Below are 72,089 nucleotides of genomic sequence, written 5' to 3'. Positions count from 1 at the left end.
AATGAGAGGAGCTGTTTGTTCGTGCTAGTGCAAGAATAAGTGGGAGGAGCTGTTTGTTCGCACCGAGAATGAAGAGCCAGGAATTATCTGCGGTAAACTTGCTGCTATATTCTTATACTGTGGTGGTAACGAACTGTATAGTAAGAGCTACTCGTCTCAATGGTAACCGAAACTCTAAATAAAAGAATTTTAATATCAATAGACAAATCAAAAGAATTAGATTTTATGCTTATGTTAAATATATAAGTTTCGTCAAGTTTACTCATATCCATCAAAAGTTACGAGCCTGAGAAAATTTGCCTTATTTGCAAAAAAGGGGAAACACCCCCTGAAAGCCATAAAATCTTAATGAAAATCACACCATCAGATTCAGTGTATCAGAGAACCATACTGTAGAGGTTTCAAGCTCTTGTCCACAAAAATGTGGATTTTTGTATTTTTTGCCAGAAGAAAGATCACGCTGTTTATTTGCCCTTTTTTTCAGCGGTGAGCGTATCGACCCAGAGGTCCTAGAATTTTGCGAGAGGGCTCATTTGAACATAAATTAAAAGTTCTAGTGCCTTTTCAATAAAAAAGAATCACTTTTTCCAAAGTACTGCATTTTTAATGTCTTTTCATCCTGCAGACTTTTCAAAGATATTTGATTTTTATTACATAAGGAATCATGTTAAAGTTTGATCAATGATGTCATAATCGTAGGTTGTAGCCAGGTCGTCTCTTACAATTCCAATTAAGAAAAAGCCCTAGGATTTCGTGGTAACGAACTGTATAGTAAGAGCAACTCGTCTCAATTGTTACCGAAACTCTAAAAAACGGAATTTTAATGTTAGTAGATACATCAAAACAATTGGATTTCTATGCTAGTTTGAAATATATAAGTTTCATCAGATTTACTCATATCTATCAAAAGTTACAAACCTGAGAAAATTTGCCTTATTTTCATCAAAAAAAGTTATATGACTGAGCGAATTATATCCCATAGTAACAGACTATATAAAGTATCAGTATAGGTAGTCCATGTTGTAGCGGTAGCTAGCAATCTGGGTAAGATTGGTATCCGGGTTGCAGTGGTAGCTAGCAATCCAGGTTGCAGCGGTAGCTAGCAACCTAGTAAGAGACGATCACCTCCAATGTTAAGAAATATAAACCCCCCCAACTCCTAAAAAAGAGTCAGATCAAAACAAAAAGTACACCATTAAACCGCCTTGTCTGAAACCCCTATAAAGGAAACTTACCGCCCTTTGGCTTGAATAACAAAGAAAATATATTGGCTTGAAAATCAAGAAAATTGACTTTAACCACGTTATTCTCCACAAACGGGATATTTTTTTTCTTTCCGCTATTTTTTTTCTCCTCAGCTAGCTGGGCACTGGAAAATCATAGAAAGCTGTATGATAGCTCATTTTCAAGGAAATTGCTACATCTAGTGCCTTTTGTAATTAAAAATAAAATACTTTTTAAAGTAGAATCAATTTTGTCAAAAAAATTGCATTTTTGATGTATTTTCATACTGCAGTCTTTTCAAAGATATTTGAATTTTGAAGCAATAAAACAGTTCATGGTAATGAAATCTATAGTAATAATAGCTACTTGTCTCAATAGTAACCGAAACTCCTGGAACCAAAATTTTCTTTTTTGTCTTAATCGCTAAAATTATTATGTAAACTTAAAAAATATTTATGATGCCTAATCAGTAATAGTAATTTTTTAATTTAAACAACAAAAATACATGAAAATTCTAAAATTAGTTTTGCTTTTTGTCTCCTGGAAGAAATTTTTTTTCATCTGAGTTCAAAGTTATTATTGTATCCTGGAACAAAATTTTTTTGGTTTGTAAAACGTAAAGTACGTATCTCCATATTATTGTCTTATAATTCCAATTATTTTAGTTTTCAGTTCAGAATCGCTAAATTTATTATGTAAACTGCAAAAATATTTATGGTGTTATACCAATAACACAATTTTTTTTTAATTCAAATAAGAGAAATACTTGAAATTTTTTAAATTAGTTTTGTTTTATGCTAGGTTTTAGATACTCGACACGGGGTATAGTGTACTTAATAATTTTAAACCTTGATAAAATATGGTCTCGCTTGAAAGGAAAAAAAGAAAGAATAACCAAAAAAAATATCAAAATAGAGCAATCCAAATTTCTACTAATAGAAAACTTTACTACACAAAAAATAAAGCTAACATCCTGAAATATCAGAAAAGTTTATTTAAAAGAGATAAAAACGCCACCGAACGCAATAAAACTCGAGCACGCGTAAGGATTGCTACTAAGATGTCTTGTGATCCAGGATTTAAGAAAATGAAATATGACAGAGCAAAACAGAGGTATCTTACGGATCAGGGGTATCGAGAAGGGAAAATTGAGACAGCCAAACAAAAGATTATAATAAATAACGACCTCTTTCTTATACTAAATTTTATAGGCCACTTAACTATAGTATAGGCTAGTACAGTTATTATATTTAAGGTCAATATACTAAAATTTTCCACTAAAAGACGGTCATTGGAATAATAACCCAATACATACATTTGATTTAGTTAGCTACTTGATTGTTTGAGGCTAGTCTCTTACTATTTCAAAGAAGAAAAAGCCGTAGGCTTTTTCCTGTTTTTACAAAAAGGCTCGATCATCGAATTTAAGCTGAAACTAAGTAAAGGATAATTATGCCTCCATATATTCACAGTGATGTATAAGATTTCCCATCACATCTGTAGACTGTTCGACAGTTGCCGGTCCATACCATGGAAGCTTTTCACTAAACATGCAACATCCGGGTTGCAGCGGTAGCTAGCAATCCGGGTTGCAGCGGTAGCTAGCAACCTAGTAAGAGACGATCACGTCCAATGTTAAGAAATGTAAAAACCCATAGTTCCTAAACAAGGAGTCAGATCAAAACAAAACAAAAAAAAGCGGAAAGAAAAAAATATTCTGTTTGTGGAGAATAGCGTGGTTAAAGTCAATTTTCTTGATTTTCAAGCCAATATATTTTCTTTGTTATTCAAGCCAAAGGGCGGTAAGTTTCCTTTATAGGGTTTTCGGACAAGGCAGTTCTAATGGTGTACTTTTTGTTTTGATCTGATTATGTTTTTAGGAGTTGGGGGGTTTTATATTTCTTAACATTGGAGGTGATCGTCTCTTACTAGGTTGCTAGCTACCGCTGCAACCCGGATGGCCATCATTACATCAAACATCATTACGTAAAAATGCCACCGAACTCAATAAAGCTCTAGCACGCGTAAGGATTGCTACTAAGATGTCTTGTGATCCAGGATTTAAGAAAATGAAATATGACAGAGCAAAACAGAGGTATCTTACGGATCAGGGGTATCGAGAAGGGAAAATTGAGACAGCCAAACAAAAGATTATAATAAATAACGACCTCTTTCTTATACTAAATTTTATTGGCCACTTAACTATAGTATAGGCTAGTACAGTTATTATATTTAAGGTCAATACATTAAAATTGTCCACTAAAAGACGGTCATTGGAATAAAAACCCAATACATACATTTGATTTAGTTAGCTACTTGATTGTTTGAGGCTAGTCTCTTACTATTTCAAAGAAGAAAAAGCCGTAGGCTTTTTCCTGTTTTTACAAAAAGGCTCGATCATCGAATTTAAGCTGAAACTAAGTAAAGGATAATTATGCCTCCATATATTCACAGTGATGTATAAGATTTCCCATCACATCTGTAGACTGTTCGACAGTTGCCGGTCCATACCATGGAAGCTTTTCACTAAACATGCAACATCCGGGTTGCAGCGGTCGCTAGCTATCCGGGTTGCAGCGGTAGCTAGCAACCTAGTAAGAGACGATCACGTCCAATGTTAAGAAATGTAAAAACCCATAGTTCCTAAACAAGGAGTCAGATCAAAACAAAACAAAAAAAAGCGGAAAGAAAAAAATATCCCGTTTGTGGAGAATAACGTGGTTAAAGTCAATTTTCTTGATTTTCAAGCCAATATATTTTCTTTGTTATTCAAGCCAAAGGGCGGTAAGTTTCCTTTATAGGGTTTTCGGACAAGGCAGTTCTAATGGTGTACTTTTTGTTTTGATCTGATTATGTTTTTAGGAGTTGGAGGGTTTTATATTTCTTAACATTGGAGGTGATCGTCTCTTACTAGGTTCCTGAAATATCATAAAAGTTTATTTAAAAGAGATAAAAACGCCACCGAACGCAATAAAACTCGAGCACGCGTAAGGATTGCTACTAAGATGTCTTGTGATCCAGGATTTAAGAAAATGAAATATGACAGAGCAAAACAGAGGTATCTTACGGATCAGGGGTATCGAGAAGGGAAAATTGAGACAGCCAAACAAAAGATTATAATAAATAACGACCTCTTTCCTATACTAAATTTTATAGGCCACTTAACTATAATTAAGTTTTATTTTATTTTCGTTTTTAGTTCAGAATCGCTAAAGTTTTATGTAAACTACAAAAATGTTTATGATGTCTGAGCAATAGATTTAATTTTTCATTAAAACTAGAAAAATACCTGAAAGTTTAAAAATTAGTTTTATTTTTTGTTAGGTTCTTGGATACTTGATACGTGACTATAAGACATTCAACTAGATGAGAATATTATTTCTTGTTTTGTAATAAGATGCCTTCTAAGCAAGTTATCATAGCAATTTAAAAAAACAGTACTATACAAAAAACAGAGACAGCATCTTGAAAAGTTATTCACCAGTTAAAGCAAAGGTATTCAACCGACCAGGCGTATCGAGAAGTAATAATTGATAGTGCAAACAAACAGCAAGATGTGTTATCACAATGATGTAGTTTATAGACATGCGAAAATTGAGACAGCCAAACAAAAGAGTAAGGAACGGTATGACAATGATGAAGATTACCGAGAAGACCGAAAACATAATAAGAAAAAAGTTGCTACCAGAATAATGGGTAGATACTGGGGTGACAAAAGCTATAATGAAAAAATTAAATTCTCTGCGAGGTTGTACCGAAGAACGCATAAGGACAAAGGGAAAAATTACATTCAGAAATACAAGAAGATGGCAAAAATGCAGGCTGATCTTTGTAAATTGAGAAACATTTTACGCATGTTTTATCAGGATCACGAAAAGTATTCAAAATTACAGATTAAAATTCTCTTTGAAAGAGCGGATGCTGTTGAAAAGTCGGCTAGAAATGCTTTGGCAAAGCTTCATAGTAATATCCAAAAGAAATGTTGTCAGTTTAATGAAAAGCTTCCAAGGTATGGACTGGCAACTGCGGAACAGTTTATAGATGCAGAGGAAAATGTTCGACAACACAGTGAATATAGAGAGGCTTACATCTTAGAAAATTCGTATATTAAATTTGGAAGGAGTAATTGCAGTTTGTGTAGCTGCAATAAAAATATATATACAAGCATACCTATCAGCAGCGAAGGAAAAGCAATGTTTTTCAATTATGGCGAAAACGAGCCTGTTAGGGTTATTAGTATATGTGTTTGTAAGACTAATGATTTAGAACAAATTCCTGGAACACCGACTCAATGAAAAAGTATTTCTAACTGTGTATTAAACAGTTCTTTTAGTTCTACTGAATATTTGGCAAAAAATTCTCTGTGTAGTAGAACAAACTGTCCTGAAAAGTACGAGACAACTATTGAAAAATGCTCTGAAACTAGATCTGACAAGGAAATTATGATGGCTGAAGTCACCTATAACAATCTGAGTAAACATTCAAAACCAAAAATTGGGCAGCAGGTTACTTGGCAATGTCACCCTGATATCTGCAAGCTCTATCCGACGGATATTGAATTATGTCAAATTCTTTTTGATATCCTTGAAAATAATATAGCATTAAAATTTTCAACTGACAAAGTGGTTAATTTCTACCTTGGCGGCTTGGATTATTGTGAAATCAATTACAGGGACACAAGAAAGCATGGGCATTCGTTATACTGTAGCCCAAATGAGGGATGTCAGAGCTATTTGCGTTCTCTAAGGGCACTAGCTCCACATTTTCCTGTCTTAACCTGTTTCATTAATAGCGTATATAAGGCAGTATCAAAATCTAAGATTATACAATATATTAATCTACTAAAAGTCGAGGGCTCGTACAAGAAACTAAGTCATTATATAGAAGAAGTGTCAAGTAGACTCTGTCGTAATAATAGTCAAGACTTCATCTACGGTGATAGAAATATTAGAGTTTCTGCGGATGAAAATACAATAATAAAATTAGTTGGTGAGAGCCTTGATAAGGTAGCTAACTTCAAGGATGTATACTCCACAATGTATTGTGACAATTGCAAGCAGATAAAGACAAAATACAAATTGAAGATTCTAAGATCCCTTTCAAATAAGAAAGGTTTTGATGTAATGATGGCCACGATTTTAGAACACCTACAACAGGACATACCAAAAGATGACAGAGAACAGCTAATTCATTGTACAGGATGGAAAGAGGATTTCATAGATTTATTCTCTGTCTGTGATTACTGAGCTGGGAAAATGTTGAAAAGTGAGGAGAATGCCCGATCAGTATTAAATAACCTTCATATAGACTGTACACCGGAATGTATAAAGTGTTTAAATAATTTTGAAATGGCAATAATTCGATTTGTAATGCCTTGTCTTACGATCGTCAGATTAGGGCAAGTAACTGCATTGAAGAGACCTAGAACAGAACTTGTTGACGCTCTTAAGGGGAGAATAGTATATCTACCTGTTGATGTGCAAGCAAATGCAGATATTCAGCCTGAAAAACTTCTTAACATTGATAGTTTTGTAGTCATTGTCAATGGTCAGCCTACTTACAACAAGAATGTTTGGACTGCACTAATAGATCTGAGAAAAGTCCATGAAGCACTGTTGTGGTTAAGAGAGAAGAACAGTCTATAAAACAATGCGTGCATTCACCCTAGTAGATTTAAATAAAATACTTGAAGCACGTCTTCCTGAAATAGCGGTTGGTGTTGATAATTTACCTGAAATACCGGAAGCTGCAATCCTTCAGAAAATGACAGAAAGCGCAAAATCTACATTGGTTGAACATTTTTCTGTCCAGCCTCTGAATTCAACGGTTCCAAAAGACTTCATAGAAGATTTTAAGCAGATGAAAGATCTTAGTACTGACCAATTTCAAATCAAGAAACTAAAAGGTGAGAGCGAAGACTTATTTCAGGAAGAACTTGATCTAAAAGTGTTTCCAAATCTTTTCCCGAAAGGCAAATATGGCATGCGTGACAAGGCAAGACCATTTCGGATTAGGAATGCAGAATATTTTAAATCAAGGCTTCTTAGCAGACATACTAAGTTTCGTCTTGACAAACAGTTTCTTTTTCACAGCTTACAATTGCAAGGATTCTCTTACATGTGTAATAGCGTCGGTCATATGTTGCGGACTGTGAAACCAAATCAAAATGCTCGTCAATTTATAGAAAGGCTTCATTCCCGTGATGGAGAGATGGAAGCAACTTTGTTTTCTAAACAAGTTCCTAAACAAGGAGTCAGATCAAAACAAAAAGTACACCATTAGAACCGCCTTGTCCGATAACCCTTATATAGGATCGAACTCTTCTGTCATATTAGCTTGAACAGTAAGGAAATCACTATTAGCTTGAAAATCACAGTATTGTAGTAGTTACTACATCATTATAAATTATAACAGGATATCAAATGTTTCGAAGATTATCCAGAGTTAAAACTTTGCACCGGAGCACCGTGGAAAGTTGAACCACGAGCTCATGTTAAAGTGAAAGTTAATTAGGTTAGCAACTAGACCATATGGAACCATAAAGAAGTATGATTTAAGAGCAGTATACATATTATATTTCACTATACCAGACTGTATATTTGATGTCTTTCAGCGGTAGCTAGCTGTCTTATTCAAAGACATTACGATTTAATGTTTTTGAAGCAATCAAACAGTTCGTGGTAAGGTTGTATCCTAATCCGGGTTGCAGCGGTAGCTAGCAACCTAGTAAGAGACGATCACGTCCCTATAGTAAAAACTAAAGTAACCCTTAACTCCTGAAAAAAGATTAAAATCAAAACATAAAGTGCACTATTAGAACCGCCTTGTCTAGAAACTTCTATATAGCAAACTTACAGCCTTTTGACTTGAATCAACAAAGTATAGACGTTTTAAACGTTTAAAGATTAAGAATCAAATTTTGTCAAAATAACTGCATCTTTGATGAATATTATTCATACTGCAGTAACTATTGGATCATAAAGATATTATGAATTTTGAAGCCATATGCTAATACTATTTCATGGTAATGAACTGTAATAGGCTAATAATAGCGTTACTTGTAACTCATATTGATACCAATAGATAACATCATAGCTTAAACAATGTTCTGCTTGTTATCCGGGTTGCAGCGGTAGCTAGCAACCTAGTAAGAGACGATCACGTCCAATGTTAAGAAATATAAAAACCCATAGTTCCTAAAAAAGGAGTCAGATCAAAACAAAAAGTACACCATTATAACTGCCTTGTCCGAAACCCCTGCATAGGAAACTTTCTGTCGCTTGGCTTGAACAGCAAGGGAAATATATTGGCTTGAAAATCAAGAAAAGTTGCAGCTATTAACCACATTATTCTGCCATAAACGGGATATTTTTTTCTTTTTTTCTTTTTTTGTATCCAGAGATAGCTTGGCACTGGAACATCGTAGAGGGTTGTTCAATAGCTCATTTTAAAGGAAATTAATTGGGTTAAAAATCTATAGTAACTAAAATAAATTATTTCTAAAAGAGAATAAATTTTTCCACCAAAAACTGCATTTTTGATGTCTTTTCACACTGCAGTCTTTCAAACATAATCGTATACCAGCGGTAAGATTTGAACCCACGCCTCCGAAGAGACTGGTGGCTAACACCAGTGCCTTGGCCAACTCGGCCAGGCTGCCTCTTATAAATAATAAATATGTGAATCTGGGTTGCAGCAATAGCATGCAACCTAGCAAGAGACGATCAGTCCAATGCTAAGAAATATAAAAACCCAAAACTCCTAAAAATAGAGTAAGATCAAAACAAAAGAACATCAATAGAACTACCTTGTCTGAAACCTTACTAGATAAATAATGAATGTCGTCATAGTTTTATATTAGAGCTATGACGTGAATAGAAAAACACGATATTATCCGGGTTGCAGCGGTAGCTAGGAACCTAGTAAGAGACGATCACGTCCAATGTTAAGAAATACAAAAACCCATAGTTCCTAACAGAGGAGTCAGATCAAATTAAAAAGTACACCATTAGAACCGCCTTGTCCGAAACCCCTGTATAAGGAACTTTCTGTCCCTTGGCTTGAACAGCAAGGGAAATATATTGGCATGAAAATCAAGAAAATTGACTTTAACCACGTTATTCTCCCCAAACGGGATATTTTTTTTCTTTCTTTTTCTTTTTCTTTTCCACAGATAGCTTGGCACTGGAACATCGTAGAGGGTTGTTCAATAGCTCATTTTAAAGGAAATTAATTGGGTTAAAAACCTTTTGTAACTAAAATAAATTATTTCTAAAACAGAATAAATTTTTCCACCAAAAACTGCATTTTTGATGTCTTTTCACACTGCAGTCTTTCAAACATAATCGTATACCAGCGGTAAGATTTGAACCCACTCCTCCGAAGAGACTGGTGGCTAACACCAGTGTCTTGGACCACTCCGGCCAGGCTGCCTCTCATAACATAAATATATATGTGAATTTGAGGTTTGCAGCAGTAGCTAGCAACCTAGTAAGAGACGATCAGTCCCATGCTAAGAAATATAATCAAAACTCCTAAAAATATGAGTAAGATCAAAACAAAAGTACATCATTAGAACTACTTTGTCTGAAACCCTACTAGATAAATAATGAATGTCGTAGCTTTATATTAGAGCTATGAAGTGAATAGAAAAACACCGAAATTATATTGTTTTTTTCTGATGACGTCATGAATATAATATGCATTGCGCCTTGACGTCAACAATAAAATCATTACGCTGTGACGTCATAATTACTATATAGGAAGCGTCAGAACTGCTAAAGTTATTCACATTCATAATTACATAATGGTTTCAGTCAAGCAAGCTGCACGCAAATTGAAAAAACAGTACTACACAAACAACAGAGATAGTATCTTGAAAAGAGAAAAGCAAAGGTATTCAACCGACCAGGCGCATCGAGAAGTAAAAATTGGGAGAGCAAAACAAAGGTATTCAACCGACCAGGCGTATCGAGAAGTAATAATTGAGAGAGCAAAACAAAGGTATTCAACCGACCAGGTGCATCGAGAAGTAAAAATTGAGAGAGCAAAACAAAGGTATTCAACCGACCAGGCGTATCGAGAAGTAATAATTGAGAGAGCAAAACAAAACAGCAAGATGTGTTATCACAATGATGAAGATTATAGACATGCAAAAATTGAGACAGCCAAACAAAAGATCAAGGAGAGTTATCACAATGATGAAGATTACCGCATCAAATATAAGAAAAACCAAAAGCAAAGGTATTCAACCGTCCAGGTGTATCGAGAAGTAAAAATTGAGACAGCAAAACAAAAGATCAAGGAGCGTTACTGGGGTGACAAAATCTATAATGAAAAAATTAAATTCTCTGCGAGGTTGTACCGAAGAACGCATAAGGACAAAGGGAAAAATTACATTCAGAAATACAAGAAGATGGCGAAAATGCAGGCTGATCTTTGTAAATTGAGAAACATTTTACGCATGTTTTATCGGGATCACGAAAAGTATTCAAAATTACAGATTAAAGTTCTCTTTGAAAGAGCGGATGCTGTTGAAAAGTCAGCTAGAAATGCTTTGGCAAAGCTTCATAGTAATATCCAAAAGAAATGTTGTCAGTTTAATGTAAAGCTTCCAAGGTATGGATTGGCAACTGCGGAACAGTTTATAGATGCAATGGAAAATGTTCGACAACACAGTGAATACACGGAGGCGTACTTCTTTAAAAATTCGTATATCAATTTCGGAAGGAGCAATTGCAGTTTATGTAGCAGCAATAAAAAAATATATACAAGCATACCTATCAACAGCGAAGGAAAAGCAATGTTTTTCAATTATGGCGAAAACGAGCCTGTTAGGGTTATTAGTATATGTGTTTGTAAGACTAATGATTTAGAACAAATTCCTGGAACACCGACTCAAGAAAAAATATTTCTAACTGTGTTTTAAACAGTTCGTTTAGTTCTACTGAATATTTGGCAAAAAATTCTCTGTGTAGTAGAACAAACTGTCCTGAAAAGTACGAGACAACTATTGAAAAATGCTCTAAAACTAGATCTGACAAGGAAATTATGATGGCTGAAGTCACCTATAACAATCTGAGTAATCATTCAAAACCACAAATTGGGCAGCAGGTTACTTGGCAATGTCACCCTGATATCTGCAAGCTCTATCCGACAGATATTGAAATATGTCAAATTCTTTTTGATATCCTTGAAAATAATATAGCATTAAAATTTTCAACTGACAAAGTGGTTAATTTCTACCTTGGCGGCTTGGATTATTGTGAAATCAATTACAGGGACACAAGAAAGCATGGGCATTCGTTATACTGTAGCCCAAATGAGGGATGTCAGAGCTATTTGCGTTCTCTAAGGGCACTAGCTCCACATTTTCCTGTCTTGAACTGTTTCATTAATAGCGTATATAAGGCAGTATCAAAATGTAAGATTATACAACTTATTAATCTACTAAAAGTCGAGGGCTCGTACAAGGAACTAAGTCATTACATAGAAGAAGTGTCAAGTAGACTCTGTCGTAATAATAGTCAAGACTTCATTTACGGTGATAGCAATATTAGAGTTTCTGTGGATGAAAATACAATAATAAAATTATTTGGTGAGAGCCTTGATAAGGTAGCTAACATTAGGGATGTATACCCCACAATGCATTGTGACAGTTGTGAGCAGATAAAGACAAAATACCAATTGAAGAGTCTAAGATCCCTTTCAAATAAGAAAGGTTTTGATGTAATGATGGCCACGATTTTAGAACACCTACAACAGGACATACCCAAAGATGACAGAGAACAACTAATTCAATGTACAGGTTGGAAAGAGGATGTCATAGATTCATTCTCTGTCTGTGATTACTGTGCTGGAAAAATGTTGAAAAGTCAGGAGAATGTCCGATCAGTATTAAATAACCTTCATATAGACTGTACACCGGAATGTATAAAGTGTTTAAATAATTTTGAAATGGCAATGATTCAATTTGTAATGCCTTGTCTTACGATCGTCAGATTAGGGCAAGTAACTGCATTGAAGAGACCTAGAACAGAACTTGTTGACGCTCTTAAGGGGAGAATAGTATATCTACCTGTTGATGTGCAAGCACATGCAGATATTCAGCCTGAAAAACTTCTTAACATTGATAGTTTTGTAGTCATTGTCAATGGTCAGCCTACTTACAACAAGAATGTTTGGACTGCACTAATAGATCTGAGAAAAGTCCATGAAGCACTGTTGTGGTTAAGAGAGAACAACAGTCTCTATAAAACAATACATGCATACACCCTAGAAGATTTAAAAAAAAATACTTGAAGCCCGTCTTGCTGAAAAAGCGGTTGGTGTTGATAATTTACCTGAAATACCGGAAGCTGCAATCCTTCAGAAACTGACAGAAAGCGCAAAATCTACATTGGTTGAACATTTTTCTGTCCAGCCTCTCAATTCAGCGGTTCCAAAAGACTTCATTGAAGATTTTAAGCAAATGAAAGATCTTGGTACTGACCAATTTCAAATCAAGAAACTAAAAGGTGTGAGCGAAGACTTATTTCAGGAAGAACTTGATCTAAAAGTGTTTCCAAATCTTTTCCCGAAAGGCAAATATGGCTTGCGTGACAAGGCAAGACCATTTCGGATTAGGAATGCAGAATATTTTAAATCAAGGCTTCTTAGCAGACATACTAAGTTTCGTCTTGACAAACAGTTTCTTTTTCACAGCTTCCAATTGCAAGAATTCTCTTACATGTGTAATAGCGTTGGTCATATGTTGCGGACTGTGAAACCAAATCAAAATGCTCGTCAATTTATAGACAGGCTTCATTCCCGTGATGGAGAGATGGAAGCGACTTTGTTTTCTGTTCAATCAAAAATCAGAGGATCTCAGCAGTATTTTCAATCTCTTTCCTATAAAGTAAAGTCAATGATTGAGCAATTGGGTCCACCGACTTTGTTTCTGACAGTTTCATGTGCTGAGTGGTACTCTCCTGAATTTATTGACTATTTACGGACTGTCCATAAGAACTTACCTGTTGTGGCAAAAATGACCCAATCAGAGTTGACGTGTCTAGATCCAATTGCAGTTTCCATGCACTTTGACCAAAAATGGACACCTATATTTAATGAGCTAATTTGTTCAAAGACAAATCCTTTGTTTGGTAAAATTAAGGATCATTTCTGGCGTATCGAGTATCAGAAACGAGGTGCGCCTCATGTACACTGTGTGTTGTGGATTGAAGATGCTCCTATTATTGGGAAATCAACAGCGTCTGAAGTGATTCAGTATATCAATAGTATTATAACTTGTGAAATACCAAATAGATTGACTAGTCCAACTCTTCACAAACTGGTCAAAGACCATCAAGTGCACCGCTGTAATACATACTGTCAAAGAAAGTATAAGAGAAAAAGAGGAAGATGGGTTACGTATTGTAAGTTTGGCTTTCCTCGTCCTACAAAGGAACGAACAGAATTATATGACATCCTTGACTGCTTGGCTCATGGTACAAACCGTAAAAAGCCAAGAAAAAGAATATATCATCTGCTTCGAAGAGATGACGAGCGTTATATAAATGACTATTCTCCTGCGTTACTTATTGCTAATCAAGCAAACATTGATGTTCAATATATTGGCCATTTGGGCTCTAAATTACCGTATTACATTACCGATTACATGACAAAAGCAGAGAGTGTCGAAATAGAAGCAATGTGGGAGGAAGTAAATAATGCATGCAAAAGTCTTGGTCAACGAACTATGTCCTACTTGTTGAAGTCCATAAAAACCCGTCAAGTTGGAGCAGTTGAAGCTGATGATAGGCTTCTTGGTACTAAATTGTATAGTATTTCTAGGTAATTTAGATATATTGACCTTGCGAAAAAGAGCGAGGTGAAGAGGACACTGAGAAGGTATGAGGAGCTTGAAAAGCTTGCTAAAAACGATCCACAGAGTAGTGATTTGTACATTGCCCACTGGGTTATTGATATCTACCCTAAAAGACCGGAACATATGGAAAATATCAGTCTTTTTTAGTTATTGTCTTGGTATGAACGGGAGCGTAATGGTACTGATGATAATATGATGTTAACTGACGGGTCCTTCTACCTCAGAAAAAGGCTTTTTAAACCGTATATCATACAGCACAGAAAGGTAAACACATTTGAAACTGACGAGGAGAAAAATGCTTACTATGGAGATCTTTTAAAATTGTTTAAACCTTGGAGACATGAAAATGAACGAGTAGTCAGTGGAAATAGCAACTACAAAACCTACTGTGTTGAAAGTGTAAACTATCCCAACATGGTAGCTTACCACGAAAAATTTGTTGTTAAGAGGAAAAGCGATATAGAATTTGAAGAAAGGGTCCGAGAACGTGCAAAAGAAATTCTGAAGGCAGAAAATATTGATGAAAACATTGAAAATGACCCAGAAAATGTAATTCAGGGAGGAGTCATTGACAGAGCAGCAGATGCTATGGAGGATTTGTTAGACGCAAACAAACAGATTTTAAATGATGACACCGAAGACAGGTTGAAAAATGATTATGAGTCGCTCAATATTGATCAAAAGAGAGTTGTTGACAAAATTTGAGACTCAGTTACCAAGCGCACTGGTGCAACATCTTTGAAGTTGATTGTATCTGGATGTGGGGGTACAGGAAAATCTAGGGTTATCAGTGTCGTGAGAAGACTACTTTGCAACAAGTTCAAGAATGAAGATTGTCTCATTGTAGTTATGGCACCTACTGGTATTGCTGCACATAGCATAAATGGTTTAACAATACATAGTTGTTTAAGTTTAGCTATTGATCAGGAAAACACCACAAAATACACACCTCTCTCCACTGAAAAACTTCTCACTTTGAGAAAGACACTTAAGGAGACAAGAGTTTTTATTATTGATGAAATTTGTATGGTTTCGTCTCTTCTTTTAATTACAATAAAGAACGACCTCTTGCCTATACTAAATTTTATACGCCAGTTATCCGGGTTGCAGCAGTAGCTAGCAACCTAGTAAGAGACGATCACCTCCAATGTTAAGAAATATAAAACCCCCCAACTCCTAAAAAAAGAGTCAGATCAAAACAAAAAGTACACCATTAGAACCGCCTTGTCCGAATCCTCTATAAAGGAAACTTACCGCCCTTTGGCTTGAATAACAAAGAAAATATATTGGCTTGAAAATCAAGAAAATAGACTTTTACCATGTTATTCTCCACAAACGGGATATTTTTTTCTTTTTTCTTTTCCACAGATAGCTTGGCACTGGAACATCGTAGAGGGTTGTTCAATAGCTCATTTTAAAGGAAATTAATTGGGTTATTACATAAAGGACGAATATAGCTCATCATAAATGGTGTTTGTCAATTATCCGGGTTGCAGCGGTAGCTAGCAACCTAGTCTGGGTTGCAGCGGTAGCTAGCAACCTAGTAAGAGACGATCAAGTCCAATGTTACAAAATATAAAAACTCATAGTTCCTAAAAAGGAGTCAAAACAAAAAGTTACTAAAACTGAAACCCCTGTATAGGAAACTTTCAGTCCCTTGGCTTGAACAGCAAGGGAAATATATTAGCTTGAAAATCAAGAAAATTACATTAAAATACGATCATTGGAATAACATACCACTGCATACATTGGACTTAGATAGCTACTTGATTGCTTGAGGATCGTCTCTTACTATTTCAAAGAAGAAAAAGTTACAATAAAGAACGACCTCTTGCCTATACTAAATTTTATACGCCAGTTATCCGGGTTGCAGCGGTAGCTAGCAACCTAGTAAGAGACGATCACCTCCAATGTTAAGAAATATAAAACCCCCCAACTCCTAAAAAAAGAGTCAGATAAAAACAAAAAGTACACCATTAGAACCGCCTTGTCCGAATCCTCTATAAAGGAAACTTACCGCCCTTTGGCTTGAATAACAAAGAAAATATATTGGCTTGAAAATCAAGAAAATAGACTTTTACCACGTTATTCTCCACAAACGGGATATTTTTTTCTTTTTTCTTTTCCACAGATAGCTTGGCACTGGAACATCGTAGAGGGTTGTTCAATAGCTCATTTTAAAGGAAATTAATTGGGTTATTACATAAAGGACGAATATAGCTCATCATAAATGGTGTTTGTCAATTATCCGGGTTGCAGCGGTAGCTAGCAACCTAGTCTGGGTTGCAGCGGTAGCTAGCAACCTAGTAAGAGACGATTAAGTCAAATGTTACAAAATATAAAAACTCATAGTTCCTAAAAAAGGAGTCAAAACAAAAAGTTACTAAAACTGAAACCCCTGTATAGGAAACTTTCAGTCCCTTGGCTTGAACAGCAAGGGAAATATATTAGCTTGAAAATCAAGAAAATTACATTAAAATACGATCATTGGAATAACATACCACTGCATACATTGGACTTAGATAGCTACTTGATTGCTTGAGGATCGTCTCTTACTATTTCAAAGAAGAAAAAGCCGTAGGCTTTTACCTGTTTTACTACTTAAGAACGACAAAGATGTAAATTCTCTCAGTCTTGATTAGAATAATGGTTAGATCGAAGCAAGCTATACGCAATTTGAAAAAAACAGTACTACACAAACAACAGAGATAGTATCTTGAAAAGAGAAAAGCAAAGATATTCAACCGACCAGGCGCATCGAGAAGTAAAAATTGAGAGAGCAAAACAAAGGTATTCAACCGACCAGGCGTATCGAGAAGTAATAATTGAGAGAGCAAAACAAAGGTATTCAACCGACCAGGCGTATCGAGAAGTAATAATTGAGAGAGCAAAAAAAACAGCAAGATGTGTTATCACAATGATGTAGTTTCTAGACATGCAAAAATTGAGACAGCCCAACAAAAGATCAAGGAACGGTATGGTAATGATGAAGATTACAGAGAAGCAACAATTGAGCAGGCTAGACAAAAGAGCAAGGAACGGGTTGATAATGATAAAGATTACCGAAATAAACATAAGAAAAAAGTTGCTACCAGAATAATGGGTAGATACTGGGGTGAAAAAAACTATAATGAAAAAATTAAATTCTCTGCGAGGTTGTACCGAAGAACGCATAAGGACAAAGGGAAAAATTACATTCAGAAATACAAGAAGATGGCAAAAATGCAGGCTGATCTTTGTAAATTGAGAAACATTTTACGCATGTTTTATCGGTATCACGAAAAGTATTCAAATATAATAAAGAACGATCTCTTGCCTATATTAATTTGTATCAAAGTTACTATATTTAGCTAGGATGTAACTGAGTTTCTTTTTTAAACTTTACATTTAAGAGATACTACTTTAAATTCAATATATTAAAATTTTTATATATAATAATATTATTTAACTACGAACTGCAAAAATATTTATGATGTCTGAGCAACAATTTCAATTTTTTAATTCAAACCAGAGAAATACCTGAAAATTTAAAAATTAGTTTGGGTATTCTTTCGCTGAAAGTGACTCGTTGGGCTATTTTATCAGTTGTATCCGGGTTGCAGTGGTAGCTAGCAATCCGGGTTGTAGCGGTAGCTAGCAACCTAGTAAGAGACGATCACGTCCAATGTTAAGAAATATAAAAACCCATAACTCATAAAAATAGTCAAATCAAAACAAAAATTACGCCATTGGAACCGCCATGTCTGAAACCCCTGTATAGGAAGCTTTCTGTCATTTGACTTTAACAGCAAGAAAAATATATTGGCTTGAAAATCAAGAAAAGTGGCAGCTACTACAGCATTCTGGCTAAACGGCATCTTTTTTCTTTCTTTCTTATCCACAGATAGCTTGGCACTGGGACATCGTAGAGAGTTGTTCAATGGCTCATTTTAAAGGAATTCTCTAGATTTAGTGCCATTTGTACTTATTTTTTTTTTAAATATAATCTATTTTTTACAAAAAACTTTACGACACAGTGATGAATTTTTGAATACAATAATTTAGAAACGCAAAGGTTGAACTCAATTTTACAATGATAGCTCATATATGCGTGAAGATGGTGGTTATGCAATAACCGTTGCCTGGAAGTTATATAATAGTATTATGGTGTGTATTTATAACCCTGTTAAAATGTTTGGTAGAAACAGCCTGTATGTATGGGTTTTACTTACTTCATGATTCTGCATAAATTCAGCCAAACAAAAATCAACAAAATCCTAATATTTTGCCTCGTCCTTGCAGTAGTTATTGGAATTACGTTTTACGCATGTTTGTTATATTGGAAACACCTTTTTAAGGGGGAAAGGAGGACCGGTAGGATTCAAACCTATACTTATTAAGGGAATCTGGGTTCCAGACCTCAGACGCCTTAGACCACTCGGCCAAGCCCCCTTAAAAATACTAAATTTTGATAAGGGATATGCTTATGATTGTGTTTGTATTATGTTATGATATGTTAATTTCTTTAATGCAGTTTAAACAGTTCGTGGTAACGAACAATATAGTAAGAGCAACTCGTCTCAATAGTAATCCAGGTTGCAGCGGTAGCTAGCAACCTAGTAAGAGACGATCACGTCCAATGTTAAAAAATATAAAAACCCATAACTCCTAGAAAAAAGGTAAGATCAAAATAAAAAGTTTACCATTAGAACCGCCATGTCTGAAAACCTTGTATAGGAAACTTTTGTCATTTGGCTTGAACATCAAGGGAAATATATTGGCTTGAAAATCAAGAAAATCTATAATAAAGATCGAACTCTTCCCTATACTAACTTGCATACGCAACTTCACTATAGTTAAGATTACAGTATTTATATTATACATCATTATAGATTATAAAAGGTTCAAATGTTCGAAGATTATAGAGTTAAAAATTTTCCCACACCGGGAATCGAACCCGAGCCTGTTAAGTGAGAGTTAACTATCCTAGCCACTAGACCATATGGAACCATAAAGAAGTATGATTTAAGAGCCATATGCATATTATTATTTCACCATATCAATTATAATAAGGCCAAAACAAAATCGTCGACTTGCAACCTTACTTTTGACACATTAGTTAAATCTTCATCAGGCTTAAAAAATTTTCTGCTAGTTTTACATGAAAGAACGAACCTTAGCCCATAGTAGCAGAAATAAGAATATCTAGGTTGCAGCGGTAGCTAGCAACCTATTACATAATCCGGGTTTAAGGGGTAGCTAGCAACCTAGTAAGAAACGCCAAATTAAAAGATGATCATTAGAAGAACAAACAATTGCTTATATTGGACTTAGTTAGCTGCCTGATTCTTTGAGGTTCGTCTCTTACTATTCCAAAGAATAAAAAGCCGTAGGCTTTTTCCTGTTTGTAATAATACATTAAAAGATATATAATAAATTTATAATAAAGATCGACCTCTTGCCTATACTAAATAAAAATCTATTACATACATTTGATTTAGTTAGCTACTTGATTGGTTGTTATCCGGGTTGCAGCGGTAGCTAGCAACCTAGTAAGAGACGATCACGTCCAATGTTAAGAAATATAAAAACTCATAACTCCTAAAAACGGAGTCAGATCAAAACAAAATGGACACCATTGGAACCACCTTGTCCGAAACCCCTTTATAGGGAAATTTCTATTCCTTGGCTTGAACAGCAAGGGAAATATATTGGCTTGAAAATCAAGAAAATTGACTTTAACCACGCTATTCTCCCCAAACGGGATATTTTTTTCTCTTTTCTTTTTATCCAGAGATAGCTTGGCACTGGAACATCGTAGAGGGTTGTTCAATAGCTCATCCTAAAGGAAATTAATTGGGTTAAAAATCTATAGTAACTAAAATAAATTATTTCTAAAAGAGAATAAATTTTTCCAATAAAAACTGTATTTTTGATGAAGTGACGTCATAATTACTATATAAGAATTACATTAATCAGTCCATAGTAACTGAAGTGTTATTAGGAACCATTATAGAGATGAGGCTTACAGTACTCAAAGGTTACTGTTTACAATGTGTTGAAAAGATATTAAGACTATAATTGGAAAACCACACCATTGCATACATTGGAATTATTTAGCCACTTGATTGTTTGAGGTTTTACAATAAAGAACGACACCTTGCCCATGTTAACTGAAACATAAATAGAGATTATGTAATTTCTATCAGTATCATGGCTGTAGAGATGGCTGAAACCTAGTTACAATAAAAAATGATCATTGGAATTATAATAAAGATCGAACTCTTCCCTATACTAACTGGCAATCGCAACTTCACTATAGTTAAGATTACAGTATTTATATTTTTACATTAAAAGACGATCACTGAAATAACAAACCATTCCATACATTGGACTTAGTTAGCTACTTGATTGTTTAAGTTTCGTCTCTTACTATTTAAAAGAAGAAAAAGCCGTAAGCTTTTTCCTGTTTGTATTTATAGTTAAAAAACGAACTCAAGTTCAAAGAAACTGAACACTGTGGTTCATTCATATTATCTTCATTATTTTAGCTAGAATGTAAATAAAAAAGTTTCTTTTTTAAATTTTAAATTGAAAAGATAGTGCTTTTAATTCAACATATTAAAAGTTTTCCCCGACGGGGAATCGAACCCCCTTTTCCCAGTTAACAAGTGGGCATACTTACCATTAGACTATCGAAGACTTATAAAATAAAAGTTACATATAAGATATGATAATAATTTTTTAATCCGGGTTACATAAGGGCTCGATTATCGAATTTTTATAATAAAGAGCGAACTCTTGCCTATAATAGATTAGATACTCAATTTAATTATAGTTAATAATATCCGGGTTGCAGCGGTAGCTAGCAGCCTAGTAAGAGACGATCACGTCCAGTGTTAAGAAATATAAAAACCCATAGTTCCTAACAGAGGAGTCAGATCAAAATAAAAAGTACACCATTAGAACCGCCTTTTCCGAAACCCCTGTATAGGAAACTTTCTGTCCCTTGGGTTGAACAGCAAGGGAAATATATTGGCTTGAAAATCAAGAAAAGTGGCAGCTACTACAACATTCTGCCTAAACGGGATATTTTTTTCTTTTTTTTTCTTTTTTTTTCTTTTCCAGAGATAGCTTGGCACTGGAACATCGTAGAGAGTTGTTCAATAGCTCATTTTAAAGGAAATTAATTAAGTTAAAAATCTGTAGTAACTAAAATAAATTATTTCTAAAAGAGAATAAATTTTTCCACCAAAAACTGCATTTTTGATGTCTTTTCACACTGCAGTATTTCAAACATTATACCAGCGGTAAGATTTGAACCCACGCCTCCGAAGAGACTAGTGGCTAACACCAGTGTCTTGGACCACTCGGCCAGGCTGCCTCTCATAAATAATATGTATGTGAATCTTGGTTGCAGCAGTAGCTAGCAACCTAGTAAGAGACGATCAGTCCCATGCTAAGAAATATAAAAACCCAAAACTCAGAGTCAGAGTCAGAGTCAGAGTCAGATCAAAACAAAAGTACATCATTAGAATTACTTTGTCTGAAACCCTACTAGATAAATAATGAATGTCGTCATAGCTTTATATTAGAGCTATGACGTGAATAGAAAATCCGGGTTGCAGCGGTAGCTAGCAATCCAAGTTGCAGCGGTAGCTAGCAACCTAGTAAGAGACGATTACGTCCAATGTTAAGAAATATAAAAACCCATAGTTCCTAACAGAGAAGTCAGATCAAAACAAAAAGTACACCATTAGAACCGCCTTGTCCGAAACCCCTGTATAGGAAACTTTTTGTCCCTTGGCTTAAACAGCAAGGGAAATATATTGGCTTGAAAATCAAGAAAAGTGGCAGCTACTGCAACATTCTGCCTAAACAGGATATTTTTTCTTTTTTTTCTTTTTTCTTCTTTTCCAGAGATAGCTTGGCACTGGAACATCGTAGAGAGTTGTTCAATAGCTCATTTTAAAGGATTATAATAAAGAACGACTTCTTGCCTATACTAAATTTTATACGCCACTTATTTATAGTATAGGTTAGTAATTCAACAGATAGATTGGTACTGGAACATCGTAGAGAATTGTTCAATGGCTCATTTTAAAGGAAATTCATGGGGTTCAAAGCTCTTCTAATTAAAATAAATCCGGGTTGCAGCGGTAGCTAGCAACCTAGTAAGAGACGATCACGTCCAATGTTAAGAAATATAAAAACCCATAGTTCCTAACAAATGAGTCAGATCAAAACAAAAAGTATATAATAAGGAACGAACTCTTGCCTATAATAACTTGTATAGGCAACTTAACTGTAGCATAGGCTTGTACATTATATTTAAAGTCAATAAATTAAATATTCCCTTTAACGGGGAATTGAACCCCGGTCATTTACATAAGGGATCGATACTGCAAACGATAATGTTGTAAATATCGTCGGTATCATTGTTTTATTGACAGCGGAATTACAGTCCAAAAGAAATCGACCCCGGGTGGCTTTTAACCATTAACCTTTCGGTTAACGGCCGATCGTGCTAGCCACTTGCAAAACGACGCTTGAATGATAGTTGTAAAATTAAGAACATGATATTTAAAGGATCAATGCAGTTCATTATAAATGGAGACTGTAAGTTTCATCGGATATAGCTGAAACCTGGTAAAGAACAAGCCACGGCACATAGAAAATAAAAGTTAAGATAGCCCAAGCATCGTCTCTTGTTACTCCCACTAAGAAAAAGCCATAGGCTTTTCCTGTTTGTAATCCGGGTTGCAGCGGTATTAAATAAAGTTAAATAAAAGATCGATGTGGTTCTTTATAAATGGAGACTATGTAAGTTTCATCACATATAGCTGAAACATAGTAAAGAACAAACCTCGGCACATAGTAACTAGAAGTAAAGATAAAACAAGCATCTTTGGAAAAGTTTTACGTACTCCGGATTGAAACGATAGCTAGCAACCTAGTAAGAGACGATCACGTCCCATAGTAAAAAATGAAATAGCACATAACTCCTTAACATAGAGTGATCAAAATCCCGGTTGCAGCGGTAGCTAGCAACCTCTAAGAGACGATCACACCCAATAGTGAGAATAAAATAACCGATAACTCCTAAAAATAGAGTCAGATTAGACAAAAAGAACACTATTGAAACCGCCTTGTCCGAAACCCCTATTTAGCAAACTTACCACCCTTGGCTTGAACAGCAAGGAATCAGGGTTGCAGAGGTAGCTAGCAACCTAGTAAGAGACGATCACGTTCAATGTTAAGAAATATAACAACCCACTACGTATAAAAAAAAAGAGTCAGATAAAAACAAAAAGTACACCAATAGAACCGCCTTGCCGGAAACCCCTATATAGGAAACTTTCTGTCCCTTGGCTAGAACAGCAAAGAAAATATATTGGCTTGAAAATTAAGAAAAGTGGCAGCTACAACAGCATTCTGCCTAAACGACATCTTTTTTTCCTTTTTTCTTTTTTTTCTTCCACAGATATTTTCATTCAGGGAATACCTTCTACGTGATAACCTATTCCACGCACGTTGAATTTCCTGCATAGTCCCTAGAACGATTAAGCAATTGATTACATTTTTCAAATGTCTGGAATAATTTGCATACAGGGACAAAATTGATTGCTGGAAATTGGTTACATTTGACATGCACCTGGTTGTTAAAACGCTATTAATTTTCTAACGTGACTTAGACAATGCTTTGTAAGACACAGACTTTTTATTGTACATAAAAGTTTTATTTAAAAAAAACATTATAAAATAATGAAATCACAGAAGAAAACAGTTAAAACTCAACAAACAGAAAAACAAAATATGAAAAGCTGACACAGGATAGAATATGATTTTTAACAGCAAAATATCTAGAATATGGCTTAGGAATGCTGAGGGGTACCAGATGACTAGTCATAGTGTGGCACCGGGGCGTGAATTGACATGGTGTATCGTAATAAATGATCTTATTTCAGCTGAAATTCCAAATTCCAACGATCCATATTAAGAGTATTAGTCTTAAAGTGGATGATTTATAATCCGTTTGGGAGTTTAGATCCAAATGCGAGTTGTATGATTAATAAAAATCGAAAATTCTACTGCCGCTTCGACTTTACAAAGCAGTACAATTCAGTCATATCTCTAGCGGATGCTGAAAAACCAAAGTATCGACGTCGTTATTATCCCAAATTAGACGAAATGAATAGAGAAGAATTTTTACATGAGCGTGCTGTTTATGCAAAAGATTCTAATAATACCCGAACTACTCGTAATAATCGTCATTTCACCATATATAATCCTCATATGCTTTAAAAGTACGAATGTAACATAAATGTCGAATATTTTGGAAATATAGTTCCAATAAAGTATCTATATAAATACATCTACAAGGGACATGATTGTGCTTCAATCAAGATTGTTGAAAATAAACCGTGCATGGTTTACAATGAAGCAGGAACCTATGTAGAAGGACGCTGCATTACACCAACTGAAGCATGCTGGCGACTATTTAATTACGATATCCAGAAAAAAAGCCATTTCGTTCAACGTTTAGATGTTCATTTGCCAGTACGTTATCGAATGCAAAATATCAGCCAAACCCAAGAAGGTTGGGTAGATATTGGACAACAAGGCTCAATGATGGAAGCGTATTTTTGACACAACAATGCGTTAAAAAAATGAAAAAGAAGAAATTTCTCTATTATTGGAATATGTCTGAACACTATGGATGGAATGTTAATACCAGTACATGAGAACAAAGAATCCGTCGATTACGCGTCATTGAACGAATTCACAACGTAAATTTTGCTGCTTTTCCCGAGTGCTTCTATTTACGAGTACTTTTGTATCATGTGAGGAATGCAACAACTTTTGAAGATCTTAAAACAGTTGATAACGTTGTATATTCCACATACAAAAGAGCATGCCGGGCTCATGGCCTTGAATTCGATGATAAACAATGGTTCGACCTAGAAGAATCAGCACTGTCCAAAATGCCTTCTGTAATGCGAATATTCTTCACACAGATTCTTGTTTTTGGTAATCCTGCAGATCCAAAAGTTCTTTGGGAAAGATTCAAAAATCAGTTGGAAGAGGATTTCATTTTGCATGCAAGACGAAATAATTTATTTAAGGATCTTGCAGTAAAGCGTACTTATCGTATAATTGCATCGAAGTTCAATAAGAAGCCATTAGAAGGTCGAAATTTTAGTTTTTGGGTGGAACGATACGTCATGGACAACATTGAGACCCATGAAAATGACCAAAGCTTGGAATTTTTAAATTCTAGTGAGTCAGCTGTCACTGGTGATAGTATTTATCGGCCTCTGCAAGGAAAACAGCTTGAAACTGTTGGCAATATTTTACAGACTGTCGATCCTAATTATTTTGGGAAAAAATATTTTTTCATAGAAGGACCAGGTGGTACCTATAAAACATTTGTTTATAAGACCTTGTATCACATTTTGTGTCGAAAAAATTACACAGTACAATGTATGGCTTATACAGGAATAGTATCAACTTTATTACCATTTCGACTAACAACACACAAGACCTTCGACTTGAAAGTTCCACTTTCCTCAGATTATGTTTCCTCTATAAGACCTGGTTCAAGCAGAGGTTTAGAATTAGCTCAAGTAGATGTTTTCCTGCTTGACAAAGCACCCATGCTTCCCAAGTATGGCTTACAAAATATGGATCAGTTGTTGCGGTCCATTGCGAATCCAAACCTACTATTTGGTGGGAAATTTGTTGCTGTTGGAGATGATTTCCGACAGTGTTTACCAGTTCAACCCAGAAACAACCGCAGTGAAACACTCGATTTGTCAATAAAAAAAGTCATCTTTGGAAAAATTTCAAACATGTTGCCTTTGAGGAAAATATGCGGGTCGATAACAGGAAGCATTTGCGAAGTACATCCTCGAACTGAGAAATGGAAATATTCCTAAAAATGAACTTCATGAAATTAAATTATTGGAAGACATAATTTCCAGTGGCAATTTAATTGAAGAAGTATTTGGAGAATGTTTGTCCAAACAAAGTTTCGGTCATAGGCAGCGCGCTATAGCTGCCTAAGTAAAGAACGATGTGGGCACAATGTGTTGTTTTTTTTTTTTTTTTCCATACCCGGGCACTTCGTATCGAAGGAGTCGTCGTAGAAACTTCGAAAAGGGCTCATTCGATTGGAAATTGGAGTGGCTAGTGACTTTTTAATAGTGGAAAGTGATTGGTGGGCAACTAGGTCCCCCCCCACGCCCATCCGTCCCCCAAACATATCCAATCAAAATTATGAGATAGCCATTTTGTTCAGCGTAGTTGATTTCCAGATATAAAATATGTTTTTGAGGAGGGAAATCCTCCACCCTCCTCAGGGCAAGGGTTGTAAGTTATGACCTGGGGGCGTATAAGGTTTTAATAGAAGGTGTTGCCGTAGAGACTTCAAAAAAGACTCATTCGATTGAAAATTCAAAGAGCTAGTGCCCTTTTTAATATTCGAAAGTGATTGGTTTACAATAAAGAACGACACCTAGCCCATGTTAACTGAAATTTTATAATAAAGAACGACGTCTTGCCTATACTAAATTTTATACGCCACTTAATTATAGTATAGGTTAGTAATTCAACAGATAGGTTGGCACTGGAACATCGTAGAGAGTTGTTCAATTGCTCATTTTAAAGAAAATTAATGGGGTTAAAAACTTCTTGTAATTAAAATAAATTATTTTTATTACATTAAGAAATTTTGATTATGTTCCTTAAGAAATTACATTAAAAGACGATCATTGGAATAACAAACCATTGCTGACATTGGACTTAGTTAGATACTTGATTGTTTGAAGTTCGTCTCTTACTCTTTCAATGAAGAAAAACCCCTAGGATTTTTCCTGTTTGTAATCATATAGAATTTAAAAAACCAGCTGCAACTGACGTCATTACATAAAAGCTTGATTTAGTTCATTAAAACGTGGGATTATATAAGTACCATCAATGTCATGGTTGTAGAGATTGCTAAAGGCCTAGGAAAGAACAAACCTGGGCATAGTAACTAAAAACTTTACAAAGGGCTGTGGTTCGTCCTTTACTAGGTTGCAGCTACTCCTGCAACCATGATGGTTGTAACATCTGGTTATGACATCACACATTACTTTTAACAAGTTTTCTATAATAAGGAATTATATGGGTTGTAGCGGTTGATAGCAACCTAGTAAGAGACGATCATAGTCAATAGTACCGGGTTGCAGCGGTAGCTAGCAACCTAGTAAGAGACGATCACCTCCAATGTAAAGAAATATATCCGGGTTGCAGCGGTAGCTAGCAACCTAGTAAGAGACGATCACCTCCAATGTCAAGAAATATAAAACCCCCCAACTCCTAAAAAAAGAGTCAGATCAAAACAAAAAGTACACCATTAGAACCGCCTTGTCCGAATCCTCTATAAAGGAAACTTACCTCCCTTTGGCTTGAATAACAAAGAAAATATATTGGCTTGAAAATCAAGAAAATTGACTTTTACCACGTTATTCTCCACAAACGGGATATTTTTTTCTTTCCGCTTTTTCTTTCTGCTCAGCTAGCTGGGCACTGGAAAATCATAGAGAGCTGTATAATAGCTCATTTTAAAGGAAATTGCAACATCTAGTCACTTTTGTATTTAAAAATAAAATACTTTTTAAAGTAGAATCAATTTTGTCAAAAAAATTGCATTTTTGATGTATTTTCATACTGCAGTCTTTTCAAAGATATTTGAATTTTGAAGCAATAAAACAGTCCATGTAATGAACTCTATAGTAATAATAGCTACTTGTCTCAATAGTAACCGAAACTCCTGGAACCAAAATTTTCTTTTTTGGCTTAATCGCTAAAATTATTATGTAAACTGCAAAAATATTTATGATGCCTAATCAGTAATAGTAATTTTTTAATTTAAACAACAAAAATACATGAAAATTCTAAAATTAGTTTTGCTTTTTGTCTCCTGGAAGATTATAATAAAGAACAACCTCTTGCCTATACTAAATTTTATACACCACTTGCTTATAGTATAGGTTAATAATTCCACAGATAGCTTGGCAATCGAAAATCGTACAGAGTTGTTCAATGGATCATTTTAAGGGAAATTAATGGTTTATCCGGGTTGCAGCGGTAGCTAGCAACCTATTAAGAGACGATCATGTCCAATGTTAAGAAATATAAAATCCGGGTTGCAGCGGTAGCTAGCAACCTAGTAAGAGACGATCACGTCCAATGTTAAGAAATATAAAAACCCATAGTTCCTAACAGAGGAGTCAGATCCAAACAAAAAGTACACCATTAGAACCACCTTGTCCGAAACCTCTATAAAGGAAACTTACCGCCCTTTGGCTTGAATAGCAAAGAAAATATATTGGCTTGAAAATCAAGCAAATTGACTTTTACCACGTTATTCTCCACAAACGGGATATTTTTTTCTCTTTTCTTTTGTATCCAGAGATAGCTTGGCACTGGAACATCGTAGAGGGTTGTTCAATAGCTCATTTTAAAGGAAATTAATTGGGTTAAAAACCTTTTGTAACTAAAATAAATTATTTCTAAAAGAGAATATATTTTTACACCAAAAACTGCATTTTCGATGTCTTTTCACACTGCAGTCTTTCAAACATAATGGTATACCAGCGGTAAGATTTGAACCCACGCCTCCGAAGAGACTGGTGGCTAACACCAGTGCCTTGGACCACTCGGTCAGGTTGCCTCTCACAAAAAAAAATATATATGTGAATCTGGGTTGCGGCAGTAGCTAGCAATCTAGTAAGAGACGATCAGTCCAATGCTAAGAAATATAACAAAACTCCTAAAAATAGAGTCAAATCAAAACAAAAGTACATCATTAGAATTACCTTGTCTGAAACCCTACTAGATAAATATTGAATGTCGTCATAGTTTTATATTAGAGCTATGACGTGAATAGAAAAACACGAAAATATATTGTTGTTTCTGAAGACGTCATGAAATAATATCATTGCGCTATGACGTCAATAAAATCATTACGCCGTGACGTCATAATTACTATATAAGAAGCGTCAGAAGTGTAAATGTTCTCATTCATAATTACATAATGGTTTCAATCAAGCAAGCTATACGCAAGTTGAAAAAACAGTACTACACAAACAACAGAGATAGTATCTTGAAAAGAAAAAAGCAAAGGTATTCAACCGACCAGGCGTATCGAGAAGTAATAATTGAGAGAGCAAAACAAAACAGCAAGATGTGTTATCTCAATGATGAAGATTATAGACATGCAAAAATTGAGACAGCCAAACAAAAGTTCAAGGATAGTTATCACAATGATGAAGATTACCGCATCAAATATAAGAAAAACCAAAAGCAAAGGTATTCAATCTTCCAGGTGTATCGAGAAGTAAAAATTGAGACAGCCAAACAAAAGATAAAGGAGCGTTACTGGTGTGACAAAATCTATAATGAAAAAATTAAATTCTCTGCGAGGTTGTACCGAAGAACGCATAAGGACAAAGGGAAAAATTACATTCAGAAATACAAGAAGATGGCAAAAATGCAGGCTGATCTTTGTAAATTGAGAAACATTTTACGCATGTTTTATCGGGATCACGAAAAGTATTCAAAATTACAGATTAAAATTCTCTTTGAAAGAGCGGATGCTGTTGAAAAGTCGGCTAGAAATTCTTTGGCAAAGCTTCATAGTAATATCCAAAAGAAATGTTGTCAGTTTAACGAAAAGCTTCCAAGGTATGGATTGGCAACTGCGGAACAGTTTATAGATGCAAAGGAAAATGTTCGACAACACAGTGAATATACGGAGGCGTACTTCTTTGAAAATTCGTATATTAATTTTGGAAGGAGCAATTGCAGTTTATGTAGCAGCAATAAAAATATATATACAAGCATACCTATCAACAGCGAAGGAAAAGCAATGTTTTTCAATTATGGCGAAAACGAGCCTGTTAGGGTTATTAGTAAATGTGTTTGTAAGACTAATGATTTAGAACAAATTCCTGGAACACCGACTCAAGAAAAAAGCATTTCTAACTGTGTTTTAAACAGTTCTTTTAGTTCTTCTGAATATTTGGCAAAAAATTCTCTGTGTAGTAGAACAAACTGTCCTGAAAAGTACGAGACAACTATTGAAAAATGCTCTGAATCTAGATCTGACAAGGAAATTATGATGGCTGAAGTCACCTATAACAATCTGAGTAAACATTCAAAACCAAAAATCGGGCAGCAGGTTACTTGGCAATGTCACCCTCATATCTGCAAGCTCTATCCGACGGATATTGAATTATGTCAAATTCTTTTTTATATCCTTGAAAATAATCTAGCATTAAATTTTCAACTGACAAAGTGGTTGATAAATTATTGCAATCATTTGTCAAAATTATAATTAACTATAGTATAGGTTAGTAAAGTTTACATAAAGGACCGATAGATTTTATCATGATCCGGGTTGCAGCGGTAGCTAGCAATCCGGGTTGCAGCGGTAGCTAGCAACCTAGTAAGAGAAGATCACGCCCCGTAGTGAAAACTAAAGTAACCCTTAACTCCTAAAAACAAATTCAGATCGAAAAAAGAAGTACACTATTAGAACCGCCTTGTTCAAAACCTTTTTATAGCAAACTTACCGTCCCTTGACTTGAATAACAAGGAAAATATATTGGCTTGAAAATCAAAAAAATTGACTTTAACCATGGTATTCTCCATATATGGCATCTTTTTTCTTTACGTTTTTCCGGGTTGCAGCGGTAGCTAGCAACCTAGTAAGAGACGATCACGTCCAATGTTAAGAAATATAAAAACCCATAGTTCCTAAAAAAGGAGTCAGATCAAAACAAAAATACACCATTAGAACCGCCTTGTCCGAAACCCCTGTATAGGAAACTTTCTGTCCCTTGGCTTGAACAGAAAGGGAAATATATTGGCTTGAAAATCAAGGAAAGTGGCAGCTACTACAACATTCTTCCTAAACGGGATATTTTTTTCTTTTTTTCTTTGTTTCCAGAGATAGCTTGGCACTGGAACATCGTAGAGGGTTGTTCAATAGCTCATTTTAAAGGAAATTAATTGGGTTAAAAACCTATTGTAACTAAAATAAATTATTTCTAAAAGAGAATAAATTTTTCCACCAAAAACTGCATTTTCGATGTCTTTTCACACTGCAGTCTTTCAAACATAATCGTATACCAGCGGTAAGATTTGAACCCACGCCTCCGAAGAGGCTGGTGGCTAACACCAGTGCCTTGGACCACTTGGCCAGGTTGCCTCTCATAAATAATATATATGTGAATCCGGGTTGCAGCAGTAGCTAGCAATCTAGTAAGAGACGATCAGTCCAATGCTAAGAAATATAACAAAACTCCTAAAAATAGAGTCAGATCAAAACAAAAGTTCATCATTAGAATTGCCTTGTCTGAAACCCTACTAGATAAATATTGAATGTCGTCATAGTTTTATATTAGAGCTATGACGTGAATAGAAAAACACGAAATTATATTGTTGTTTCTGAAGACGTCATGAAATAATATCATTGCGCTATGACGTCAATAAAATCATTACGCTGTAACGTCATAATTACTATATAAGAAGCGTCAGAACTGTAAATGTTCACAGACCTGGCGTATCGAGAAGTAATCAAACAAAACAGCAAGATGTGTTATCACAATGATGAAGATTATAGACATGCAAAAATTGAGACAGCCAAACAAAAGATCAAGGAACGGTATGGTAATGATGAAGATTACAGAGAAGCAACAATTGAGCAGGCTAGACAAAAGAGCAAGGATTACAATAAAGAACGACACCTAGCCCATGTTAACTGATACATAAATTGGGATTTCCGGGTTGCAGCGGTAGCTAGTAATACAGTAAAGAACGAACCTTACCCCATAGTAACAGAAATAAGAATATCTAGCTTGCAGAGGTAGCTAGCAACCTATTGATTACATATTCCGGATTGCAGTGGTTATAATAAAGAACGACCTCTTGCCTATACTAAATTTTATACGCCACTTAATTATATTTATAATAAAGAACGACATCTTGCCTATACTAAATTTTATACGCCACTTAATTATAGTATAGGTTAGTAATTCAACAGATAATTTGGCACTGGGACATCGTAGAGAGTTGTTCAATGGCTCATTTTAAAGCAAAATTAACGGGGTTAAAAACTTCTTGTAATTAAAATAAATTATTTTTATTACATTAAGATTTACAATAAAAGACGATCATTGGTTATTACATTAAATACATAAAGGACCAATACAGTTCAGTATAAACGGGGACTATGTAAGCTTCATCAGATATAGCTGAAATCCGGGTTGCAGCGGTAGCTAGCAACCTAGTAAGAGACGATCACGTCCAATGTCATCCGGGTTGCAGCGGTAGCTAGCAACCTAGTAAGAGACGATCACGTCCAATGTTAAGAAATATAAAAACCCATAGTTCTTAAAAAAAGAGTCAGATCAAAACAAAAAGTACACCATTAGAACCGCCTTGTCCGAAACTTCTGCATAGTAAAATTTCTGTCCCTTGGCTTGAACAGCAAGGGAAATATATTGGCTTGAAAATCAAGAAAAGTGGCAGCTACTACAACATTCTGCCTAAACGGGATATTTTTTTCTTTTTTTCTTTTTTTTTCTTTTTTTGTATCCAGAGATAGCTTGGCACTGGAACATCGTAGAGGGTTGTTCAATAGCTCATTTTAAAGGAAATTAATTGGGTTAAAAATCTATAGTAACTAAAATAAATTATTTCTAAAAGAGAATAAATTTTTCCACCAAAAACTGCATTTTGATGTCTTTTCACACTGCAGTCTTTCAAACATAATCGTATACCAGCGGTAAGAATTGAACCCACGCCTCTGAAGAGACTGGTGGCTAACACCAGTGCACAGTTTTCTACGATGTTCCAGTGCCCCGCTATCTGAGGAAAAAAAAAGAAAAGAAGATACTATTCATGCAGAATTTCGTAGTTGCAGCCACTTTTCTTGATTTCTTACATAGAAGATTGATATAATTCATCATAAATGGGATCACTCAATCCCATATAAAATTCATTTTAAAGTCTAGGCAATGAATACATTTTTCAAATCAAAGTTCAGTACTTATGGCTTTCTGCCCCACCACGACCAAGTCCTCCTGGTCCAAAGAGTGAAGAATAGCATGGAACATGGCAATAAGGTTTTCCGTCTGTTTGAGCATGGCTTCCCGGAGTTAGCACTTCATTGCTTTTCTCACACCTCAAACATTGCCTATGCCATTCTTTATTAAGCGATACTTTCCTTTCAGTAAAATACACAGGTTTATTACAACGCGGACAGTTAGGCATCTTCAATATTATATATTTATTGCTCTACAATGACGAGTCAATGTCACGCGTCGAGTAGCAAGAACTTAACAAAAACAGAACTAATTTTAAAATTTTCAGGTATTTCTCTAGTTTGAAATAAAAAATAAAAATTATTTCTCGGACGTCATAAATATTTTTGCAGTTTATATAATGAACTGAAAACTAAGATAAAATAAAAAACTGAATTTCTTTTCTTCGGAAATATAGCACAAAAGATGCGCACTTTAGAAGTTCATCCAAAACAATTTTGTTGACAGATTTGATACAAAACCACTTTTACATCTGAAAAAGAATCATTACTAATTTTGTGTGTAAATTTAATTGTACAAGTTTCTGTGTCTGGTGTTGGATCACCAGAATTATTATTTATTCTATTAAATATAATTTATACAAAATACTTGGGGGGGGGGGGTCAAAGCTGGAGCCAAATTTCCCAAATAAAAAGAAAATTACAGAGAAAACTGAAAAATGAGGCATATAGTAATGAAAAAGGTAAAGATCATGGTTGCAGCGGCCGCTGCAACCTAATAAAGAGCGAACAACAGCCCATAGTAACCAAAAGTTAAAAAGCACGTTTTGAATAAAACTGTCTTGTGAAAGAAATTGCCATCTGACTCTGAATCAGGAATTGTAATAATTGTTTCGTTTAATCTTAAAAGTAATAGTTTCTTGCAAAAAGAAATTTATGGTGATTTCGAAAAAGAGCCTGAAACCCCTCGAAAATGGTGTCAGATCAAAATAAAAGTGTACCATTAGAACCAGCATCCGGGTTGCAGCGGTAGCTAGCAACCTAGTAAGAGACGATCACGTCCAATGTTAAAAAATATAAAACCCCCCAACTCCTAAAAAAAGAGTCAGATCAAAACAAAAAGTACACCATTAGAACTGCCTTATCCGAATCCTCTATAAAGGAAACTTACCGCCCTTTGGCTTGAAATACAAAGAAAATATATTGGCTTGAAAATCAAGAAAATTGACTTTTACCACGTTATTCTCCACAAACGGGATATTTTTTTCTTTCCGCTTGATTTTTTTCCTCAGCTAAAAATTAAAAATAAAATACTTTTTAAAGTAGAATCAATTTTGTCAAAAAAATTGCATTTTTGATGTATTTTCATACTGCAGTCTTTTCAAAGATATTTGAATTTTGAAGCAATCAAACAGTTCATGGTAATGAACTCATGGTATAGTAACAATAGCTACTTGTCTCAATAGTAACCGAAACTCCTGGAACCAAAATTTTCTTTTTTGGCTTAATCGCTAACATTATTATGTAAACTGCAAAAATATTTATGATGCCTAATCAGTAATAGTAAGTTCTTAATTTAAACAACAAAAATACATGAAAATTTTATAATTAGTTTTACTTTTTGTCACCTGGAAGAAAAATTTTTTTCATCTCAGTTCAAAGTTATTATTGTATCCTGGAACCAAACTTTTTTTGGTTTGTAACCCGTAAGCCATATTATTGTCTTATAATTGCAATTATTTTAGTTTTCAGTCCAGAATCGCTAAACTTATTATGTAAACTGCAAAAATATTTATGATGTCTCACCAATAATACTAATTTTGTAATTCAAACAAGATAAATACATGAAAATTTAAAAATTAGTTTTTTTTATGCTAGGTTATAGATACTCGACACGGGGTATTGTGTACTAAATAATTTTAAACCTTGAAAAAATATGGTCTCACGCGAGTGGAAAAAAAGAAAGAATAACCAAAAACAATATCAAAATAGAGCAATCCAAATTTCTACTAATAAAAAACTTTACTACAAAAAAATAAAGCTAACATCCTGAAATATAGGAAAAGTTTATTTAAAAGGGATAAAAATGCCACCGAACGCAATAAAGCTCGAGCACACGTAAGGATTGCTACTAAGATGTCTTGTGATCCAGGATTTAAGAAAATGAAATATGACAGAGCAAAACAGAGGTATGTTACGGATCAGGGGTATCGAGAAGGGAAAATTAAGACAGCCAAACAAAAGAGCAAGGAACGGTATGATAACGATATAGATTACCAAAACAAACATAAGAAAAAAGTTGCTACCAGAATAATGGGTAGATACTGGGGTGACAAAAGCTATAATGAAAAAATTAAATTCTCTGCGAGGTTGTACCGAAGAACGCATAAGGACAAAGGGAAAAATTACTTTCAGAAATACAAGAAGATGGCAAAAATGCAGGCTGATCTTTGTAAATTGAGAAACATTTTACGCATGTTATTTCGGGATCACGAAAAGTATTCAAAATTACAGATTAAAATTCTCTTTGAAAGAGCGGATGCTGTTGAAAAGTCGTTTAGAAATGCTTTGGCAAAGCTTCATAGCAATATCCAAAAGAAATGTTATCAGTTTAACGAAAAGCTTCCAAGGTATGGATTGGCAACTGCGGAACAGTTTATAGATGCAATGGAAAATGTTCGACAAACAGTGAATATACGGAGGCGTACTTCTTAGAAAATTCGTATATTAATTTTGGAAGGAGCAATTGCAGTTTATGTAGCAGCAATAAAAATATATATACAAGCATACCTATCAACAGCGAAGGAAAAGCAATGTTTTTCAATTATGGCGAAAACGAGCCTGTTAGGGTTATTAGTAAATGTGTTTGTATGACTAATGATTTAGAACAAATTCCTGGAACACCGAGTCAAGAAAAAAGCATTTCAAACTGTGTTTTAAACAGTTCTTTTAGTTCTACTGAATATTTGGCAAAAAATTCTCTGTGTAGTAGAACAAACTTTCCTGAAAAGTACGAGACAACTATTGAAAAATGCTCTAAAACTAGATCTGACAAGGAAATTATGATGGCTGAAGTCACCTATAACAATCTGAGTAAACATTAAAAACCAAAAATTGGGCAGCAGGTTACCTGGCAATGTCACCCTGATATCTGCAAGCTTTATCCGACGGATATTGAATTATGTCAAATTCTTTTTGATATCCTTGAAAATAATAAAGCATTAAAATTTTCAACTGACAAAGTGGTTAATTTCTACCTTGGTGGCTTGGATTATTGTGAAATCAATTACAGGGACACAAGAAAGCATGGGCATTCGTTATACTGTAGCCCAAATGAGGGATGTCAGAGCTGTTTGCGTTCTCTAAGGGCACTAGCTCCACATTTTCCTGTCTTGAACTGTTTCATTAATAGCGTATATAAGGCAGTATCAAAATGTAAGATTATACAACATATTAATCTACTAAAATTATAATAAAGATCGACCTCATCCCTATACTAACTTGCATAGGCAACTTCACTATAGTTAAGATTACAGTATTTATATTGTACATCATTATAAATTATAAAAGGTTTAAATGTTCGAAGATTATAGAGTTAAAAATTTTCCCACACCGGGAATCGAACCCGGGCCTATTAAGTGAAATTTAACTATTCTAGCCACTAGACCATATGGACACTAAAGAAGTATGATTTAAGAGCCATATGCATATTATTATTTCACCATACCAATTATAATAAGGCCAAAACAAAATTGTCGACTTGCAACCTTACTTTTGACACATTAGTTAAATCTTCATCAGATATCATATAAGAACTGGAGAGGTGTCAGACTCCAGACAGTCGGAAGTAAAGTTCTATATCAGATTATACTTAGTAGGATTCAGACTCAAGTGGTACAATAAAGAACGACACTTAGCCCATGTTAACTGAAACATAAATAGGGATTATGTAATTTCCATCAGTATCATGGTTGCAGAGGTGTCCGAAATCAAGTAAAGAACAAACCATTATAGTAAAGAACATTTCATGTTAAAGATTAATCATTGATGCCATAATCATAGTTTGTAGCCAGGTCGTCTCTTACTATTCCAAAGAAGAAAAAGCCGTAGGATTTTTCCTGTTTGTAATCATATAGTAAAGAATGATATGATGCCTATGGTTTAATAAACGGTTATATAAATTACAGTAAAGAACGATCTCTTGCCCATAGTAACTGATATACGCTGGTTCCAGGGGTAGTCCGGGTTGCAGCGGTAGCTAGCAATCTGGGTTGCAGCGGTAGCTAGCAACCTAGTAAGAGACGATCAAAAGTAACCCATAACTCCTGAAAAAACAGTCAGGTCAAAACAAGAACTACACTATTAGAACCGCCTTGTCCAAAACTTCTATATAGCAAACTTACCGTTCTTTGGCTTGAATAACAAAGTTACATTAAAGGACGATCATTGGAATAACAAACAATTGCATACATTGGAATTAGTTAGCTACTTGATTGTTTGAGGTTCGTCTCTTACATTTTCAAAGAAGAAAAAGCCGTAGGCTTTTTCCTGCTTTCCAGGTTGCAGCGGTAGCTAGCAACCTAGTTAGAGACGATCACGTCCAATGTTAAGAAATATAAAAATTACATTTAGAGACAATCATTGGAATAACAAATCCGGGTTGCAGCGATAGCTAGCAACCTAGTAAGAGACGATCACGTCCAATGTTAAGAAATATAAAAACCCATAGTTCCTAACAAAGGAGTCAGATCAAAACAAAAAGTACATTATAATAAAGAACGACCTTTTGCCTATAATAAATTTTATACGCCACTTAATTATCCGGGTTGCAGCGGTAGCTAGCAACCTAGTAAGAGACGATCACCTCCAATGTCAAGAAATATAAAACCCCCCAACTCCTAAAAAAAGAGTCAGATCAAAACAAAAAGTACACCATTAGAACCGCCTTGTCCGAATCCTCTATAAAGGAAACTTACCTCCCTTTGGCTTGAATAACAAAGAAAATATATTGGCTTGAAAATCAAGAAAATTGACTTTTACCACGTTATTCTCCACAAACGGGATATTTTTTTCTTTCCGCTTTTTCTTTCTGCTCAGCTAGCTGGGCACTGGAAAATCATAGAGAGCTGTATAATAGCTCATTTTAAAGGAAATTGCAACATCTAGTCACTTTTGTATTTAAAAATAAAATACTTTTTAAAGTAGAATCAATTTTGTCAAAAAAATTGCATTTTTGATGTATTTTCATACTGCAGTCTTTTCAAAGATATTTGAATTTTGAAGCAATAAAACAGTCCATGTAATGAACTCTATAGTAATAATAGCTACTTGTCTCAATAGTAACCGAAACTCCTGGAACCAAAATTTTCTTTTTTGGCTTAATCGCTAAAATTATTATGTAAACTGCAAAAATATTTATGATGCCTAATCAGTAATAGTAATTTTTTAATTTAAACAACAAAAATACATGAAAATTCTAAAATTAGTTTTGCTTTTTGTCTCCTGGAAGAAATTTTTTTTTCATCTCAGTTCAAATTTATTATTGTATCCTGTAACCCGTAAAGTACATATCTCCATATTATTGTCTCATAATTGCAATTATTTTAGTTTTCAGTCCAGAATCACTAAACTTATTATTTAAACTGCAAAAATATTTATGGTGTCTAACCAATAATACTAATTTTGTAATTCAAACAAGATAAATACCTGAAAATTTTAAAATTAGTTTTGTTTTATGCTAGGTTTTAGATACTCGACACGGGATTTTGTGTGCTTAATAATTTTAAATCTTGAAAAAATATGGTCTCACGCGAGTGGAAAAAAAGAAAGAATAACCAAAAACAATATCAAAATAGAACAATCCAAATTTCTACTAATAGAAAACTTTACTACACAAAAAATAAAGCTAACATCCTGAAATATAAGAAAAGTTTATTTAAAAGAGATAAAAATGCCACCAAACGCAATAAAGCTCGAGCACGCGTAAGGATTGCTACTAAGATGTCTTGTGATCCAGGATTTAAGAAAATGAAATATGACAGAGCAAAACAGAGGTATCTTACGGATCAGGGGTATCGAGAAGGGAAAATTGAGACAGCGAAACAAAAGAGCAAGGAACGGTATTATAATAAAGAACGACCTCTTACCTATACTAAATTTTATACACAACTTAATTATAGTATAGGTTAGTAATTCAACAGATAGCATGGCACTGCAACATTGTAGAGAGTTGTTCAAAGGCTCATTTTGAAGGAAATTAATGGGGTTAAAAACCTTTTGTAATTAAAACATGGAAGCTGCTTGTATATATTCCGGACTGCAATGGTAGTTACATTAAAAGACAATCGTTGGAATAACAAACCATTGAATACATTGGACTTAGTTAGCTGCCAGATTTTTTTTGACCAGTTAGCTGCCAGAGTTGTCTCTTACTACTCCAGAGAAGAAAAAGCCGTAAGCTTTTTCCTGTTTGTAATCAGGGTTTTTATATTTTATAATAAAGAACGACCTCTTTCCTATACTAAATTATATGGGCCACTTAACTATAGTATAGGTTAGTAAATCCGGGTTGCAGCGGTAGCTAGCAACCTAGTAAGAGACGATCACTTCCAATGTTAAGAAATATAAAAACCCATAGTTCCTAAGAGAGGAGTCAGATCAAAACAAAAAGTACACCATTAGAACCGCCTTGTCCAAAACCCCTGTATAGGAAACTTTCTGTCCCTTGGCTTGAACAGCAATGAAAATATATTGGCTTGAAAATCAAGAAAAGTGGCAGGTACTACAACATTCTGCCTAAACGAGATATTTTTTTCTTTTTTTTTTCTTTTTTCTTTTCCACAGATAGCTTGGCACTGGAAAATCGTAGAGGGTTGTTCAATAGCTCATTTTAAAGGATACATTAAAGAACGATCTTCAGTCCATAGTAACTGAAGTGTTATAAGGAACCATTATATAGATGATGCTTACAGTAATCAAAGGTTACTGTTTACAATGTGTTGAAAAGATATTAAAAGACTATCATTAGAATATCAAACCATTGTATACATTGGAGTTAGTTAGTCACTTGATTGTTTGAGATTCCTCTCTTACTATTTGAAAGAAGAAAATGCCGTAGGCTTTTTCCTGTTTGTCACCAGTTTACTATTAATGGTTAATGGTTCAGTTTATGTTTAATAGCTCATTTTAAAGCATATTCCTACATCTAGTGTATTGTGTAATTAATTAGGCAAAGAACGAAAGGAAATCAAAATATTAAAAGACAAAAATATAAAGGAAATATCTTCTTTATAATCACACAAAATTCCAGAAAAAAATCTATTTTTAAATTAAAGGACGATCATTAGAATTTTACATAAAGGGCGAACTATAGCCCATAGTAACTGGAATCCAGGTTGCAGCAGTAGCTTGTTACATAAAGGCTCGATCATCGAATTTAAGCTGAAACTAAGTAAAGGACAATAATGCCTCCATATATTCACAGTAATCCGGGTTGCAGCGATAGCTAGTAACCTAGTAAGAGACGATCACGCCCCATAGTAAATACTAAAGTAACCCATAACTCCTGAAAAAAGAGTCAGATCAAAGTACACCATTAGAACCGCCTTGTCCGAAACCCCTACAAAGGAAACTAACCGTCCTTTGGCTTAAATAACAAAAAAAATATATTGGCTTGAAAATCAAGAAAATTGACTTTAACCACGTTATTCTCCACAAACGGGATATTTTTTTCTTTCTTCTTCTTCTTCTCTTCCACAGATAGCTTGGCACTGGAACATCGTAGAGAGTTGTTCAATGGCTCACTTTAAAGGAAATCTCTAAATATAGTGCTATTTGTACTTAATTTTTTTTAAATGAAGTTCTACTTTTAGTTCTACTGAATATTTGGCAAAAAATACTCTGTGTAGTAGAACAAACTGTCCTGGAAAGTACGAGACAATCCGGGTTGCAGCGGTAGCTAGCAACCTAGTAAGAGACGATCACGTCCAATGTTAAGAAATATAAAAACCCCTAGCTCCTAAAAAAGGAGTCAGATCAAAACAAAAAGTACACCATTAGAACCGTTATTCTCCCCAAACGGGATATTTTTTTCTCTTTTCTTTGTATGCAGAGATAGCTTGGCACTGGAACATCGTAGAGGGTTGTTCAATAGCTCATTTTAAAGGAAATTAATTGGGTTAAAAACCTTTTGTAACTAAAATAAATTATTTCTAAAAGAGAATAAATTTTTCCAATAAAAACTGTATTTTTGATGCAGTGACGTCATAATTACTATATAAGAAACGTCAAAACTGTATCCGGGTTGCAGCGATAGCTAGCAACCTAGTAAGAGACCATCACGTCCAATGTTAAGAAATATGAAAAACCCATAGTTCCTAACAAAGGAGTCAGATCAGAACAAAAAGTACACCATTAGAACCGCCTTATCCGAAACCCCTGTATAGGAAACTTTCTGTCCCTTGGCTTGAACAGCAAGGGGAATATATTGGCTTGAAAATCAAGAAAAGTGGCAGCTACTACAACATTCTGCCTAAACGGGATATTTTTTTCTTTTTTTCTTTTTTTCTTTTGTATCCAGAGATAGCTTGGCACTGGAACATCGTAGAGAGTTGTTAAATGGCTCATTTTAAAGGAAATTAATTGGGTTAAAAACTTTTGTAACTAAAATAAATTATTTCTAAAAGTGAATAAATTTTTCCACCAAAAACTGCATTTTTGATGTCTTTTCACACTGCAGTCTTTCAAACATAATCGTATACCAGCGGTAAGATTTGAACCCACGCCTCCGAAGAGACTGGTGGCTAACACCAGGGCCTTGGACCACTCGGCCAGGCTGCCTCTCATAAATAACTATATATGTGAATCTGGGTTGCAGCAGTAGCTAGCAACCTAGTAAGAGACGATCAGTCCAATGCTAATAAATATAACAAAACTCCTAAAAATAGAGTCAGATCAAAACAAAAGTACATCTTTAGAATTACTTTGTCTGAAACCCTACTAGATAAATAATGAATGTCGTCATAGCTTTATATTAGAGCTATGACGTGAATAGAAAAACACGATATTATGTTGTGGTTTCTGAAGACGTCATGAAATAATATCATTGTGCCATGACGTCATCATTAAATAAAATCATTACGCCGTGACGTCATAATTATTATATAAGAAGCGTCAGAACTGTAAATGTTCTCATTCATAATTACATAATATTTTCAATCAAGCAAGTTGCACGCAAGTTGAAAAAACAGTACTACACAAACAACAGAGATAGTAACTTGAAAAGAAAAAAGCAAAGGTATTCAACCGACCAGGCGTATCGAGAAATAATAATTGAGAGAGCAAAACAAAACAGCAAGATGTGTTATCACAATGATGAAGATTATAGACATGCAAAAATTGAGACAGCCAAACAAAAGATCAAGGAACGGTATGGTAATGATGAAGATTACAGAGAAGCAACAATTGAGCAGGCTAGACAAAAGAGCAAGGAACGGTTTGATAATGATGAATATTACAGAGAAGCAAGAATTGAGCAGGCTAGACAAAAGATCAAGGAGCGTTATCATAATGATAAGCTTTATAGAGAAGCAACAATTGAGCAGGCTAGACAAAAGAGCAAGGAACGGTATGATAATGATGAAGATTACCGAAACAAACATAAGAAAAAAGTTGCTACCAGAATAATGGGTAGATACTGGGGTGACAAAAGCTATAATGAAAAAATTAAATTCTCTGCGAGGTTGTACCGAAGAACGCATAAGGACAAAGGGAAAAATTACATTCAGAAATACAAGAAGATGGCAAAAAAGATGGCTGATCTTCGTAAATTGAGAAACATTTTACGCATGTTTTACCAGGATCACGAAAATTATTCAAAATTACAGATTAAAATTCTCTTTGAAAGAGCGGATGCTGTTGAAAAGTCGGCTAGAAATTCTTTGGCAAAGCTTCATAGTAATATCCAAAAGAAATGTTGTCAGTTTAATGAAAAGCTTCCAAGGTATGGATTGGCAACTGTGGAGCAGTTTATAGATGCAATGGAAAATGTTCGACAACACAGTGAATATACGGAGGCGTACTTCTTTGAAAATTCGTATATTAATTTTGGAAGGAGCAATTGCAGTTTATATAGCAGCAATAAAAATATATATACAAGCATACCTATCAACAGCGAAGGAAAAGCAATGTTTTTCAATTATGGCGAAAACGAGCCTGTTAGGGTTATTAGTATATGTGTTTGTAAGACTAATGATTTAAAACAAATTCCTGGAACACCGACTCAAGAAAAAAGCATTTCTAACTGTGTTTTAAACAGTTCTTTTAGTTCTACTGAATATTTGGCAAAAAATTCTCTGTGTAGCAGAACAAACTGTCCTGAAAAGTACGAGACAACTATTGAAAATTGCTCTGAATCTAGATCTGACAAGGAAATTATGATGGCTGAAGTCACCTATAACAATCTGAGTAAACATTCAAAACCAAAAATTGGGCAGCAGGTTACTTGGCAATGTCACCCTGATATCTGCAAGCTATATCCGACGGATATTGAATTATTTCAAATTCTTTTTGATATCCTTGAAAATAATATAGCATTAAAATTTTCAACTGACAAAGTGGTTAATTTCTACCTTGGCGGCTTGGATTATTGTGAAATCAATTACAGGGACACAAGAAAGCATGGGCATTCGTTATACTGTAGCCCAAATGAGGGATGTCAGAGCTATTTGCGTTCTCTAAGGGCACTAGCTCCACATTTTCCTGTCTTGAACTGTTTCATTAATAGCGTATATAAGGCAGTATCAAAATGTAAGATTATACAAAATATTAATCTATGGGAAAATGTTGAAAAGTCAGGAGAATTTCCGATCAGTATTAAATAACCTTCATATAGACTGTACACCGGAATGTATAAAGTGTTTAAATAATTTTGAAATGGCAATGATTTGATTTGTAATGCCTTGTCTTATGATCGTCAGATTAGGGCAGGTAACTGCATTGAAGAGACCTAAAACAGAACTTGTTGACACTCTTAAGGGGAGATATAGTAAAGAACGAACTTCAGTCCATAGTAACTAAAACAAGATTATAATTAGCTTTGGTATAAAATACTGTCAGCGGTGGGATTCGATCCCATGCCTCCGAATTGAAGAGGGGCTAACACCAGCACCTTAAACCGCTCGACCACGCTGCCTCACATAACTATGCCGTTATAATGCCATTATAAACGCCATAATACTCTAAATTAAAACTCTAAACTAAAACTTAAACTCTTCGATGTATTTTGCTATCAGGCCACCTTTCTATGAAGCTGTTAATGGATATGATGCTATAGAAAAATCAAAAACTCTAAGATCATTTAGTTTTTAGTTGAGAATCTCTAATATAATATAGAACGACCTCTTGCCTATATTAAACTTTATAGGCCACTTAACTGTAGTATAGGTTAGTAAAGTCCAGGTTGCAGCGGTAGCTAGCACCATCATCTGGGTTGCAGCGTTAGCTAGTATAATATAGAACGACCTCTTGCCTATATTAAACTTTATAAGCCACTTAACTGTAGTATAGGTTAGTAAAGTCCAGGTTGCAGCGGTAGCTAGCACCATCATCTGGGTTGCAGCGGTAGCTAGCAAACTAGTAAGAGACGATCACGCCCCATATTAGAAACTAATGTAACCGATAACTCCTGAAAAAAGATTCAGATCAAAACAAAAAGTACACTTTTAGAACCGCCTTTTCCAAAACTTCTATATAAAAAACTTCCCGTCCTTTGGTTATAATAAAGATCGAACTCTTCCCTATACTAACTTGCATAGGCAACTTCACTATAGTTAAGATCCGGGTTGCAGCGGTAGCTAGCAACCTCCGGGTTGCAGCGGTAGCTAGCAACCTAGTAAGAGACGATCACGTCCAATGTTAAGAAATATAAAAACCCATAGTTCCTAACAGAGGAGTCAGATCAAAACAAAAAGTTACACCATTAGAACCGCCTTGTCCGAAACCTCTATAAAGGAAACTTACCGCCCTTTGGCTTGAATAACAAAGAAAATATATTGGCTTGAAAATATATATATATAAATATATATATATGTAAATACATATATATATATATATATATATATATATATATATATATATATATATATATATATATATATATATATATATATATATATATATATATATATATATATATATATATATATATATATATATATATATATATATATATATATATATATTTTTTTTATATATATATATATATATATATATATATATATATATATATATATATATATATATATATATATATATATATATATATATATATATATATATATATATATATATATATATATATATATATATATATATATATATATATATATATATATATATATATATATATATATATATATATATATATATATATATATATATATATATATATATATATATACTTTTTAATTATTTTAGTAATACAAACTAACTCTTGAACTAACTCTTGTACATTAACAATTGATTGTGAATTAATCCATCCGGGTTGCAGCGGTAGCTAGTTTACATTAAAGAACGAAATTTAGTCCATAGTAACTGAAGTATTATAAGGATTCATAATATAGATGATGAATTTTCCTTAATAAATCATCATAGGTACAAATTTCCCATACCGGGAATCAAACTCGGGCCAACTAGTTGAGTGCCAGCTATCCTATCCACTAGACGACATAGAATATTTTATTAATGAATATTTTATTATTTTATTAATTTTATTTAATATCTTATTAATGAAGTTTGTGTTAATCCAGGTTGCAGCGGTAGTTAGCAACCTAGTAAGAGACGATCACGTCCAATGTTAAGAAATAGTATAACCCATAACTCCTAAAAAGAGAGCCAGATCAAAAGAAAAAGTAAACCATTAGAACCGGCTTGTCCGAAACCACTACACTGGGAACTTTTATGTCCCTTGGCTTGAACAGCAAGGCAAATTTATTGGCTTGATCAAACAGTTCGTGGTAACCACAGTATATAAATTATAGGCAGTATGATCTTTCCCTATCCCACCCATTATAAAAACCCGGACCAAGGTACGAGTGCTCCAAAGAACGTAGAAACATAAGCGACATTAGATCTTTTCATGGGTAGACAAGTCAGAATTTTTTTGGACGCGAAACTTGGCTTCAACGTTGGAACACTAAATTTTGAAGAAACTAATTTTAAAATGATTTATTCCAATACATATATGAAAATCGGTAATTATTAGTGCAATGTTATTATTAGATGTTTTTAGGAATTACAAGTAGGTTTCGAAGTCTCGAGTTGGTTTCAAAGGTAGTTTGATAAAGTTTCTGCCAAATACGTGTTCCAAGGTAATTGGACCGCTGATTGTAGATCAAATGAGAGGAGCTGTTTGTTCGTGCTAGTGCAAGAATAAGTGGGAGGAGCTGTTTGTTCGCACCGAGAATGAAGAGCCAGGAATTATCTGCGGTAAACTTGCTGCTATATTCTTATACTGTGGTGGTAACGAACTGTATAGTAAGAGCTACTCGTCTCAATGGTAACCGAAACTCTAAATAAAAGAATTTTAATATCAATAGACACATCAAAAGAATTAGATTTTATGCTGATTTTAAATATATAAGTTTCATCAAGTTTACTCATATCCATCAAAAGCTATGCGAAATTTGCCTTGTTTTCAAAAATAGAAAAAAATAGCCCCTGAAAGTGATATAATCCTTCTTAAAATTAAACCATCAGATTTAGCGTATCGAAGAACCATACTGTAGAGATTCCAAGGTCCTGTCTACAAAAATGTGGAATTTTGTATTTTTTGCCAGAAGAAAGATCACGCTGTTTATTTGCCCTTTTTTTCAGCGGTGAGCGTATCGACCCAGAGGTCCTAGAATTTTGCGAGAGGGCTCATTTGAACATAAATTAAAAGTTCTAGTGCCTTTTTAATAAAAAAGAATCACTTTTTTACAAAAAAGCTGCATTTTTCATGTCTTTTCACACTGCAGTCTTTTCTAAGATGTGATTATGATTTTTCAAACAATTAATTAATGCTAAAGTTTGATCAATGATGTCATAATTATAGGTTGTAGCCAGGTCGTCTCTTACTATTCTAATTAACAAAAAGTCCTAGGATTTTTTCTGTTTGTAATTATCAAGCAGTTCGTGGTAACGAACTGTATAGTAAGACCAACTCGTCTCAATAGTTACTGAAACTCTAAAAAACGGAATTTTAATGTCAGTAGATACATCAAAACAATTGGATTTCTATGCTAGTTTGAAATATATAAGTTTCATCAGATTTACTCATATCTATCAAAAGTTACAAACCTGAGAAAATTTGCCTTATTTTCATCAAAAAAAGTTATATGACTGAGCGAATTATATCCCATAGTAACTGACTATATAAAGTATCGGTATAGGTAGTCCAGGTTGTAGCGGTAGCTAGCAATCTGAATAAGAGTGGTATCCGGGTTGCAATGGTAGCTAGCAATCCGGGTTGCAGCGGTAGCTAGCAACCTAGTAAGAGACGATCACCTCCAATGTTAAGAAATATAACCCCCCCCCCCCCAATTCCTAAAAAAAGAGTCTGATCAAAACAAAAAGTGCACCATTAGAACCGCCTTGTCCGAAACCCCTATAAAGGAAACTTACCGCCCTTTGGCTTGAATTACAAAGAAAATATATTGGCTTGAAAATCAAGAAAATTGACTTAAACCACGTTATTCTCCAAAAACGGGATATTTTTTTCTTTCCGCTTTTTTTTTTCTCCTCAGCTAGCTGGGCACTGGAAAATCATAGAGAGCTGTATAATAGCTCATTTTAAAGGAAATTGCAACATCTAGTGCCTTTTGTAATTAAAAATAGAATACTTTTTAAAGAAGAATTAATTTTGTCAAAAAAAATTGCATTTTTGATGTATTTTCATACTGCAGTCTTTTCAAAGATATTTGAATTTTGAGGCAATCAAACAGTTCATGGTAATGAACTCTATAGTAATAATAGCTACTTGTCTCAATAGTAACCGAAACTCCTGGAACCAAAATTTTCTTTTTTGGCTTAATCGCTAAAATTATTATGTAAACTGCAAAAATATTTATGATGCCTAATCAGTAATAGTAATTTTTTAATTTAAACAACAAAAATACATGAAAATTCTAAAATTTGCTTTTTGCTTTTTGTCCCCTGGAAGAAAAATTTTTTTTCATCTGAGTTCAAAGTTATTATTGTATCCTGGAACCAAATTTTTTTGGTTTGTAAAACGTAAAGTACGTATCTCCATATTATTGTCTTATAATTCCAATTATTTTAGTTTTCAGTTCAGAATCGCTAAATTTATTATGTAAACTGCAAAAATATTTATGGTGTCTAACCAATAATACTAATTTTGTAATTCAAACAAGATAAATACCTGAAAATTTTAAAATTAGTTTTGTTTTATGCTAGGTTTTAGATACTCGACACGGGGTATTGTGTACTTAATAATTTTAAACCTTGAAAAAATATGGTCTCGCTTGAAAGGAAAAAAAGAAAGAATAACCAAAAAAAATATCAAAATAGAGCAATCCAAATTTCTACTAATAGAAAACTTTACTACACAAAAAATAAAGCTAACATCCTTAAATATCAGAAAAGTTTATTTAAAAGAGATAAAAACGCCACCGAACGCAATAAAACTCGAGCACGCGTAAGGATTGCTACTAAGATGTCTTGTGATCCAGGATTTAAGAAAATGAAATATGACAGAGCAAAACAGAGGTATCTTACGGATCAGGGGTATCGAGAAGGGAAAATTGAGACAGCCAAACAAAAGATTATAATAAATAACGACCTCTTTCCTATACTAAATTTCATTGGCCACTTAACTATAGTATAGTACAGTTATTATATTTAAGGTCAATATATTAAAATTTTCCACTAAAAGACGGTCATTGGAATAAAAACCCAATACATACATTTGATTTAGTTAGCTACTTGATTGTTTGAGGCTAGTCTCTTACTATTTCAAAGTAGAAAAAGCCGTAGGTTTTTTCCTGTTTTTACATAAAGGCTCGATCATCGAATTTAAGCTGAAACTAAGTAAAGGACAATTATGCCTCCATATATTCACAGTGATTTATAAGATATCCCATTACATCTGTAGACTGTTCGACAGTTGCCGGTCCATACCTTGGAAGCTTTTCACTAAACATGCAACATCCGGGTTGCAGCGGTAGCTAGCTATCCGGGTTGCAGCGGTAGCTAGCAACCTAGTAAGAGACGATCACGTCCAATGTTAAGAAATGTAAAAACCCATAGTTCCTAAACAAGGAGTCAGATCAAAACAAAACAAAAAAAAGCGGAAAGAAAAAAATATCCCGGTTTTGGAGAATAACGTGGTTAAAGTCAATTTTCTTGATTTTCAAGCCAATATATTTTCTTTGTTATTCAAGCCAAAGGGCGGTAAGTTTCCTTTATAGGGTTTTCGGACAAGGCAGTTCTAATGGTGTACTTTTTATTTTGATCTGATTATTTTCTTAGGAGTCAGGGGGTTTTATATTTCTTAACATTGGAGGTGATCGTCTCTTAATAGGGTGCTAGCTATCGCTGCAACCCGGATGGCCATCATTACATCAAACATCATTACATGAAAATGCCACGGAACGCAATAAAGCTCAAGCACGCGTAAGGATTGCTACTAAGATGTCTTGTGATACAGGATTTAAGAAAATGAAATATGACAAAGCAAAACAGAGGTATCTTACGGATCAGGGGTATCGAGAAGGGAAAATTGAGACAGCCAAACAAAAGATTATAATAAATAACGACCTCTTTCCCATACTAAATTTTATAGGCCACTTAACTATAATTAAGTTTTATTTTATTTTCGTTTTTAGTTCAGAATCGCTAAAGTTATAAACTGCAAAAATATTTATGGTGTCTGAACAATAGTTTTAATCTTTTAATTTAGACTAGAAAAATACCTGAAAATTTAAAAATTAGTTTAATTTTTGTTAGGTTCTTGGTACTTGATACGTGACTTAAACTATCAACTAATGGTTACATAATGGTTTCAATCAAGCAAGCTACAGGCAAGTTAAAAAAAAAGTACTACCAAAAAAACAGAGATAGCATCTTGAAAAGTTAAAAGCAAAGGTATGCAACCAACTAGGCGTATCGAGAAGCAATAATTGATAGTGACAAACAGCGTTATTGTAATGATGTAGTTTATAGAAATGCGAAAATTGAAACAGCCAAACAAAAGAGCAAGGAACGGTATGACAATGATGAAGATTACAGAGAAGCAACAATTGATGAAGATTACCGAAAAATATATAAGAAAAAAGTTTCTACCAGAATAATGGGTAGATACTGGGGTGACAAAGGCTATAATGAAAAAATTAAATACTCTGCGAGGTTGTACCGAAGAACGCATAAGGACAAAGGGAATAATTAAATTCAGAAATACAAGAAGATGGCAAAAATGCAGGCTGATCTTCGTAAATTGAGAAACATTTTACACATGTTTTACCAGGATCACGATAAGTATTCAAAATTACAGATTAAAATTCTCTTTGAAAGAGCGGATGCTGTTGAAAAGTCGGCTAGAAATGCTTTGGCAAAGCTTCATGGTAATATCCAAAAGAAATGTTGTCAGTTTAATGAAAAGCTTCCAAGGTATGGACTGGCAACTGCGGAACAGTTTATAGATGCAATGGAAAATGTTCGACAACACAGTGAATATACAGAGGCGTACTTCTTAGAAAATTCGTATATTAATTTTGGAAGGAGCAATTGCAGTTTATGTAGCTGCAATAAAAATATATATACAAGCATACCTATCTGCAGCGGAGGAAAAGCAATGTTTTTCAATTATGGCGAAAACGAGCCTGTTAGGGTTATTAGTATATGTGTTTGTAAGACTAATGATTTAGAAAAAATTCCTGGAACACCGACTCAATGAAAAAGTATTTCTAACTGTGTTTTAAACAGTGCTTTTAGTTCTACTGAATATTTGGCAAAAATTCTCTGTGTTGTAGAACAAACTGTCCTGAAAAGTATGAGACAACTATTGAAAAATGCTCTGAAACTAGATCTGACAAGGAAATTATGATGGCTGAAGTCACCTATAATAATCTGAGTAAACATTCAAAACCAAAAATTGGGCAGCAGGTTACTTGGCTATGTCACCCTGATATCTGCAAGCTCTATCCGACGGATATTGAATTATGTCAAATTATTTTTGATATCCTTGAAAATAATATAGCATTAAAATTTTCAACTGACAAAGTGGTTAATTTCTACCTTGGCGGCTTGGATTATTGTGAAATCAATTACAGGGACACAAGAAAGCATGGGCATTCTTTAAACTGTAGCCCGAATGAGGGATGTCAGAGCTATTTGCGTTCTCTAAGGGCACTAGCTCCACTTTTTCCTGTCTTGACCTGTTTCATTAATAGCGTATATAAGGCCGTATCAAAATCTAAGATTATACTACATATTAATCTACTAAAAGTCGAGGGCTCGTACAAGGAACTAAGTCTTTATATAGAAGAAGTGTCAAGTAGACTCTGTCGTAATCCGGGTTGCAGCGGTAGCTAGCAACCTAGTAAGAGACGATCACGTCCAATGTTAAGAAATATAAGAACCCCTAACTCCTAGAAAAATAGTCAGATCAAAACAAAAAGTACACCATTAGAACCGCCTTGTCCGAAACCCCTATAAAGAAAACTTACCACCCTTTGGCTTGAATAACAAAGAAAATATATTAGCTTGAAAATCAAGAAAATTGACTTTAACCACGTTATTCTGCACAAACGGAAGCTTTTCACTAAACATGCAACATTTCTTTTGGATATTAATAAAAAATTGATCCGGGTTGCAGCGGTAGCTAGCAACCTAGTAAGAGACGATCACCTCCAATGTCAAGAAATATAAAACCCCCCAACTCCTAAAAAAAGAGTCAGATCAAAACATATAATAAAGAACGACCTCTTGCCTATACTAAATTTTATACGCCACTTAATTATAGCTAAGGTTAGTAATTCCACAGATAGCTTGGCACTGGAACATCGTAGAGTTGTTCAATGGCTCTTCTAAAAAAAAATTAATTGGGTTAAAAGTCTTTTGTAATTAAAAAATATTATCTTTAAAATCGAATTAGCTTTTTTACGAAAACTGCATATTTCATATTAAAGATTGATCAATGACGTCATAATCGTATACCAGTGGTGGGATTTGAACCCGCGCCTCCAAAGAGACTGGTGGTCTCTTCGGAGGCACTTCACCTACTAGCTACCTACTAAGAGATGATCACGCCCAATGCTAAGAAATATAAAAACCCAGAACTCCTAAAAATAGATCAAAACAAAAGTACCTCATTAGAACCATCTTGCCTGATATCCTACTAGATAAATAATGAATGTCGTCATAGTTTTATTAGAACTATGACGTGAATAGAAAATTTTATATTAAAGAATGATCATTAGAAGAGCAAACCATTACGTATGTTGCACTTAGTTAGCTGCCAGATCTTTGAGGTTCGTCTCTTACTCTTCCGAAGAAGAAAAAGCCTTTGGCTTTTTCCTGTTTGTAATAAGGGTTTACATAGTCAAACAGTTCTGTGTATTTATAAATAGATTCAGTATGAAAAGACATCAAATTGCCTAATCCGGGTTGCAGCTGTACCGGGAGTAAAACACGATATATTTGAAATACCAAAATAAAGTTCCTTCTTTAATTCGGACTCCTATAATTAAGCTAAATCTATTTTCAAAAATTAAAAAGTATCTAAACATCAAATAAAAGAAAGATCAATAGTTGTATTTATAAAAGACCTAGATACCTCATAAAACTGATAATAAAAAACATATCAATGAATATTAATATATAATAACAGTGTGAAACCCTAATTCAAAACTAAGCCTAATTATTTCGAAGTTTACGAGGTGTCGCGTCAGTGTGTCACAAGAGAACCGGTCAGTCAGTCCCTCGAGCGCCGGACGAAAGAACTGAGGTTTGGAGTAGTGTATTTTTGTTTTTAATTTTAATATGAAATGATCTCTGACACGTTGAGTACGAAGTTATCTTGTTCACCATTATTTTTGTCTTTGAAGTGTCAAATTGATGTACAACTAAGCATGTAATTTTAATAAATCCATTGTCTTTTTATAAGTGTTTGTTTCTCTTATATGTCTGAGTCTAGTCCGATAATAGGTAACTAGTTCGCCAGTCTCCAAGGTAAATGCTCCCAAAGGAATCTGACCTCCAAGTGGCGCTATAGGAGAAATCTCTATCGCCACGAGCAAACCTTTTCTATTACCACAAATAATCATTCAATGGTACACATGGCGCGGTCGGAAATTGGAGGAAAACTGCGAACTAGTTAGGCTGTTTAAACTTTGTAATTCAAATTTAATTTTTGGAAAGATACAGACATATAATAAAATTGATTAGGCCTATAACCGCTAGGCTACGATAGGAAACCCCTTATATATCATAGGATATAATAGCCTACCCCAAAATAGTTTAAGTAAAATTTAATATAAATTGATATAAACGCAAAAAAAAAAAAACGAAAATATTGAGGATCAAAATGAAATACTAATAGTGCAAAAGTTAGTCGCAAAAAATATAGAAATTGCGAAATCTATCCCGGAATACAATGGTCAATCAGATATTGACGAATTTAATATCCAATTGACCCAGTTTGTACAATTAACAAAAACAGACGTTGGAGCGTTAAGAAACATGCTCCTACTACGATTAAGAGGCCAGGCCTTAACCTTTCTAAAACAGGTCGAGCATACCATAGGAAGTAACGCCAACTTGCCAATAAATACGGTTGATGACTTGTTAAAAGCATTCAAAGAGAGATTTATAGAAACCAGTTCAATAAATAAATTAACACTTGGAGTAGTAAGCTTTGATTTTTCGCAAAATATAAGGGAATATCTTGATAATATCCGTATTTATGTAGAAGCAAAATACTGAAGTGGTTCGGGGAAACTGTATGAAAAAATCATACTAAATACCTTTTTGCAAGGGCTACCACCAAAACTATATAGAGTAGTAATATCCACGAACATTTAGACGTTGGATCTTGCAGTCCAAGAGGTAGAACGACTAATTGAAGTTGATAAAATGGTTGCAAATCATAGTAATGCAAAAATAAACAGCCTCGGCAACTCAACCGCGAACCTAATCTTCAAGGGCGATCAGACATCCCCCAATTTCTTTTCACGGGATAACTCCCCAGTAGCACAAAGAAACAAAACGCCAGAATCCGCTAGGCAGAAAACAGTACGTTTTCAGCCCATTAACCCTACAATAATAAGGTGCTATAACTGCAATCGTGTTGGCCACATAGCAAGAGAGTGCCACTACGTCACCAATCCCAGACCAAGAAATGCTGGCAGTAATACTCAAAATTACGTCAACCATTTGTTCGGAAGAACAAATTTTAGCACCGGTCGTGCAATAGACTATAACAAGGGGGGATTGCGCCAATCAGTACCTTATAATGCGCACCAACCACATCTGTATAACCCTTTCCCGAACAGGCAAATTAATTACCGGTTTGAAAACCCAAATACTCGCCAAGGCCAATATAATGCGAGAATGCAATATAAAAATCATGAAAATTTGCCGATGAGAAATGAAAATTTTACAAGCCACCAGCACTGGCAGTCAACGCCCGCAAATGGCACTGACACGAGGCATCCACGCTACCATAATAATACATGGCTATGACTGGTAGACGTCAATCATTTAAATATGCCTACGGAGCCTAATACGTCTGAATATCTCTTACAGGCACCGACAAATGAAATAAATTCTCAGGGAAACGCTTCAGGCCCCTCAGAAACATAAGTTGGACCCCGAGGGTGCCAAGGATATTTAGTAGGTCCAGAACAATACTAGTGCCTTCTTGTAGTGATATTATTAACAAGTTACCTATATTTAATGATTTTTGTGTAGAAAACGTTCACTTTACGGCCTTAATTGACAGTGGAGCTACTGTAAATATCATAAACTCGCGCGTATTTAATACGTTGCCTTTGCACATTAGGCGACAAAAGAACCCTAATAATCCCAATTTAACAAGTGTTACAGGCCATAAATTAAATGCAAAAGGGTCAATTTGCCTAAACATAAAAAGAGACAACAGAACCTTCATGACAAATTTCATCATATGCGATAATCTCCGATATGAAGCTATTATAGGGGCAAATTTTTTAAGGTCTAATAGAATACTATTAGACGTAGCCAACGAGAAGTTTGTATACCCAGCTAAGGTGGGTGAAAATATTTCTACCTTAAGAAATCGTAACAGAAGTTACGAAGATAACATAACAGTAAAAAAAACTTCTAGTTGTATAATGTCGAAGTATTTTGAACCTCATGTCTCGCAAAGGCATGGCATAATTGGAAATTTATTCAATTATCCTGAGAGATATCGCAGAAATGAAGTAAATTTAAATAATACCAGTATTGAATCTGCGAAAATAAAAATAGGAGATATGCGACAGTACAGATCAAATGAAATTAAGAAAATAGTGGAATTGTGGAAAAACATAATAAAACCCAACGTGACGACGCAAGATGCCGCACGGGCTCATCATAGCTACATCATTAATATTAAACACCCTAACAATGAAGAGACGTAGTCCGGAGGTTCGATAAGGAAAACAACAATCTCTCCCAAACCGATGCGAAAAATCCAAATATCACAGATGGTCGACACAATAATTAGAAAATCAGACATATGGTATGAGACACCGTCTGAAATACCTGAAAATCTGTTATGCGAGGAACAGATTATATATTATGACAAAGGAGAAGGTTTTATTTGGGTAACCAATAACCATGAAAACGATACAATTACAATTAAAAAGGGGACTTGTTTAGTCAAAATCGAGGTTTTAACTTAAAATGATTTAAATAACTGGGAAAATACTAAAAGAAACCGATTTAGCTTTAATAAAACTTAAACTACATAATACAATGGGACTATATCGCTGTTTCTGAACAAATATAAATTTTATAAGTTTCCTTTTAGTTTCATCAATAAAATTGGTTGCGATTTAGTTGGGAATTTTTTATTTTTATTTTCTTAATATTAGATTTACATGTTTATGATCCCTTTGTAAATGCAGTCATTTTAAACGAATGGTAACAACGAAGCAAAACAGACATATCGTGTGACATATAAGCACAAAGAGTGTTTAAAAAATAAAATCCACGAATTAGAAAGAAACGAGATTATACGCCCAAATATAAGTCCGTATAGTGCACCACTACTCTTAGTACCAAAAAAGAATGGAGATCTTAGGCTCGGGGTGGATTATAGGGCTCTCAACAAACAAGCAGTGAGCGACAAAGTCCCTCTAGCAAGAACAGACGAACTTCTGGAATCACTTTCAAGCAAAAAATAAATATTTACTTCTTTGGACCTTACCCAAGGCTACAACCAAGGGAAAATAGCCGAAAAGGACGTCCATAAAACCGCATTTTCAGCATCCGAATATGGATCATATGAATACTTGAGGGCACCATTTGGGCTTAAAACAAGTTCAAGCGCATTATGTAGACCCCTATTGCACATGTTAAGAGGATTAAAGAATATAATTCATTTTGTTGATGATATTATATGCGTGGGGGAAAACACTGAGCAACACTTGGCAACTTTAGCTGAGGTGTTCGAGAAGTTCAGGCAAGGCAATTTAAAATGCCGGCCTGAGAAAGTAAATTCATTTCAATACAAAATTGAATTTTTAGGAGCAGTAGTGACCCAGTGATAGATATCCCCAGACCCTGATAAAATTAGATATGTTGAAAACCATAAATCCCCAAGAACTATGAAATAATGAAGAGGAATGTTTGGCCTTACAGGCCAATTTAGAAAATTCGTATGAAATTCTGCCAAAATTGCTAAGCCCCTCACAGACTAGATGAAAGGAAACTCCCATAGGGTTACCTGGTCCCAGGACGCTCAAACTTCCCTAGACCAACTCAAAAAGGCGCTCACTTCTGAACCAATTTTATCGCTCCCTGATTTCGAAAATGGAAAATTCATCGTTACCACTGATGCTAGCTCAAAGGGCATAGGCGCTATCCTTTCGCAAACAATCCCAGTAGAAAACCCTAACCCTCTACAGGGAACACCTAAACAAATAGAAAAAGTTATATGCTATTCAAGTAAAACTTTATCAAAAGGCGAAAGTAGTTATTCCGCCACAAACTTAGAATTACTATCTATTATCTACCACTTGGACAAATTTAGACATTATTTAATTGGTAGAAAATTTATATTACGATCAGACCATAAAAGCTTGCAGTACCTACACACATTTAAAAACCCCACGGGCATTCTAGATAGATGGATTATGAAAATCCAAGACCTAGATTATGAATTTGAACATTTAAAGGGAAAACAAAACGCAGCTTGCGACTTTTTGAGTAGATATCCAGAAAATAATCCGTCGGAAACTGAAAAAAATGAAGTTAATGCTATCAATGCTAAAAGCAAACATGGATATAAGAAAAACAAAGTCAAAGACGCAGTAAAAGAAAAAAAGATTAACTATTGTCCCCTGTCTTTGGAAAATATAAAAAGAAAGCAAAAAAAAGACGAAATGTGCGTAGCAATAATTGATTATTTTGTGAACGATGAGGCGTTATCGGATAAATTCAAAACTCTTAGACAAGAGATAGACAATTTCTACTACGACCTTGATGAAGAAATACTGTGTAGGATTGTGACCGCGGAGACAAATAGAAACCAAACCTCGACAATACCTGTATTACCACAAAGCTTGATAGGGCCTGCATTTGAATATTTTCTTGCAGACACAGGTGGACATTCAGGAGTTATGAAAATGTTCCATAAGTTAAAACAATACTTTTACGTACAATCGGCACGGAAAAAAACTTAAAGAAGTTGTAAGCACATGTGAAGCATGTAACTTGAGACAAACCCCCCCAGCTTATCTAAATCCTCCAATGTGAAGGTTCCCAGCGGCAAATTACCGCTTTAATATCATCTCATTTGACCTGTACGGGACAAGTGGAGGCTTACCTGTTTCCAGCAGATGCCATCCGTGTAGTCTTTCGGTTGTAGATCATTTGTCAGGATTTACTTTTGCAAAAGCATTAAAAATTCAAGGTGCTTATGCCACAAGTAAGGCATTAGCAAAATTATTTTTACAATTTGGCATTCCCAATAAAATTTTGAGCGACAACGGGAGCAATTGTGTTGCAAAAGTAACAAAAGATTTAATGAGTTCCCTTAATATAGATAAAATGGTGACAGCGCCTTACAATCCACAAGCCAATGGAAAAATATAAAACAGACATACAATATTTTCGAACGTTATAAGTATTTATACGAAAGAAAATAGGAGCGACTGGAATAAATTCTTACCTTATTTAACCAACTTAATCAACACTGCTTATTCCTAAGCAACCAAATACAATCAATTTTATTTAATTTATGGTCGATATTTTATAATCCATTTTTATTATGTTATTTAGTCTCGGCTATATTATAACGACTCAGAAGATTATAAACAAGAATTCATTAATAGGATGAGGAAAACTTATAAGACAGTTAGGCAATAATTGGAAAAATGTAAAATAAACCAAGAGCTACGAAACCAACCCACAGTTAAGGGGGATACTGATTTCAATGTAGGAGACTTCGTTTACCTAAAGAACGAGGCAAAAACGGAAGTAAAAAAACTTTCCAACAAATAGTCTGGGCCGTACAGAATAGTCAAAAAGTACGATAATGAATATACATTTAAAATGGAGAACACCGATATCGGGCAAACTTACAAAGCGCATGTTAGCCGACTAAAAACAGCCAAATGTCCAGAGAGATGGGTATCTCATCCCTCTTCTACTGATTCGTCAGATTCGGAACATGAGCCCCCTAGGTCAAGACTAGCAGAGCTAAAACCCTTTAATTTCAAACAAGATTATTTTGAAAATTAAAGTGATGAACAAAACTTCGAAGAATTTTTAGCCATGGAAAATCTAGTTATTCCAGATAAAAAATCCGTAACACCAGTAAGAATAAGAACGCCACAAAGCCCAACAAGTTATTCATCGGCAAACGCAGGAGACTTAGATTATACAATCTCTCCAAAAACTCAATTATTTCCTTATAGAATCTCGACCCCATGTCCCCCCAAAAGATTTCCAGACGATATGGTTTCCCCCACAACACCAATAGAAAGGCCCCTGTCATTACAGGAAGAATTAAACAGAGCTGTAGAAACCCCCGTTATTACTTTAAAGAAAACTCCTCTCAAAGAGTTAATTAAAACAAGCCTGCGAGAAGCTATGAATTTAATAAATTTTCCCATAAAAACGAGTCAAAGTACATTGCCCGGGAATAAAACTCCAAAGGATGACCAGCAAGGTCAATATCATGATATAACTGTGTCCACGGTCAAACCTAAACACGACTGGACGTGGTCTTCACGGAGAGAATCTCTATTGCAAAGAATGCCCCATCCCCCTGAAGACATGGCCTTCAAACAATGGAGGAACCCCGCAAAAACTATTGATTCCTCCCAAAACTCTCAGGAATCTTTCAAATCCCCCGAGTTGAGAACTCAAGGCGAGGACTTAGAGAATAAACCTTCTACTTCCAGAGGAGACGAAATTTACGAAGGAAGGGCAGGTGACACCTCAAAAAGTGCCACCTCTAAAAGTTCTAATCCGGAGTCGTCGGAAACCAGCTCAGAAGAGTCTGATGGTGAATCAGACCAAATAGTAGCTAAAGAAATAGGGAAATCTAGGCCGACCTCAGCAGCCGCACACTGTAAAAAAACAAAATTAAACGGGAAAGAATTTTTTAAAAAAAAATAAAAAAAATTTGACATTATTTCGATATACAACCCGAAAAAGAAAAAACCACAACAAACCGCGGAGAAAATAACGACACAGTCAGGTAGAACGGTTAAAAAACCTGACAGATGGAAATATCCCTAATTAACGTAAAGACAAATTTCAAAGATAATAAATTTAACAACATAATAAATTTAACAGTGTGCCTTTAGATTTAACCAAGTAGGTATTTTATTAAGTTTTAGATGTATTATTTTTGTTAGTTTTATTTATATGCCCTTTCAAAGGATAAAAGACAGGTTGTAACAGAAAATAACAAACGGTATGAAGCTCTTGGTCTACTGAGAATGACAACTCGCGTTGGACCACGTCTTGTGGGAAGCCTGGGGAGGACCTCCCGGCCCATGAGTGTTTTTTATTTTTTTTTGTGTGTAAATGAACGTAGGAAGGAATATTTCTCAGTCCTTCAAGTACAAGAAATTAGTATTTTTATGCCAATCAGGGCCAATCAAAACAATACTTAAAGGTTGAATAGAAACTTCAGTGAGTTAAGTTTTCGTTTTTTGGATCAGAATGCTTTGAAAGATAAACAGAGTTTACTTTCTTATAGCTCTGAGGCGAAAGAAAAAAAAGAAGAAGAGAAAAGTGTTTTAATTTCATTAGTTTATACCTATGAAATACACAATAACAGAGAGATCACCGCTCTATAGTTCTGTGACAAAAATGTCCTTTAATTTCATTGGTTTATCTATGACATATCTTGTACTCTAATTTTTGTGACATATTTTCGCAAGTAAGTCACGTTATATCTTACCTATACTGACTCAGATCCCCTCGGATTTTCTATGAAAAATCGACTCAGGTCCAAACAAAAATTGATGTCATCAAAAAAAAAAAAAATTACTTATCGTTTAATTTATAAAAATAAGAAGACTGCAAGGTGATGACGGGGATATATTTACTAATGGTTTTATACATGTATTAAGTAGAGGCGAAATCTCCTCTATACAACGAGCATAAGAGTTTTCTAATATTTAGAATCCCTGCTTAAATTGCCTTCCACGTGAAGATTGAAAAAAAAAAAATTTTTAATCAAAAATAAATAAAATACGCCTAACTTGACTTAAAAATTCGATAATCTGACACTATTCATAGCTAGATCTTGATCTGAATCGTGTTTTGCTCTATTTTTAGGTTCTCAGTGTTTAATCTTCCTTTTTACTTGCCGTTTTGTTCATTTTTCTTGCTTAAAATATAAGTCAAATTCTTATTTAACTAATCTAATAATCAATTCGTACTCAATTTTTACTTTAATTATTTATTAAAATATAATTTATAAATAAGTTATTAATTAAAATTTAATTATATCAATAAACTATTTGGAACCCGATAATTTATTCCAGTTAGACTAGGGTTTATGTTTAGCTTGAAAAAACTATGCTTAATTTAGCGAGAAACATTTATTTTTGTAAAAAAAATTTTCCCCTTTCCCCCTTTTTTAGTTTATGCGAAATTTATCTGAGCAACATGCACATTAAATTATCCAATTATGATATAGTGACTACTAAAAAGATTTCCTCTTGAAACCTATATTTCTTCAACCCCATTATACCCGTACAAATCTCAACCAGTTTTCAGTATATTTTGATAGAGCGAATTTGTTTTTATTAGCTGAAGTAAACACGACTAATTCGGAGCGTCTGGTATTTTGAAAATAAGTTTAGTTTTTAAACTATGCAATTCAGTAGGATATGCCCTTATATCTGGAAGCTTTATAAAATCAAAAAAAAAAACTACCACTACAGAAGCGTCTAATTATATGAAATATTTTATCTTTGTGCATATTATAATTATGTTAGGCCTATACATTGCTCATCCATGTGTTTCTTACTCCTGTAATATATATACTAATAGCTAACTATTGGTAACTATAACCAAACAACCTATTGGTACGTTTATTTGTGGAATTTCACGGCGGATGTGAAATTATATCTCAATAATAATTTGGAAAAATTTAAAACCATTTAATCAGTTAAGATATATGGATTGAAACCCTGTGTATGTCCAATGACGACTAAGTAAAACCCACAAGGAATTCCCTATTAATGTGAAGGTGTTTCTCGCTTAACGGATTCTAATAAGATTTTAATATATCATTTTTATTTATTTAGTTCTGAAGGATTTGCTCAAACAATAGCCTTATAAAAAGATATTGATGTCAATTCTTCATTATGCTTATATTCTTTGCCAAGCATTAACTGGAATCTACGGAGGCAAGCTTGGAAATCCTGCATCTAATGACCATATTCGAAAAGCGAATACGAGGCACCAATGTTGACTTGTAATTACGGAAAAATCCTGAGACTAAGAACCTCGGCATTTCAGCCGTTAAACCAGGAGCCACATGAGAACGGCTAAGTCAAGAAAGAGGGAAGACATCAGAAAACTAGTTGGTCTAGAGGTCTTCACCAGTGATTGCTATGTATTACTCACCCAGTGCAGTATCGTTTGCGTTATACCGTGCGGTTATGACGCTGCACATGCGTTTCTTAAACAGCATGGACTTGTGTGAACAATGAAGGCATGAAATATATCGTAAAAGTAGACCTCAAACTAAATAATGTAGGGTAAATTAAGTTTATTTAATATCGATATTTTCATTATCAAAAAAAATTTGAAGAAATTTCTGTTTTAGATTTTCATTGTGAGTGCTAATATTAATGTATTTATTTAATTCTGTCTCATAGATAAGAAATTATAACCCAATTAATGCGTGAATTATTGTATGCGTATTTACTTCAAAGAACATGTGATTCTGCCGCGTTGTTTTTATTACAAGAAGTAAATGGACACTTTGGTCATTGAGTATTACAATAAGCTGCCCAGTACAGATACGACCCAGTAACATCTATTTTTATCATATCTCAACCAACGAAGAGTACTCACCACAACTCCAGGCAACTTTCATCCCAGCTTCGTCTACGAAAACAACAGTTACCTTCGACCGTCGTTTCTTCGACTATGAACCATATTATGTATCAGGTAACACTATATTTGAACCTCAGCATAAAGTGCTTTAACGAACTATGTAATCACATAAATGCTGAGAACCCCATCAATCAGAACAAGATAAACACTATTTAACGATATTCGAAATTAAGAGATACTTAAAGACATTTGAAGATATTTGAAACTGAAGTTAGAAACAATTTGAAGTTTAATTCTTATAACTCCATCAATCAGAACAAGATAAACGCTATTTAACAATACTTGAAGTTGAAAAATACTTAAAGACATTTCAAGATATTTGAAGACGAAATTAAAGACAATTTGAAGTTTAATTCTGAGAACTCTATCGATCAGCACACGATAAACGATGTTTGAAGTTAAATGACACTTAAAGATAATTGAGAATATTTGAAGCAGAAGTTAAAGACAATTTGAAGTTTAACTCTGAGAACCCCACCGAGCAGTACAAGATAAACAATATTCAACGATGTTTGAAGTTAAATCACATTTGAAGATGTTTGAAGTTGAACTCAAAGACAATATATTAAGAAAGTCACTATAATACTACTGCAACCCGTTTCAAATGGCACAAATGAACAATTTTACGCGATAATACATTCTTTATGTGCCTCAAAAATCCTAAAAATGATATGCTGAGAAGAAAAACAACAGCACCTGTAGTGGGAAGAATCATTTCCCAGTTGACTGTTAGAACGGTATTTAACGGTCATTCCCCAGTTGACTATTAGGGAAAACTTACCATGTGAAGACAACTAAACTCAAACTGTTCCATGAAGAAACCATAACGCAAGTGCTTCGAAATTTTTGCCAGAACAAAAGGAGTGAAGGACAGTAATATACAACAGAAGGGTGTAGTACTCTAAGGACACGAAAGGTGATGAATAGATGTGAAGACAAATATGTTACTTCCTAACAGCTTTGACAATGCAAAAATCTCAATAGTGAAAGTGTTTTAATGTCATCAGTGAATATGTTGAACCAAATATTGTATGTTATAAATCATTTATGTATTTACCACAAGTAGAATTAGGTGTAATATTATTATGTTATTCATTTAACATTGTGTAGATAGTATGTAATACGTCATATAGATAGAAAAATCAAAAAAAAAAAGATAACTAATTTAAAAGTAGAATATTCCAAAAATTATTGTAAAAGTAAAATTAATCATTTTTATATATAGAAAAAAAAAAAAAAAAATCTTTAGTATAGTAGCTAACCTAGAACCAAAAATAATCTTAGTCCGGTAGATGAATTTTAGATAGGGATGTAGAATAAAATAAGAAAAATAATTAAAAAATTTTAAAACTCCTGATGGGCAGTAACTAATGACGGGGCGTCATTATTTCATGGGAAGGGTGATATGTACCGGGAGTAAAACACGATATATTTGAAATACCAAAATAAAGTTCCTTCTTTAATTCGGACTCCTATAATTAAGCTAAATCTAGTTTCAAAAATGAAAAAAGTCGTTAATCAGCAAAGAAAAGAAATTGCAATCTTTGGATTTCGCTAAGACAGTGAGCAATAAGAAAAGTGCTACGCACAATATTTTTAAGGAAGTTTAAACGATAAGCACCGTGTGAACGCCTAAATAATCAAAAATATTTAATCTGTAGTTTTTGACGCTGGTTCGAGTAATTGTGGCCCATGAGACAATTGCAAGCAGCCAATAGAGAGCATGTCTAAAGAACTGCGGGTGTGAGTAGTGTAAACGTGTTTTTTAATTTGAATATGAGAAGAGCTCTGAAACGTTTAGTACGAAGTTATTTTGGTCACCATTATTATTGTCTTCGAAGTGACCCATTGCTGTACAACTAATCATGTAAGTTTAATAAATCTATTATCTTTTCATATGTGTTTGTTTCTCTTATATGTCTGAGTCTAGTCCGATAATAGGTAACTAGTTCGCCAGTCTCCAAGGTAAATGCTCCCAAAGGAATCTGATCTCCAAGTGGCGCTATAGGAGAAATCTCTATCGCCACGAGCAAATCTTTTCTATTACCACAAATAATTCTTCAATGGTACACAGCGGTAGCTAGCAACCTAGTAAGAGATGATTACACCCCATAGTAAATGCTAAAGTAATCCATAACTCCTGTAAAAAGAGTCAGATCAAAACAAAAAGTACACCATTAGAACCGCCTTGTCCAAAACCCCGACAAAAAAAAACTTACCGCCCTTTGGCTTGTATAGCAAAGAAAATATATTGGCTTGAAAATCAAGAAAATTGACTTTAACCACGTTATTCTCCATAAACGGGATATTTTTTTCTTTCTTTATAATAAAAGACGATCATTGGAATAACAAACAATTGTATATATTGGAATTAGCTAGCTACTTGATTTTTAGCGACTCATCTCTCACTATTTCAAAGAAGAAAAAGCTGTAGGGTTTTTCCGGGTCGCAGCGGTAGCTAGCAATCCGGGTTGCAGCGGTAGCTAGCAACCTAGTAAGAGACGATCACGTCCAATGCTAATAAATATAAAAACCCCTAACTCCTAAATAAAGATTCAGATCAAAACAAAAAGTACACCATTAGAACCGCCTTGTCCGAAAACCCTGTATAGTAAAATTTCTGTCCCTTGGCTTGAACAGCAAGGGAAATATATTGGCTTGAAAATCAAGAAAAGTGGCAGCTACTACAACAATCTGCCTAAACGGGATATTTTTTTTTCTTTTTTTCTTTTCCACAGATAGCTTTGCACTGGAACATCGTAGAGACTTGTTCAATGTCTCATTTTAAAGGAAATTAATTGGGTTAAAAACCTTTTGTAACTAAAATAAATTATTTCTAAAAGAGAATAAATTTTTCCACCAAAAACTGCATTTTTGATGTCTTTTCAAGCTGCAGTCTTTCAAACATAATCGTATACGAGCGGTAAGATTTGAACCCTCGCCTCCGAAGAGACTGGTGGCTAACACCAGTGCCTTGGACCACTCTGCCAGGCTGCCTCTCATAAATAAATATATATGTGAATTTGGGTTGCAGCAGTAGCTAGCAACCTAGTAAGAGACGATCAGTCCAATGCTAAGAAATATAACAAAACTCCTAAAAATAGAGTCAAAACAAAACAAAAGTACATCATTAGAACTACCTTGTCTGAACACCCTACTAGATAAATAATGAATGTCATCATAGTTTTATATTAGAGCTATGACGTGAATAGAAAAACACGAAATTATATTCTTGTTTCTGAAGACTTCATGAAATAATACCATTGTGCTATGACTTCATGAAATAAAATCATTACGCTGTGACGTCATACTTAGTTCTTAAGAACGACAAAGATGTAAATTTTCTCATTTGTGAATACATAATGGTTTCAATCAAGAAAGCTGCACGCAAGAAAAACAGTACTACACAGACAACAGAGATAGTATCTTGAAAAGAGAAAAGTAAAGGTATTCAACCGACCAGGCGTATCGAGAAGTAAAAGTTGAGCAGGCTAGACAAAAGATCAAGGAGCTTTATCACAATGATAAACTTTATAGAGAAGCAAGAATTGAGCAGGCAAGACAAAAGAGCAAGGAACGGTATGATAATGATAAAGATTACAGAGAAGCAAGAATTGAGCAGGCTAGACAAAAGATCAAGGAGCGTTATCACAATGATGAATATTACCGAAAAATATATAAGAAAAAAGTTGCTACCAGAGTAATGGGTAGATACTGGGGTGACAAAATCACTAATGAAAATTATAATAAAGATCGAACTCTTCCCTATACTAACTTGTATAGGCAACTTCACTATAGTTAAGATTACAGCATGTATATTATACATCATTATAAATTATAAAAGGTTCAAATGTTCGAAGATTATAGAGTTAAAAATTTTCCCACACCGGGAATCGAACCCGGGCCTGTTAAGTGAAAGTTAACTATCCTAGCCAGTAAACCATATGGGACCATACAGAAGTATGATTTAAGAGCCATATGCATATTATTATTTCACCATACCAATTATAATAAGGCCAAAACAAAATCGTCGTCTTGCAACCTTACTTTTGACACATTAGTTAAATCTTCATCAGACTTAAAAAATGTTTTGCTAGTTTTACATGAAAGAACGAACCTTAGCCCATAGTAGCAGAAATAAGAATATCTAGGTTGCAGCGGTAGCTAGTAACCTATTACATAATACGGGATTAAGTGGTAGCTAGCAACCTAGTAAGAAACGCCAAATTAAAAGATGATCATTAGAAGAACAAACAATTGCTTATATTGGACTTAGTTAGCTGCCTGATTCTTTGAGGTTTTATATAATAAAGAACGACCTCTTGCCTCTACTAAGTTTTATAGGCCACTTAACTATAGTGAAGGCTAGTACAGTTATATTTAAGACCAATATAATAAAATTGTCCATTAAAAGGCGACCATTGGAATAAAAACCCATTACATACATTTGATTTAGCTAGCTATTTGATTGCTTAAGGCTAGTCTCTTACTATTTCAAAGAAGAAAAAGCCATAGGCTTTTTCCTGTTTGTAATCAATTTGAAAGATTTATAATAAATTACTATATAAGAAGCGTCCGAACTGTAAATGTTCTCATTCATAATTACATAATGGTTTCAATCAAGCAAGCTGCACGCAAGTTGAAAAAACAGTACTACACAAACAACAGAGATAGTATCTTGAAAAGAAAAAAACAAAGGTATTCAACCGACCAGGCGTATCGAGAAGTAATCAAACAAAACAGCAAGATGTGGTATCACAATGATGAAGATTATAGACATGCAAAAATTGAGACAGCCAAACAAAAGTTCAAGGAGAGTTATCACAATGATGAAGATTAGCGCATCAAATATAAGAAAAACCAAAAGCAAAGGTATTCAACCGTCCAGGTGTATCGAGAAGTAAAAATTGAGACAACCAAACAAAAGATAAAGGAGCGTTACTGGGGTGACAAAATCTATAATGAAAAAATTAAATTCTCTGCGAGGTTGTACCGAAGAACGCATAAGGACAAAGGGAAAAATTACATTCAGAAATACAAGAAGATGGCAAAAATGCAGGTTGATCTTTGTAAATTGAGAAACATTTTACGCATGTTTTATCGCGATCACGAAAAGTATTCAAAATTACAGATTAAAATTCTCTTTGAAAGAGCGGATGCTGTTGAAAAGTCGGCTAGAAATTCTTTGCCAAAGCTTCATAGTAATATCCAAAATAAATGTTGTCAGTTTAACGAAAAGCTTCCAAGGTATGGATTGGCAACTGCGGAACAATTTATAGATGCAATGGAAAATGTTTGACAACACAGTGAATATGCGGAGGCGTACTTCTTAGAAAATTCGTATATTAATTTTGGAAGGAGCAATTGCAGTTATGTAGCAGCAATAAAAATATATATACAGGCATACCTATCAACAGCGAAGGAAAAGCAATGTTTTTCAATTATGGCGAAAACGAGCCTGTTAGGGTTATTAGTAAATGTGTTTGTAAGACTAATGATTTAGAACAAATTCCTGCAACACCGACTCAAGAAAAAAGCATTTCTAACTGTGTTTTAAACAGTCCTTTTAGTTCTACTGAATATTTGGAAAAAAATTCTCTGTGTAGTAGAACAAACTGTCCTGAAAAGTACGAGACAACTATTGAAAAATGCTCTAAAACTAGATTTGACAAGGAAATTATGATGGCTGAAGTCACCTATACCAATCTGAGTAAACATTCAAAGCCAAAAATTGGGCAGCAGGTTACTTGGCAATGTCACCCTGATATCTGCAAGCTCTATCCGACGGATATTGAATTATGTCAAATTCTTTTTGATATCCTTGAAAATAATGTAGCATTAAAATTTTCAACTGACAAAGTGGTTAATTTCTACCTTGGTGGCTTGGATTATTGTGAAATCAATTACAGGGACACAAGAAAGCATGGGCATTCGTTATACTGTAGCCCAAATGAGGGATGTCAGAGCTATTTGCGTTCTCTAAGGGCACTAGCTCCACATTTTCCTGTCTTGAACTGTTTCATTAATAGCGTATATAAGGCAGTATCAAAATGTAAGATTATACAACATATTAATCTACTAAAAGTCGAGGGATCGTACAAGGAACTAAGTCATTACATAGAAGAAGTGTCAAGTAGACTCTGTCGTAATAATAGTCAAGACTTCATTTACGGTGATAGCAATATTAGAGTTTCTGTGGATGAAAATACAATAATAAATTATTTGGTGAGAGCCTTGATAAGGTAGCTATATAATAAGGAACGACCTCTTGCCTATACTAAATTCTATAGGCCACTTAACTATAGTATAGGTTAGTTTTCTAACCAGAAAATCTGGATAAGATACAGGAAGCAACAGCGGCATATCATTTAAGATCGATCGTTACCACATAATGTTTTGAACTCAAATCCTTCTTAGCAAAATGACAAGTTCATCTCCACAGTACCGTGGTAACTGCTAATAAAAATATACCATTCAGTATATGGTGTTTATAAGAAGGAACGAACTCTTGCCTATAATAGATCAGATCCTAAACTTAATTATAGATAATTATATGGTTTTATTGGTAGCTGAATTACAAATTGTAAGAAAACGACCCCGGCTGGATTTGAACCACCATCCTCTCGGTTAACGGCCGATTGCGCTAGCTACTTGGACTATGACGTCATTATTTAAAGTTGTAAAATTAACAATATGATACATAACTGATATGATACATAATGATACGAAAAAGCCTTAGTCTTTTTTAATAATATATTAATAATGACGGTATTTCTAATGACCATATCAGAATTAACACAAAGAATGGTAAGGAATGAACTATAGACCAAAAAATACATCTGTCAAACAGTTCATGGCTTAAAACTGTATAGTAAGAGCAACCCGGCTCAATAGTGACCAAAACTCTAAAAAAAGGAATTTTGATACAAAGAGATAAAAGAGCCCATGGAACAAAATGTAGCCCATGGTAACTGAAGTATTAAAAGGAATCGTTATATGGAGGATGATGCAACACATACTAATCTTTAGATAAGATAGTATAGCATAAAATAATTTTAATTATCCAGGTTGCAGCGGTAGCTAGCAACCTAGTAAGAGACGATCACGTCCAATGTTAAGAAATATAAAAACCCATAGCTCCTGAAAAAGGAGGCAGATCAAAGCAAAAAGTACACAAATAGAACCGTTTTGTTCGAAACCCCAGAATAGGAAACTTTCTGTCATTTCGCTTGAACAGCAAGGGAAATATATTGGCTTGAAAATCAAGAAAATTGACTTTAACCACGTTATTCTCCACAAACGGCATATTTTTTTCCACAGATAGCTTGGCACTGGAACATCGTAGAGAGTTATTCAATACCTCATTTTAAAGGAAATTAATTCGGTTAAATATCTTTTGTAACTCAAATAAATTATTTCCAAGACAGAATAAATTTCTTCACTAAAAACTGCATTTTTGATGTCTTTCCATACTGCAGTCTTTTCAAAGATATTTGATTTTTGTACATAAATCATAATCGTATACCAGCGGTAAGATTTGAAACCATTTACAGTAAAGAACGAACCTTAGCCCATAGTCAAAGATGATCATTAGAAGAACAAACCATTGCATACATTGGACTTAGTTAGATGCCTGATTTTTTTAGAGTTATCCGGGTTGCAGCGGTAGCTAGCAACCAGTAAGAGACGATCACGTCCAATGTTTCCGGGTTGCAGCGGTAGCTAGCAACCTAGTAAGAGACGATCACCTCCAATGTTAAGAAATATAAAAATCCATAGTTCCTAACAGAGGAGTCAGATCAAAACAAAAAGTACACCATTAGAACCGCCTTGCCTTTTCCAAAACCCCTATATAGGAAACGTTCTGTCCCTTGGGTTGAACAGCAAGGGAAATATATTGGCTTGAAAATCAAGAAAAGTGGCAGCTACTACAACATTCTGCCTAAACAGGATATTTTTTTCTGTTTTTTTTTCTTTTTTTCTTTTCCACAGATAGCTTGGCACTGGAACATCGTAGAGGGTTGTTCAATAGCTCATTTTAAAGGAAATTAATTGGTTTAAAAATCTATAGTAACTAATCCGGGTTGCAGCGGTAGCTAGCAACCTAGTAAGAGACGATCACGTCCAATGTTAAGAAATATAAAAACCCATAGTTCCTAACGAAGGAGTCAGATCAAAACAAAAAGTACATCATTAGAACTGCCTTGTCCGAAACCCCTGTATAGGAAACTTTCTGTCCCTTGGCTTGAATAGCAAGGGAAATATATTGGCTTGAAAAACAAGAAAATTGACTTTAACCACGTTATTCTCCACAAACGGGATATTTTTTTCTCTTTTCTTTTTTTTTGTATCCAGAGATAGCTTGGCACTGGAACATCGTAGAGGGTTGTTCAATAGCTCATTTTAAAGGAAATTAATTGGGTTAAAAAACTATAGTAACTAAAATAAATTATTTCTAAAAGAGAATAAATTTTTCCACCAAAAACTGCATTTTCAATGTCTTTTCACACTGCAGTCTTTCAAACATAATCGCATACCAGCGTTAAGATTTGAACCCACACCTCCGAAGAGACTGGTGGCTAACATCAGTGTCTGGACCACTCGGCCAGGCTGCCTCTCATAAATAAATATATATGTGAATTTGGGTTGCAGCAGTAGCTAGCAACCTAGTAAGAGACGATCAGTCCAATGCTAAGAAATGTAACAAAACTCCCAAAAATACAATCAGATCAAAACAAAAGTACATCATTAGAATTACCTTGTCTGAATCCCTACTAGATAAATAATTAATGTCATCATAGTTTTATATTAGAGCTATGACGTGAATAGAAAAACACGAAATTATATTGTTGTTTCTGATGACGTCATGAAATAGTATCATTGCGCCATGACGTCAATAAAATCATTACGCCGTGACGTCATAATTACTACTTAAGAACGAGAAAGATGTAATTTCTCTCATTCTGGATTAGATAATGATTAGATCAAAGCAAGCTATACGTAAGTTAAAAAAAGTACTACAAAAACAACAGAGATAGTAACTTGAAAAGAAAAAAGCAAAGGTATTCAACCGACCAGGCGTATCGAGAAGTA

The 72,089-nt window shown here is 34.3% G+C and overlaps 1 pseudogene; it reads right to left on the bottom strand.

Moving 5' to 3' along the window:
• Window positions 1-33,163: 33,163 nt before the first annotated feature.
• LOC148953184 (cysteine-rich protein 1 pseudogene) lies at window positions 33,164-33,394 on the bottom strand (annotated as a pseudogene).
• Between the last annotated feature and the right edge of the window lie 38,695 nt (window positions 33,395-72,089).

This window comes from Artemia sp. Qi Xiang Cuo, chromosome 4, assembly GCF_049724085.1.
Source record: "Artemia sp. Qi Xiang Cuo chromosome 4, ASM4972408v1, whole genome shotgun sequence".
In the NCBI taxonomy this organism is placed as follows: domain Eukaryota; kingdom Metazoa; phylum Arthropoda; class Branchiopoda; order Anostraca; family Artemiidae; genus Artemia; species Artemia sp. Qi Xiang Cuo.
Note: the sequence above shows the minus strand (reverse complement) of the source record. Positions and strands in the feature narration are given on the sequence as shown.